The sequence below is a fragment of the Hordeum vulgare genome, chromosome 5H, assembly GCF_904849725.1.
Source record: "Hordeum vulgare subsp. vulgare chromosome 5H, MorexV3_pseudomolecules_assembly, whole genome shotgun sequence".
Taxonomy (NCBI): domain Eukaryota; kingdom Viridiplantae; phylum Streptophyta; class Magnoliopsida; order Poales; family Poaceae; genus Hordeum; species Hordeum vulgare.
In genome coordinates, this window is record NC_058522.1 from 171,955,870 (window position 1) to 172,027,958 (window position 72,089).

The window sequence follows — 72,089 nt, forward strand, 5'->3', positions numbered from 1 at the left end:
CTCGACAGTAATTTGTTCACCCACCGTAATATTTTGTCGGGACCCTGATCCTAAGCCACAGGAATCCAGCGTGTAGCACATCACATCTCTTTGCAGTCTCACGCACGGTTATCTCCACGGCTGCAGCCTTACCTTAGTCGGGACCGTTTGCGTCTTTTGACTCGCATATGCAATTTTGTCGCTAGCATTCCGATGTCAAAGAACCCGGGTCAACATGTCTAGTCATAAATTTAATTGATAGTTCCATACAAGGACAGGTATACATGACCCAACAAAGCAGGTGTCGATCATCAGCGAGTGTACACGAGTCGTAGCAAGCTACAAGGACTCCATTACACGACGTGACATTTCGCCAAAGGGACAGACACACCAGCTAAGAAGGACACATGCCAGTCAAGCAATGTGTCCGGAGCAGTAGCGAACCACCATCGCTCGGCGGAAGCACAAAGGGGCATTTCCCCGTAAGGAGTGCTAATAAGGCACATGACTAGGTCTTCGAACCCCATACATATAAAGTACAACACACGTACGCTTGGCATACCAATACGCATAGATACATCGATGGCATCACAACATAACCATAGACATACAAACTTTATTTAGAAGGCTGGGAAGAGGCTCACACATAATATTACAAAGATAGGGGTCTCACGACCCATCATCACAAGTTATTCAAACAAGTCTTACAAGCCAGCGGAAGGTTAAAACTGTCTGAGCACAGACAGATGGAAAGGTAAAAGGCACATGGCCTGACTATCTACGGACCCAACCTAGGGCCAGATCGTAGCTGGGACACCAGCTACTCGTCGTCGTCAACGTCTAGATAGAAACCACCATTAGGGTCATTAACAAACTCTGCAACAAATTATTAAGCAAACGTGACTACAAGAGTACTCAGCAAGACTTTAGAACAATCTATCTATTCGTGCAAATGTATCAACAAGGGGTTGTGGGGTTTCAAGGAGAAAGCCAGCTTTGACTCTTGGCTAGAGAAACTACATGTTCAAATAGTTTTGACAACTTTGTTTTCTCGCACACGAGTCCACTAACTCCACAACAATACACCATCATGGAATCATTTCGTCACCCTATGGAAATGCCATCCACGACACTCACATTTATCTTGACATTTTTATGAGTAGCCATTATAGTTGTCTATGAACAACATATGTTTCCAAGTAGTCCATGTCCACGGACGCGGCTATTCGAATAGATCATGACCCTGCAGGGGAGTACTTCTTCACACACGCTCTCGCCACTTATCGCTATGTGCATGTCATGCACCTCGTCAACCTTCAAGAGGAAGCCCAACGAGGGAGTCGGCCATGACCATTAAGCACGCTCATACCTAGTCCAGGTTTATTGCCTATCTGAGTATAACCCGCACAGAAGTTTCCGCCACGGCCCCAAACGATGTGCGCAGGGTTCCCAAGCCCACCATTCGCGTGCCACTTGGTACACCGTGCCACTGCCTACCGCATCATAGCCCACCTCTAAGGTCAGCACTATGCACGGCCTCCAGCATGACTATAAACACCAGAAACTACTTGCAACTCCTGGACCGAGTACTAAGCGATTAAGAAGTCGAGCGTGGTCATATTTCAGGGCCCAACATGTGGTAGTATCTTGTCTTGGATTACATACACGGAACTCAGTTCCCAAGGACGGTTCCAATGAAACAACCCACTATGTACTCCTACATAGCCTTTCACCGGCGCCTTTACCAAATCAGGTTCAACACACAACCTTTATTAACAGAACATATTCTCACAATCCTGTTCAACGCCCAGATGACAGAACATACACAACTCTAAGCATAGCATGCATAGCAGGATAAGACACATCATGGCTCAAGCATTTACCAGGTATGCTAGGTTGCGAGGTTTAGCTAATTAGTGTGACAAAGACAGGTCATGCAAAGGAATGGGTTCAACTAACGTGGTAAAAGCATTGAAAGCATTTTGACCTAATGCAAGAAGTAAGAGCAGGAGCGAGAACATGGGATTTATCAGGATGATCAAAATGGTTGCTTGCCTTGTTTCTCAGCAGAGGGGTGATATCCGTCAGTCGGATAATCAGTCGTATCCGAAGGGGCGGGGCCTACCGAATAACAACATACAAATATTAACAATGATATGCAACAATCATGGTGCATGAACATGACATGAAATGAAGGGTGAAAAGATTCAATGTGGTTGGTGAAACCTTAGTTTGCATCTGGTTTGAACTCCAAAATCAAATATTATTTGAAATGGCATATTCATCTTAATTATTTAATTGATATGACCTGATGCTGTTTCATAACTTTGTTTTTCATGCTTGAAAGTAGCACCATTGTGTTCCTTGAATTTTTCTGATCAATTTGCATATATTATTTGTCTGATTTGGAGTTATATTCAAATTTCTACAAATTTCCAAAGTTTTGCAAATATTCTGGAATTATATTAATACCAGAATTAGATTTATTGCATCAGCATGACATTAGCAGGTGAGTTGGCCGTTGAAAGTCAAACCTGACTAGTGGGACACACTGGTCAGTGACTCTAACCAGTTTTAGATTAAGTTTAAACCTAAATAGCTAATTAACAGAGCTGGACCCACATGTCAGTGACTATTTTTCATTTAATATAATTATTATTTTTATTTTGACAAAACTTAATTAGTCTAGGGGCTGGCCCCACTTGCCAGAGACTCAGGGAAGTCAACCCCACCGGCGATGGGGTCAAGCCCACCGGCGGCGAGGCTCCGGCGACCACCAGAACGACGGAGGGCCTCAGCTTTGCTATTCCGGTGACCAAACGCACGGCGGAGGGCACCAGATGATCGGCCACTCGATCGCAGCTCCATTTTTGCAAAGCGCAGGGGCTGAAACCACCGGAGATGATGCCGGCGACGAGCTCAGCGGCTACCGGAGTTCGGGCACCATCGGGATCACAGCTACGGGGCCTATCACGCATGGGGGTGGGCTCGTACAGCACCTACACGATGCACTGAAGCTAACGGTGGCCTCAGAATGACCAGCCGATCACCTGCGGGCTACCGGCGGCGAGGTCCCGCGGCGGATCTCGTCGGGATCCGGTGGAATCGGGGCCTAGAGCTCGGGATCGAAGGGGAAAATGAGGGGGAAAGCACCCTGAGCTCACAGGTCGTGCAGAGGCGATGAGAGCAGGCTCGGGGATGGTCTGAGGAGGGAGAACGACGGCGGCGAGCTCCGGGCATCCGAGGTTGAAGACGATGGCGTCACGACATCTCAGGGGTTCTCGGCGTCGAGCGACTGGTTGGAGAGCTTCAGGGGACCAAGGCGAAGCTAATGCGCAACTCAGGTGAGAGGGAGAGGGGCTGGAGCGACGGCGAGCTCGAGCTCAGCTCGGGCTCTAATGGTGGCCGAGAGAGGAGAGAGCTGCGGGAGGAATGAGGCGAGGAGGAGCTCGGGGACGGCTGCGGGAGGCTTATCCCCTTCTTGCCAGCGCAGGCAGGCATGCAGGTGCGTGGCCGCGCCGGAGGGAGCAGCGGCCACCTCTTGCGGCTCGCTAGCTTGAGGATGACGAGAGGGCTAGCTGGGCTGGGCCAGGGTGAGCGACAGGTAAGGTTTCTTTCTATTTTTTTCATTTCTGTTTCTGTTAATTACTTAACTTTGTTTTGTTTTATTTTTGGCTCCAAACTATTCCTAAAATAGTTTGAAACATGCTGAAATGTTATTTGGAATATTTCAATAGATATATTAAAGTTTCTGCATTTTTGAAAACTTTGAAATATTTGAAATCAATTATATAGTTGATTTCAGTAGCTTTTAACTTTAAAATAAAATGCCGAAAGCACTTTGAAAATATATTTAACCTCTGATATTTTGTTTTCAACATTTATGAGAAACGATGAACTTTTCTATTGGCCATTTTGGAATTTTTAATTTGCCACCAAAATTGAAAAGCTTTTGAATATAGAGTTGCTAGGGTTTGCTTTGGTTTTATTTACTTTGCTTTTGATTTCATTTCATTTTCTTGGATGCAATGAAGAAGACATGAGCACAAACTTGCTATACTTTATTAGGAATCAGGGATGTGACAACTCACCCCCACTCAAAAGAACCTCGTCCCGAGATTTCGAAGTCGTCGGGAATAGCGCAGGATACTCAAGTTGAAGACTATCCTCTCTTTCCCATGTTGCCTCTTTTTCAGAATGATTCGGCCATTGAACTTTAAGAAAGTTGAGGTTTCGATGTCGAGTGGTACGCTCAGCTTGATCAAGAATACGAACAGGGCATTCTTGGTATGAAAGGTTATCTTGGAGATCAAGCGTTTCGTGGTCCACTTCACGGATAGGATCCGAAAAGCAATGCCTGAGTTGCGAGACATGGAATACATCATGAACCTTGGAAAGATGTAGAGGAAGTGCCAATTGGTAAGCAACTTCTCCTCGTTTGGCAAGAATGCGAAAAGGACCGATATAACGAAGAGCCAACTTGCCCTTGATACCGAAACGATGGGTACCCTTCAGAGGTGTAACCCGAAGGTAAGCCTTCTCGTCAATTTCAAAGGTCATAGCCTTATGATGACGATCATATTGGCTCTTTTGACGAGACTGGGTTGTTTTCAACTTTTCACGAATAATGCGAACTTGCTCTTTTGCATCGTTGATCATATCCGGACAAAAGAGTTGCCTCTCTCCGGTTTCTGACCAATTAAGAGGTGTTCGACATCTTCGTCCATAGAGAACTTAAAAAGGGGCTTTGCCCAAGCTTGATTGATAACTATTGTTATAAGGAAATTCGGCGAATGGAAGTCACTTCTCCCAATTCATACCGAATGATATAACACAAGCTCGGAGCATATCTTCTAGGATTTGATTCACTCTTTCTACTTGACCACTTGATTGAGGATGGAAAGCAGTGCTAAAAGATAAGTGAGAGCCCATGGCATTCTGAAAACTCTCCCAGAAGCGAGAAGTAAAAATACTTCCATGGTCTGAGTTAATCTCCAGAGGAACACCATGAAGAGACACTATTCGAGAGTTATATAACTCTGCTAGCTGGCCAGCTGTTATACTCTCACGAACTGGAAGAAAATGAGCTACTTTGGAAAGACCGTCAATGACCACAAGGATATCATTATTTCCTTTCTTGGTCTTGGGAAATCCAGTGATGAAATCCATACTGACTTTATCCCATTTCCATTCAGGAATAGCTAAAGGTTGCAGGGTATGAGCAGGCCTTTGATGTTCTGCCTTAACTCGACGACAAATGTCGCAGTTAGCAACGAACTCAGCAATTTCTCTCTTCATCCTAGTCCACAAAAACCTCTAGCGTAGGTCCTGATACATCTTAGTACTACCAGGATGAATGGTGAGAGGAGAATCATGAGCCTCCTTAAGGATCAACTGCCTTAGATGTGGATTCTTAGGAACAACTAGACGATTCTGGAAGAACACAACATCTTGATCATTCATGGAGAATTCCTTAGCGTTTCCACTAATGATATTCTCCTTGATCCGTGATATACCCTTATCACGCTTCTGGCCAGCTATGATTTGATCCTTAAGAGTAGGCTTCGACACCAGGTTAGAAAGGAATCCTTGAGGAACAATGTGAAGATTTAACTTCCGAAATTCCTCATAGAGATGTGGCTGACCTCGTTGTAGCATCAGGTTGTTACAATAAAACTTATGACTTAGTGCATCAGCCATAACATAGGCATTCCCCGGGGTGTTAGTTATCCCTAAGTCGTAATCTATGATCAACTCAACCGACCGTCTTTGCCTGAGATTCAAATCCGGCTGGGTGAAGATATATTTCAGACTTTGGTGATCAGTGAATATTTTGCAACGATTACGAAGAAGGTATTGTCGCCAGGTTTTAAGTGCATGGACTACAGCTGCAAGCTCAAGATCATGTGTGGGATAGTTATCCTCATGTGGACGCAACTGTCGAGATGCGTATGCAATCACATGATGATACTGCATGAGAATGCAACCTAATCCTTGTCGCGAGGCATCGCAATAGATAACAAAGTCCTTCGAAAAATCTGGTGGTAGCAACACAGGTGCGGAAGTCAGGCGTATTTTCAGTTCCTGAAAACTATGCTCACACTGTGGTGTCCACTCGAACTTTTTATCTTTCTTGAGGAGTTTAGTTAGAGGCTTTGCAACCTTGGAGAAATTCTCGACAAAGCGGCGACAATAGGTCGCTAGACCAAGAAAACTCCTAACTTGCTTAACCGATTCAGGTTGGGTCCAATCAAGGACGGCTTGAACTCTCTCGGGATAGACAGCAATACCCTTACCAGAGATTACGTGGCCTAGATAGGTCACTTCTGGTAACCAAAATTCACATTTTGAAAACTTGGCATAAAGGCAATGCTCTCGAAGTTTCATTAACACCAGCCTTAGATGCTCGGCATGTTCTTGTTCGTTCTTCGAGTAGATGAGAATATCGTCGAGGTATACCACGACGAATTTATCCAAATACTCCATGAAGATTGAATTCATCAAGCGAGAGAAGGTGGCTCGGGAATTGGTTAAACCGAAGGACATGACGGTGTAATCGTATTGGCCATATCGAGTGACAAACGCCGTTTTTGGAATGTCCCCGTTCTTGATCTTGATTTGATGGTAACCCAACCTCAAATCCATTTTGGAGAAGACTGAGGATCCAGCGAGCTGATCATACAGGTCGTTGATTCTGGGTCGCGGATACTTGTTCTTTATGGTGACCTGGTTAACTGGTCGATAATCTACAACCATCCGATCCGTTCCGTCTTTCTTCTTGACGAAGAGGACGAGGCAAGCCCAATGAGAAGAGCTAGGACAAATGAAACCTTTATTCAAGGCCTCATCTAGTTACTTCTTAAGTTCGGCTAGCTCAAGGGGTGCCGTATTATAAGGTCTTCTGGCTATTGGAACAGTTCCCGGAACAAGGTCTATCACAAAGTCTACATCCCTATCAGGTGGAATTCTTGGCAGTTCTTCTGGAAAAACATCTGGAAAGTCACGGACTACCGGAATGTCTTCAAGTTCTGGAAGAGGGTTGGCATTGAGGGAATAGAGTTGGCATTTGGCAACTCGAGTAGAGACATTGACTATCTCACCCGAGGGATGGGTAAGCTGAACATTTCTGGAGTGAGTATCAATCTTGGCATAATGAGATGACATCCCGTATATACCCAAGACGATATTGATATCTGAAGATTTCAGGGCTATCAAAGATGCTAGAAAACTAGCCTGTCTACTAGAATTTCATTGTCATAGGTTATCTTGGAGGTTTGGCACTTACTACAAGGGGTTTGGACAATTAATGGGATTGGCATATCACAGAAAGACATGTTATGCAACTGTGCATAACTTTCTAAAATGAAGGAATGAGATGACCCAGTGTCAAAAAGAACAGACGCTGGGTGATGATTGACAAGGAGCGTACCCAATATGACGTCGGGATCCTCTGCAGCTTCTTCTGCTGAAACATAGTTCACACGACCACGTGCAGGAGTAGGCTTCACATAGTAAGATTTGCCCGACTTGCCTTGCCCAACGGACTTTCCAGGTTGCTTGGCACCCATATTCTGAGGACACTCTCATGGTAGTGCCCTGGTTCTCCACACTTGTAACATATCACCTGATTAGCACGTGGTGCAGCATTGCTAGCTGGACCACCATAGGTTTTTCCTGGAGGGTTGGTCTGATTCGCCTGAGGCGCCACACAGGATGTCCTCGGGGTGTATCTTGGCCGTAGAAAACTATTTGGAACCCATAGCCTGCGTTTTGGGAACGCGGAGCCCGATGATGAGCCAGAGTCACGGGAGTGCTTCTTTGTGGCTTCATTGTCGGTATGACCAGTCTCGGCACTGATCACCTTGTTGACAAGAGCTTGAAAGCTTGTACACTCGTGGAGGCACAGGTCACGACGAAGTTCAGGGCTCAGACCCTTGCAGAATCTTGCTTGCTTCTTGGCATCAGTTCACACCTCTTCAGTTGCATAGCGGGCGAGGTTACCGAACTCGCGGCTATAAGAATCCACGGTCAATTTTCCCTGGGTGAAGGCACATAATTCCTCTCTCTTACGGTCAATCAGACCCTCTGGAATATGGTGCAGACGAAAGGCTGCACTAAAGTGTGGCCATGTGGGTGCTGGTCCAGTAGGACGCTTGGCTTCAAAGTTCTCCCACCACAAATTGGCGGGTCCTTCCAGAAAGTAGGCTGCAAAGGTCACCTTCTCGGCCTCAGAAACATTTGCAGAGCGAATCTTGCGCGATATACTACACAACCAGTCATCAACGTCGAGGGGATCGACGGAGTGATGGAACTTCGGAGGATTTAGCTTCACGAAGTCATTGAGGGACACTGCATCATTCCTCGGCTCACGAGCCGTATTTTTCTCAATACGCTCTAGCAAACGGTTGGTCTCCCTTTTATTTCTTTCTGCCTCAAGCATAACTTCCGCCAGAGAAGGCACGTGAGGAAGTTCCTGCTGCGGTGCTTGACTACCCTCTCCGTGGTCATGGGCAGGGGCACTGTTCAACCTGGTGAACATCATCGTGACAAACAAACTCACAGCTTAGACCAATATCAACATCAATACCAACTATGGATTAAGAATGCACTGAACACATGGAATGCGGAAATGAACATCCGAACAACATGGTAACAAGCAACTTCTATATATACACCATGGTTCATACACACCATTACATAGTTCAGTACAACCTTAAACGAAGAGCAAACTCATGAAAAGGTGATACTACTCATCAGAGGCTTTCCAAGCTTCCTATACATAATTTATCTATGCCTCCGGAATTCATCTCACGACATAAGCATAGTCCACAAGACACATAGGACTGTGGAAGTACAACTACTACCATACTACTCTTCCACTCACGGGTTCAGGCATCCACATAGAACATCTCATAAAGGTTTCCTCCATGGCCTGGGACCTCAACCTGCGGATCAGGAAATACTCGAGCCTGAGACCCCTAGGAACCGTAAGGACACGGGTGTGGCCTTGGTCCCGTGACTGGTGGTAGTAGAGCTCCCCGAAGAGGGGTGACTCCTCCTATGGCAGGCCAGTCAACATGAGCCAGAAGATGGGTCCTAACAGGGTTCAGCATCTCCATGTCTCCATACCCTGTCTGTACTACAGGTGCCAGCTGTGTAAAAGCCATCCACAGACGGGCACGTGTAACATAGAGCTCCATACGAAGGGCACAAGCATTCCTGTCTCTATTCTCTAGCATCTCAACGGTGGACTGCAGGAGTGGATCCTCCATAGAGGAATGAAAGTAGACCCCATTGAGGTATCCTTCTTCTCCTGGCTGAGAGGCAGGAACATAGCAGAACTCTGAATTCTGCAACAGTGCATGTCTGGCCCTCATAATGGTTAACATTGAATAGGCAACATCTTGTACTGCCATGTCAATAGTAACCCCCAATTCATAATACCAATGGATCAGCTCCTCGGCTCCAGGGTAATCTGGGAATACCCTAACAGTGCATAGATACCGACTCTGATTAAAAACCCGGTACCGCTCCTCCACTGTATACTCTGGGTACCATCGGTAACCGGCTACTAACATCATCCTGACCAACATGTCCGTGTGACCGGCACATCAATGCACCTAGTCAGACGAACCACCTGATGAGAAGGACGGCCAGGCATCTGAAATAGAGAGTAATGCAAAGGCATTGGAGCTCTGAAGACAAAACTGGGCAGCATAACGGCTGTAAATTCTCAAAACAATTTTAAGACTACCCACAAAAGATAGGATAGAATAAGCACTCAACTATCAAGTTCAATTCCATGGTCATCAAAACTTACTTTCGTTCCCTTGGACTAAAAGGAACCCGAAGTAACTCTCGACTCGTTGTCCTATAATCTGCTGAACAGTAATACACGATCCTGAGAGAAAGATAGACAACATAGTTCTTAATCCCCGTAGAAAAGACGAGGATGACTAGAATAGAATGACTTGAGAAGAGAAGCAAGAATCTTACGTTCCCTTCCACAAACAATTCCCTTGTATATAACTAGAGCAATTCTAGACTCAAGTTCGACCAGTTTGGCTTAGTAATCCTACAGTCAGTCAGGCTCTGATACCAACGCTGTCGGGACTCCGATCCTAAGCCATAGGAATCTAGCCTGTAACACATCACATCTCTTTGCGGTCTCACGCACGGTTATCTCCACGGCGGCAGCCTTACCTTAGCCGGGACCGTTTGCGCCTTTTGACTCGCGTATGCAATTGTGTCGCTAGCATTCCGATGTCAAAGAACCCAGGTCGACATGTCTAGTCATGAACTCAAGTGGAAGTTCCATACAGGGACAGACATACATGACCCAACAAAGCAGGTGTCGGTCATCAACGAGTGTAGATGAGTCGTAGGAAGCTACAAGGACTCCATTCCACCACATGACATTTCCCCAAAGGGACAGACACATCACCTAAGAAGGACACATGTCGGTCAACCAATGTGTCCAGAGTAGTAGCGAACTACCATGGCTCGGTGGAAGCACAAAGGGGCATTTCCCCGTAAGGAGTGCTACTAAGGAACATGACTAGGTGTTCGAACCCCATACATATCAAGTACAACACACGTACGCATGGCATACCGATATGGATAGATACATCGATGGCATCACAACATAACAATAGACATACAAACTTTATTTAGAAGCCTCGGAAGAGCATCACACATAATATTACACAGATAGGGGTCTCACGACCCATCATCACAAGTTATTCAAACAAGTCTTACAATCTAGCGGAAGGTTAAACTGTCCGAGCATAGACAGATGGAAAGGTAAAAGGCACATGGCCTGACTATCTACGGACCCAACCTAGGGTCAGATCGTAGCTGGGACACCAGCTACTCATCGTCGTCAACGTCTAGATGGAAACTACCATTAGGGTCATTAACAACCTCTGCAACAAATTATTAAGCAAATGTGAGTACAAGAGTACTCAGCAAGACTTTAGAACAATCTATCTATTCATGCAAATGTATCAACAAGGGGTTGTGGGGTTTCAAGCAGAAAGCCAGCTTTGACTCTTGGCTAGACAAACTACATGTTCAAATAGTTTTGACAACTTTGTTTTCGTGCACAGGAGTCCACTAACTCCACAACAATACACCATCATGGAATCATTCTGTCACCCTACGGAAATGCCATCCACCATACTCATAGTTATCTTCACATTTTTATGAGTAGCCATTATAGTTGTCTATGAACAACATATGTTTCGAAGTAGTCCATATCCGCGGACGCGGCTATTCGAATAGATCAAAACCCTGCAGGGGAGTACTTCTTCACACACGCTCTCGCCACTTATCGCTATGTGCACGTCATGCACCTTGGCAACCTTCAAGCGGAAGTCCAGCGAGGGAGTCCTCCACGACCGTTAACCACGCTAATACCTTGTCCAAGTTTATCGCCTATCTAAGGGTAACCCGCACGGATGTCCGGCCGAGGTTTCTGCCACGGCCCCAAAAGATGTGTGCAGGGTTCCCAAGCCCACCATCCGGGTGCCACTTGGTACACCGTGCCACTTCCTACCGCATCATAGCCCACCTTTAAGGTCAGCACTATGCACGACCTCCAGCATGACTATAAACACTAGAAACTACTTGCAACTCCTGGACCGAGTACTAAGCGATTAATAAGTCGAGCAGGGTCATATTTGAGGGCCCAGGATGTGGTAGTATCTTGTCTTGGATTAAATACATGGAACTCGGTTCCTAAGGACGGTTCCAATGAAACAACCCACCATGTACTCCTACATAGCCTTTCATTGGTGCCTTTACCAAATCAGGTTCAACACACAACCTTTACTAACAGAACACATTCTCACAATCATGTTCATCACCCAGATGGCAGACCATACACAACTCTAAGCATAGCATGCATAGCAGGATAAGACACATCATGGCTGAAGCATCTACCAGGTATGCTAGGTTGCAAGGTTTATCTAATTACTGGGAGAAAGATTGGTCATGCAAAGGAATGGGTTCAACTAACGTGGTAAATGCATTGAAATCATTTTGACCTAATGCAAGAAGTAAGAGCAGGAGCGAGAACATGAGATTTATCGGGATGATCAAAATGATTGCTTGCCTTGTTGCTCAGCAGAGGGGTGATATTCGTTAGTCGGATAATCAGTCGTATCCAAAGGGGCGGGGCCTACGAATAATAACATACAAATATTAACAATAATATGCAACAATCATGTGCATGAACATGACATGAAATGAAGGGTGAAAAGATTCAATGTGGTTGGTGAAACCTTAGTTTGCATCTGGTTTGAAATCCAAAATCAAATATTATTTGAAATAGCATATTCATCTTCATTATTTAATTGATTTGACCTGATGTTGTTTCATAACTTTTTTTCTCATGCTTGAAAGTAGCACCATTGTGTTCCTTGAATTTTTCTGATCAATTTGCATATATTATTTGTCTGATTTGGAGTTATATTCAAATTTCTATGAATTTCCAAAGATTTGCAAATATTCAGGAATTATATTAAAACCATAATTAGATTTATTGCATCAGCATGACATCAGCAGGTCACCTAGCCACTGAAAGTCAAACCTGACCAGTGGGACCCACTGGTTAGTCCCACTGATCAGTGACTCTGGCCAGTTTTAGATTAAGTTTAAACTTAAATTGCTAATTAACAGAGTTGGACCCACATGTCATTGACTATTTAACTTTTAATATAATTATTATTTTTATTTTCACAAAACTTAATTAGTCTGGGGGCTGGCACCACTTGCCAGAGACTCAAGGAAGTCAACCCCACTGGCGATGGGGTCAAACCCAGTGGCGGCGAGGCTCCGGCGACCACCAGAACGGCGGAGGGCCTCGGGTTTGCTATTCTGGTGACCAAATGCACGACAGAGGGCACCAGACGATCGACCACTCGATCGCAGCTCTATTTTTGCAAAGAGCAGGGTCTGTAACCACCGGAGATGACGTCAGCGACGAGCTCAGCGGCTGCCGGAGTTCGGGCACCATCGGGATCACAACTACGGGTCCTATCACGCACGGGGGTGGGCTCATACAGCACCTAAACGATGCACTGAAGCTAACGGTGGCCTCGGAATGACCAGCCGATCACCGGAGGCTACCGGCAATGAGGTCCCGTGGCGGATCTCGTCGGGCTCCGGTGGAATCGGGGTCTAGAGCTCGGGATCGTAGGGAAAAATGAGGGGGAAAGCACCCTGAGCTCACACGGAGTGCAGAGGCGACGAGAGCAGGCTCGGGGATGGTCTGAGGAGGGAGAACGACGGCGGTGAGCTCCGAGGATCCGAGGTTGAAGACGATGCCGTCATGGTGTCTCAGGGGTTCTCGACGTCGAGCGACTGGATGGAGAGCTTCAGGGGACCAAGGCGAAGCTAATGCGCAACTCAGGTGAGAGGGAGAGGGGCTGGAGCGATGGCGAGCTCGAGCTCAGCTCAGGCTCTGATGGCGGCCGAGAGAGGAGAGATCTGGGGGGAGGAATGAGGCGAGGAGGAGCTCGAGGACGGCTGCGGGAGGCTTATCCCCTTCTTGCGAGCGCAGGCAGGCACGCAGGTGCGTGGCCGCACCGGAGGGAGCAGCGGCCACCTCTTGCTGCTCGCTGGCACGAGGATGACGACAGGGCTAGCTGGGCTGGGCCAGGGGTGAGCCACAGGTAAGTATTCTTTCTATTTTTTCATTTCTGTTTCTGTTAATTACTTCCAAACTTTGTTTTGTTTTATTTTTAGCTCCAAACTATTCCTAAAATAGTTTGAAACATGCTGAAATGTTATTTGGAATATTTCCAAACATATATAGAAGTTTCAGCATTTTTTAAAACTTTGAAATATTTGAAATCAATTATATAGTTGATTTCAGTAGCTTTTAACTGTAAAATAAAATGCCAAAATCACTTTGAAAATATATTTAACCTCTGATATTTTTTTTCAACATTTATGAGAAATGATGAACTTTTCTATTGGCCATTTTGGAATTTTTAATTTGCCACCAAAATTGAAAAGCTTTTGAATATAGAGTTGCTAGGGTTTGCTTTGGTTTTCTTTGGTTTTCTTTTGATTTCATTTCATTTTCTTGGATGCAATGAAGAAGACATGAGCACAAACTTGCTATACTCTATTAGGGATAAGGGATGTGACATATTTGCTATTTAGAGGGAAGCCTCTAGTGAACCCTATGGCCCCGGGTCTACTTCACACCATATTTTCATCCTTACTCTTTTACTTCGTTGCACTTTCCGCCTTCATATCTCACTTTGCAATCAATCTTGAAGGGATTGACAACCCCTTTATAGGGTTGGGTGCAAGCTCGTTTGTGTTTGCGCAGGTACTCTGGACTTGACGATATTCTCCTACTGGATTGATACCTTGGTTTTCAAACTAAGGGAAATACTTACTGCTCCTGTACTGCATCACCCTTTCCTCTTCAAGGGGAAAACCAACGCAAGCTCAGTCTCCATCAACGTGTCAATCTCTGGCGCTGTTGTCTGTTGTCATAGCAGAAGAATTTCTGGCGCCGTTGCCGGGGAGGATCAAGTCAAGAACTCATCCAAGTAAGTGTCGCAAACTGATCTCTTGCATTTACTTTTTTCCTCTCATTTTCCTCTCCCCCACTTCTGAAAAAAACAAAAAAATTACAAAAAAATATTTGTCTTTTTCGTTTGCCTTTTTCGTTCGCCCTTTTCTCTCGCTTGCTCTTTGTTTGCTTGTGTGCTTGCTTGCTTGCTGAAGTCACCATGACTGAAAACACCAAACTTTGTGACTTCTCCAATACTAATATTAATGATTTTATTAGTACTCTGATTGCTCCCGCCACTAGTGCGGAGTCATACGAAATCAATGCCGCTTTGTTGAATCTTGTTATGAACGAGCAATTTTCCGGCCTTCCTAGTGAAGATGCCGCATCCCATCTTAATACCTTCATAGAGCTTTGCGATATGCCAAAGAAGAAACATTTGGATAATGATGTGATTAAATTGAAGCTTTTTCCTTTCTCGTTGCGAGATCGAGGAAAGACTTGGTTTTCGTCTTTGCCCAAAAATAGTATTGATTCTTGGGATAAGTGCAAAGTTGCTTATATATCCAAGTATTTTCCGCCGGCTAAGATTATCTTTCTCCGTAATGATATCATGAATTTTAAGCAACTTGATCATGAACATGTTGCACAATCTTGGTAGAGAATGAAATTGATGATTAGAAATTGTCCCGCTCATGGCTTGAGTCTTTGGAGGATTATACAAATCTTCTACATTGGCTTGAATTTCACTTCTAGAAATATCTTGGACTCCGCCTCACGTGGAACGTTCATGGAAATCACGTGAGGAGAAGCCACAAAACTCCTAGACAATATCATGACAAACTACTCTCAGTGGCACACTGAAAGGACACCTACTAGTAAGAAGGTACACGCTATAGAAGAAATTAACTCGTGAAGTGCTAAGATGGATGAGTTAATGAATTTGGTTGCTAGTAGAAGTGCTCCTTTAGATCCTAAAGATATGCCCTTGTCTTCCTTGATTGAGAGTAGCAACGCTAGCTTGGACGTTAATTTTGTTGGTAGGAATAATTTTGGCAACAACATTGCTTTTAGAGGAAACTATGTTCCTAGGCCTTTTCCTAGTAACCCCTCTAATAACTTTGGCAAATCCTACAACAATACTCATGGAAATTACAATAGATTACCCTCTGATCTAGAGACTAATATCAAAGAGTTTATCAATTTGCAAAAGATTTTCAATGCGTCCATAGAGGAAAAACTACTCAAAATTGACGATTTGGCTAAGAGCGTTGATAGAATGTCTAGTCATATTGATGCTTTGGAAGTTAGATGTGCTCCTCCCAAGATCAATATGGATGAAACTTTGAAAGCGATGCGTGTTTCCATGAGTGAGAACAAAGAAAGAACCGCCCAATTTCGTGCTAGACATGAATGGCTTAAAAAGGCGTGTTCTCGTGATAAGAATCACGAAGATCTTAAAGTGCTTGGTGAAACTCCCATTGAATCTTTGTTTTCTTGTGTCAAACCTAATGATGATGGGGATGGATATGCATCCACCTTGGTTGAAAAACGCCCCAATGATTCGGAGTCCATCTATCTTGATGCTAAAAGCATTGAAAGAGGAGTAGAAGATATTAAAACTTTGAGTAGTAATGAAATTACTACTTTGGATTTCAAGGAATTCAATTATGATAGTTTCTTCTTGATTGAATGCATTTCCTTGATGCAATCCATGCTAAACTCTCCACACGCTTATAGCCAAAAGAAGGCCTTTACCGATCATATCTTCGAAGCTATGATAAAATCTCTTGAAGAGAAACTTGAATTGGAAGTCTTTATCCCTAGAAAGCTTCATGATGAGTCGGAACCTACTATAAAAATCAAAATCAAAAACTATAAATGCAATGCTTTGTGTGATTTGGGTGCTAGTGTTTCCGCGATTCCAAATTCTTTCTGTGATGTTCTGGGTTTTAATGAGATTGAAGAGTGTTCTCTTAATTCGCATCTTGCTGATCCTACTGTCAAGAAACACATGGGAATTATCAATGATTTTCTTATTATTGCAAATAGGAACGATGTACCCGTGGGTTTCTTTGTGCTTGACATTGATTGCAATCCTACATGCCCTATTATTCTTGGTAGACCTTTCCTAAGGACTATCGGTGCTACCATCGATATGAAGGAAGGGAATATTAGATTTCAATTTCCTTCAAATAAGGGAATGGAGCAGTTTCCTAGAAAGAAAATAAGATTGCCTTATGAATACACGATGAGGGCTACTTATGGTTTGAGCAGCAAAGACGACGATACGTGGTTCTATCGCCTTATGCCTCGCTAAGGGCGTTAAACAATAGCGCATGTTGGGAGCCAACCCAATGAATTTATTTCTTTTTCTTTCTGTTGTGTTGCGTCCACACCATCATAATTTTGTTATGATTGTGTTTTTTGTGTTTCTTTTGGTGTTTGAGCCAAGCAAAACCTTTATGACTAGTCTTGGTGATGGTTGTTTGATCCTGCTGGAAAAAGACAGAAACTTTTCGCTGGCGAGATTATTTTTACTTTTTATTAATAAAGAGCTTTTGAGTTGATTATTTTTTCTACTGGTTGATATGCCTTTTTCTCAGGCAGTCCTAATTTCTCAGAATTGTTGAGGTACCAGAAGTATACGAAGTATACAGATTGCTACAGACTAGTCTGATTTTGACAGATTCTGTTTTTTTGAGTTGGTTGCTTGTTTTGATGAAACAATGGATAGTATCGGGGGTTACTAGCCATGGAAAAGTGAGAATACAGTAATCTAACACCAATATAGATAGGAATCAAGATTTCTACATTACCTAAAGAGGTGGTAGTTTGTTTTCTTGTGCTAATGATATCACGAGTTTCTATTTAAGTTTTGTGTTCTGAAGTTTTCAAGTTTTGGGTGATGTTCTCATGGACAAAGGGATAAAAAGTGGAAAGAGCTCAAGCTTGGGTATGCCAAGTCACCCCAAGCCAAATTCAAGGAAACCAAAAAGCCTAAACTTGGGGATGCCCCGGGAAGGCATCCCCTCTTTCATCTTCAATCCATCGGTAACATTACTTGGAGCTATATTTTTATTCACCACATGATATGTGTTTTGCTTGGAGCGTCTTGTATCATAGGAGTCTTTGATTTTTGTTGTGTCACAATCATCCTTGCTGCACACCTTTTTGAGAGAGAGACATGCACTCATCGTGATTTTGCTAGAATGCTCATCGTGCTTCACTTATATCTTTTGAGCTAGATAATTTTGCTCTATGTGCTTCACTAAGATCTTTTAGAGCACGGCGGTGCGTGACTTGGTAGTAGCTTATGCTATGAAAGTAGTCCCAAAGATGATAGGTACCCAAAGAGGATACAAAAACCTCCATCTTCATGTGCGTTGAGTAGAAAGAGAAGTCTTGATTCCTCTCAATTAGTTTTGAGACATGGATTTGGTAATATTAAGAGTTATGTTAGTAGGGTGTTGTGAATCTAGAAATACTTGTGTTGAAGTCAGTGATTCCCGTAGCATGCACGTATGGTGAACCGCTATGTTAGGAAGTCGGAGCATAATTAATCTATTGATTGTCATCCTTTGTGTTGAGGTCGGGATCGCCCTTTCCTCTTCAAGGGAAAAACCAACGCAACCCAGTCTCCGTCAACGTGTCAATCTCTGGCGCTGTTGTCTATTGTCGTAGCAGTGCACTGAGTTAGTAGGTTAGTCCAAATATGTGTAAAATGATATAAAAGTGTAGCAAAACATATAAAAATGTCACCCAAAAGATCATGGAACAAGCTGAAATTATAGATACGTTTGGGATGTAGCAGTGGCCATTCTGTTGGAGGCGGGGATGAGTCTACGGATAGAAAGGGCGACGTGGTGGATGGGTTCACCGTGTAAAAGTGTGGTAGTACACGTCTCCCGGTCGTACCGGCGACCTGCGAGCAGATGTCGGTGATTATGCCGACGTCAACACAAAGGATGACAATCAATAGATCAATTATGCTCCGACTTCCTTACATAGAAATTCACCATACGTGCATGCTACGGGAATCACTAACTTCAACACAATTATTTCTAGATTCACAACACCCTACTAACATAGCTCGTAATATTACCAAATCCATGTCTCAAAACTAATTGAGAGGAATCAAGACTTCTCTTTCTACTCAATGCACATGAAGATGGAGGTTTTTGCATCCTCTCTGGGTACCTATCACATTTGGGACTACTTTCATAGCATAAGCCAACTACCAAGTCACGCACCGCCGTGCTCTAAAAGATATAAGTGAAGCACATAGAGCAAAAGTATCTAGCTCAAAAGATATAAGTGAAGCACTATGAGCATTCTAGCAAAAATCACGATGATTGCATGTCTCTCTCTCTCTCAAAAAGGTGTGCAGCAAGGATGATTGTGACATAACAAAAAGAAAAGACTCCTACGATACAAGACGCTCCAAGCAAAACACATATCATGTGGTGAATAAAAATATAGCTCCAAGTAATGTTACCGATGGATTGAAGACGAAAGAGGGGATGCCTTCCCGGGGCATCCCCAAGCTTTGGCTTTTTGGTGTCCTTGAATTTGGCATGGCATGACTTGGGCATCCCCAAGCTTGAGCTCTTTCCACTCCTTATCTCTTTGTCCATGAGAACGTCACCCAAAACTTGAAAACTTCACAACACAAAACTTAAACAGAAACTCCTGATAACATTAGCACAAGAAAACAAACTACCACTTCTTTTGGTACGGTAGCAAATATGAATTCTAGCTATATTGGTGTTGGGCTACTGTATTCTAACTTTTCCATGGCTAGTACCCCCCGATACTAACCATAGTTTCATCAAAACAAGCAACCAACTCAAGAAAAACAGAATCTGTCAAAAACAGACCAGTCTGTAGCAATATGTATACTTCGTATACTTCTGCTACCTCAAAAAATCTGAAAAATTACGACGGCCTGGGAAAAAGGCATATAAACCAGAAGAAAAAAGAATCTACTCAAAATCTCTTTCTGAATAAAAATTAAAAATCATCTCGTGAGCCAAACGTTTCTGTCTTTTTCCAGCAGGATCAAACAACCATTACCAAGACTAGTCATAAAGGTTTTGCTTGGCTCAAACACAAAAAGAAACACAAAAAACACAATCACAACAGAATTATGATGGTGTGGACGCAACAAAACAGAAAGAAAAGTATAAATTCCTTGGGTTGCCTCCCAACAAGCGCTATTGTTTAACGCCCTTAGCTAGCCATAAAAGCGATAGAATAACGTATCGTCGTCTTTGGTGCTCAAACCATAAGTGGCCCTCATCATGGATTCATAAGGCAATCTTATTTTCTTTCTAGGAAAGTGTTCCATGCCCTTCCTTAAAGAAAATTGAAATCTAATATTCCCTTCATTCATATCAATGATAGCACCGATAGTTCTAAGGAAAGGTCTACCAAGAATAATAGGGCATGTAGGATTGCAATCAATGTCAAGCACAATGAAATCCACGGGTACATAGTTCCTATTTGCCATAATAAGAACATCATTGATCCTTCCCATGGTTTTCCTGATAGTACAATCAGCAAGATGCAAATTAAGAGAACACTCTTCAATCTCATTAAAACCCAGAACATCACATAAAGACTTTGGAATTGCAGAAACACTAGCACCCAAATCACACAAAGCATTGCATTCATCGTTTTTGATTTTGATTTTGATGGTAGGTTCCCACTCATCATGAAGCTTTCTAGGGATAGAGACTTCCAATTCAAGTTTCTCTTCAGGAGATTTTATCATAGCTTCGACGATATGATCGGTAAAGGCCTTGTTTTGGCTATAAGCGTGTGGAGAGTTTAACATGGGTTGCATCAAGGAAATGCATTCAATCAAGGAGCAACTATCAGAATTGAATTCCTTCAAATCCATAGTAGTAATTTCATTACTACTCAAAGTTTTAATATCTTCTACTCCACTTTCAATGCTTTTAGCATCAATATAGATGGACTCCGAATCATTGGGGCACTTTTCAACCAAAGTGGATTCATATCCAGCCCCATAATCATTAGGTTTGACACAAGAAAACAAAGATTCAATGGGAGTCACACCAAGCACTTTAAGATCTTCGTGATTCTCATCACGAGAACACGCCTTTTTAAGAGATTCATGTCTACCACGAATTTGGCTGGTTCTTTCTTTGCTCTCAATCATGGAAACACACATAGCTTCCAAAGTTTCATCCATGTTGATTTTGAGAGGAGCACATCTAACTTTCAAAGCATCAACATCACTAGACATTCTATCAACGCTCTTAGAAAAATCGTCAATTTTGAGTAGCTTTTCCTCTATGGATGCATTGAAAATCTTTTGAGAGTTGATGAACTCTTTGATATTACTCTCTAGATCAGAGGGCAATCTATTGTAATTTCCATGAGTATTGTTGTAGGAGTTGCCAAAGTTATTAGAGGAGTTACTAGGAAAAGGCCTAGGAACATCGTTTCCTCTAAAAGCATTATTGTTGCCAAAGTTATTCCTACCAACAAATTTAACATCCAAGCTAGCGGCTACTCTCAATCAAAGAAGACAATGGCATATCATTACACTACAGGAATCAGGCATTTTGCCGTCACAACTCTACAGACGGCAAAGAGGTTATTACAGACGGGAAATATTTTGCCGTCTGCCCATGACGGAAAAAAAGTTGGCGTCCCCCGTGCCCGCAAAGGGTATCTTTGCCGTCAACGCCCAGCAAAGCAGACGGCAAAATGATTGCCGTCAGTGAAATTATTTTGCCATCAACTTGTCTGGTAGACGGCAAAAAAATTAGCAGAAGACGAAACGGCCTAACTAATGGTCGACGTTAGCCCATTTTCCGTCTTCCTCACTCGTACATGACAGCAAAATATGGCATATTTGTTTGTCGTCTGTCTAACCTATATAGGACAGCAAAATATGACACTTTTTTGCCATCTGCGGAACCTGTACATGACAGCAAAATATGCCATACTTTTGCCGTCTTCTGAAGTTACACAAGATGGCAAACCACATGTTGAGGGCGCCACATTTATTTGCCGTCATGAACATGATAGCAAAGAGCATAAATATACAATGCATATATATATAACATAATCCATACAACCTATATGTATATAACATAATCCATACAACATATATATATATAACATAATCCATACAACATATATATATATATAACATAATCCATAGAGTATATATATACATATATAACATAATCGATAGAGCATATAACACATCCATAATACATACAAAATATATATAAATATATAACATAATCCATACAGCATATATATAAATATAACATAATCCATAGAGCATATATATAACATTCATAATCCATACATATAACACATCCATAATCCATACATCATATATATAACATCCTTAATCCATACATCATATATATAACATCCTTAATCCATACAACATATAACTCATCCATAATCCATACAGCATATAGCACATCCATGTATATATAGCAGAATCCAAAGCACATCCATGTGTATATAGCATAATCCATAGCACATCCATATATATATATATAGCGTAATCCATAGCACATCCATGTCATAATATTTGGCATTACTACATAAAATTTGGCATTACGATAAATGTCTTCATGTCAATGTCGTAATCCAAAGAACATCCGTAGGACAACCTACAAAATGAAGTCATGCACATATGTCAGATTTTGGCACACCATAAAGCACAGTAACATGGCGCCAAGCTATACACACCGTGTCCGAGGTTAAGCCTGATCATAATCTCTACAACCAAAAGCAGACCAGAGCAAGCATCCAAACACGGCGCCAAGGTTCAGTTTATCATAATATAGTTCAGATTATGGTTCAGTTTATCATAATATAGTTCAGATTACGGTTCAGTTTATCATAATATAGTTCATATTACGGTTCAACTAGTGCAAACGTGAGCTTAAATGTGAATCAAAAATCAGTGGTACATCTGCCCTAAACTCTCATTTAAAAATATGCAAGATGAATGCTAATAGGAACAGAGATGATAAGCAGCCTACTTTACAAGCTACCCGAAATGAAGGGGATGGTACTGCTTAGAGGTTTGATCTTGAAATGCTTAGGAAGGCTTTTGCTGAAATGATTATTAGAGATGAGCTCCCTTTTGCATTTTCTGAGAAAGAGGGGCTTACAAAGTTTATGTCCAAGGCATGCCCACGTTTTAATGTGCCATCTAGGAGAACAACTACTAGAGAAGTTGTTAGCATGTTCAATGTGCAGAAACAGAAGCTGATTTTTTTGAAGGAAACATGTGAGAGAGTATGCCTCACCACTGACACATGGACTTCTGCCCAGAAACATAACTATATGTGTGTTACAGCACATTTCATTGATGGTGACTGTAAGCTACACAAGAAGATCATTGGGTTTTTCTTAGTAAAGGGCCATAGGGGGGAAGACATTGGGAAGGACTTGGAGAGATGCTTGGTAGATTGGGGGCTTGGTAAAGTTTTCAAAATAACTGTTGACAATGCTTCTGCTAATGATCGTGCTATAAATTATATGAGGAGGATTACGAATATTGCCAAAACTAGTATTGCTGAAGGGAAGTATCTTCACATGAGGGGTGCTGCACATATTATAAACTTGGTGGTTACTGATGGACTAAAGGAAATCGACTTTTTAGTGGCACGTGTGCGAGCCGCTGTAAAGTTTGTGAAGAATCCCCTGCTAGAATTACAAGGTTTAAGAAACGTGTGGAACTAGAGAAGGTTAAAAGTAAAGCTTTCCTATCATTGGATGTACCTAATAGATGGAACTCAACATACCTTATGTTGAGAGCTGCAACAACGTTTGAGCAGGTTTTTTATAGGTATGTTGATGATGACCCATACTATGCATTTGATTTAAATGGTGAGAAAGGTCCTGGAGTTCCAGAAGCCGCAGATTGGGATAATGCAAGAAAGATGACAGAATTTTTGGAGCACTTCTACAAGCTTACTGTTCGTGTTTCCGCATCACGACATTGTACAACTCACATATTTTTTCATGAGATAGCTCATGTTATCATCTTGCTGCGGCAATGGTGTGAAAGCTAAGATTCTTTGCATAGGGACATGGCTAAAAGGATGATAGCTAAGTACAATAAATATTGGGGGGATCATAAAAGCGTCAGCATCCTTATTTTTATTGGGGAGAAAAACAATGACATGATCTTAACAATTAGAGCATATTAACAATTCTGCTATGTCATTCTATGGGTTTTTTTGAATTGCTACTGTAGGGAAAACCCCCCACAGCCTTTTTTTCTTTTATTATCATATATAAGAGTAGTATGTGCAAGAAGAAGTTAGAATGTACAAGGGGGATGGGAAGCTATGGTACAAACCTCAAGGTGGCAAAAACGAAATCCATTTAAGGAGATCATCCCTGAAACTAGCCTTAATCCTATGAGCTAACAGGGAAATGTCATGGATGAAACCAGATCTCCATTTTCTCAACCTTGGCTGCTCCTGGTTAAACACCTTGGCATTTCTGATAGTCCAGATGTTCCAACATGCAGTGAAGACTACCTCCGCAAAAAATGGGTTATGAAAGTCTCTCTTAGCAGCTACAACAGCGCTCCACATGGATGGACCCTGCCATGTGATCTGCAGGTAGGTCCAGACCCTGGTGCTGAAAAGACAGTTGAAAAATAAGTGATCTCTGTCTTCTTTAACGCTGGCATGGCATAGAACACAGAGATTAGAGTCTGAAACATTCAAGTGATGCCGTTCAAGCATGTCTTGGGTGTTAAGCCTATCCATGATGAACATCCAGGCAAACATCTTAATCTTTATTGTACAACACCTTCTCTAGATCCAGTTTAGCAGGGGGTTTGGTATAATAGTGCTGTGAATATGAATATAGTATCTCTTGGCTGTGTAGGCCTTAGCATCCTTTCCCCATACCCATCTGTCAGGGGCCTGGGGATCAATATTCAGGGCTTGAAGCAGGGATTTGACTGAAATTAGCTCCTGGTAAGCTTGATCAGAGAGGGGCAAGTGAAACATAGAGAGCATACTTTCATTATAAAAAGCTTTAGAAACTTCCTCAGCTGTGTAGAAAGGATCAGCAACAAAGGAGAATAGCCTTTGAAATCTAGCAGCCAGAGGCCTAGTAGAGTTGCCAATCAACCAGGAGTCAGACCAAAATAGGAAGGTGTCACCCTTGTTAGGCTGAACATTTGTAACTGATCTGAACTTGTCAAGCCTTTTGCAGATATACTTCCACCAAAAAGAACCACAAAGAGCAGTTCCCTGAGGTACTGTGTTGTGATAGTAAGTGTTCCAGATTAAGTGAACCCATGGGATATCAGCATGATTCAGAAATTTATCAACATTCTTGAGCAGTAGTGCTTCATTCTGGATTGCCAGATTCATAATTTCTAATCCCCCTTTATTCTTGGGTCTGCACACCAGTTTCCAGGCAGCAAGAGAGGGTGCATGATCTTGCCCAATCTTCCTCCAGAGACATTGCCTCTGAATCCTTTCAAGCTGCTTTAGTATGCCTGGTGGGATATCCAGACTGCAAAGGAAAAAAATAGGAACAAATGACAGTGTTGAGTTTAAATATTGTAACCTTCCCCCCTAGGCCAGGAAAGAAGAACTAGCACCGAGTCTTCTTTCCATGTTGTCAACCAGTGGCATGAGGTCAATGATTCTTGGTTTAGTTGTCCCAACTGGAAGGCCAAGGTAAGTGAAGGGCAAAGATCCCACTTTGCAGCCAATGGAGTCTGCCAGGTCTTGGAGTTGCTGTGGAGAAGTGTTGACAGGCAGAAAGGCAGATTTGTGATAGTTCACTTGTTGTCCAGTGGATTGGGAGAAAAGCAAGAGCATTTTCTTCAACTATAACAGCTGAGAGGCATCAGCAGGGAGGATGATCAGGGTATCATAAGCATATTGGACTATAAGGAAATTCTTATCATGACAAGGGATGGGCAGCTGAATTAGTCCCTCCATCAACAGTTGGTTAAACAAGGTCTGTAAAAAATCAGCAGCAATAGCAAAGAGTAGTGGGGACCCCTTTCTTGCACATAAATTTCTTTCCAGGCACCCCATTGACCAGGACAGAAGAGGAGCCAGAAGTAAGAAGCTGTCGTACCCAGAGTATCCATTTATCATTGAATCCTTTGTGTTTGAGGATCCGAAAGATGAACTCATGCTCCGCAGAATCAAATGCCTTTTCAAAATCTATCTTAAGAATAACTATTGGTTTCTTGGATTGATGGCATTGGTGCAGGTACTCTTGAGTCCACCCAACACAATCTTGAATGGTTCTAAACTTGATAAAGCCATACTGATTCTTGTGAATACACTTCATGATCTGCAACTGCAACCTGTTGGCTATCATTTTGGACAGAAACTTCAGGCCCATCCTATCGGGACCCCGATCCTAAGCCATAGGAATCCAGCCTGTAACACATCGCATCCCTTTGTGGTCTCACGCACGGTTAACTCCACGTCTGCAGCCTTACCTTAGCCGGGACCGTTTGCGTCTTTTGACTCACGTATGCGATAGTGTCGCTAGCAATCCAATGTCAAAGAACCCGGATCGACATGTCTAGTCATAAACCAAAGTGGCAGTACCGCACAAGGACAGGCATACATGACCCAACAAAGCAGGTGTCGGTCATCAGCGAATGTAGACGAGTCGTAGCAAGCTAGAAGGACTCCATTACATTGCGTGACATTTCCCCAAAGGGGACAGACATAGCAGCTAAGAAGGACACATGCCGGTCAACCAATGTGTCCGGAGCAGTAGCGAACTACCAAGGCTCGTTGGATCACAAAGGGGCATTTCCTTGTAAGGAATGCTACTAAAGCTCACGACTAGGTAATCGAACCCCATACATATCAAGTACGACACACGTACGCATGGCATACCGATATGTATAGATACATCGATGGCATCACAACATAACCATAAACATACAAGCTTTATTTAAGAGGCTCGGAAGAGACACACACATAATATTACACATTAAGGGTCTCACGACCCATAATAGCAGTCATTCAGTTACAAGCCAGCGGAAGAGTTATAAACTTTCTGAGTACAGACAGGACAACTAGAAGGCACATGGCCTGACTATACTACAGATCCAACGTAGGGCCAGATCGTAGCTGGGACACCAGCTACTCGTCGTCGTCGATGTCTACGAAGAACCCTCCATCAGGGTCATTAGCAACCTCTGCAACATTTATTAAGCAAACATGAGTACGAAAGTACTCAGCAAGACTTTAGGACAACTCACTACTCATGCAAGGTATCAAAAGGGGTATTGTGGGGTTTCATGCGGAAAGCCAGCATTTGACTCGTGGCAAGACAACTTGTATTTTTAAATAATTTTGACAACTTGATTTCTCGCACGCGAATCCACTAATACCACAACAATACACTTTCGTGGAATCATTCCGTCTCCGTACGGAAATGCCGTCCACGACACTCACGCTTATCTTGGCGATTTTATGAGTAGCCATTCAAGTTATCTATGAACAACATATGTCTCCAAGTAGTCCATATCCGGGGACGCGGCTATTCGAATAGATCATAACCCTGCAGGGGTGTACTTCGTCACACACGCTCTCGCCACTTATCGCCATGTGCACGTCATGCACCTCGGCAACCTTCAAGCGGAAGCCCAACGAGGGAGTCGGCCACGACCGTTAACCACACTAGTACCTAGTCCAGGTTTATCGCCTATCTGAGAGTAACCCGTACGGATGTCCGGTCGAGGTTTCCGCCACGGCCTCAAACGATGTGCGCAGGGTTCCCAAGCCCACCATCCGGGTGCCACTTGGTACACTGTGCCACTGCCTACCGCATCACGGCCCACCTCTCAGGTCAGCACCATGCACGGCCTCCATCATTACTATAAACACTAGAAACTACTTGCAACTCCTGGACCGAGTACTAAGCGATTAATAGGCCGAGCGGGGTCATATTTCAGGGCCCAGCATGTGGTAGTATCTAGTCTTGGATTACATACACGGAACTCAGTTCCTAAGGACGGTTCCAATGAAACAACCCGCCATGTACTCCTACACAGCCTTTCACCGGTACCTTTACCAAATCAGGTTCAACACACAACCTTTACTTACCGAACACATTCTCACAATTATGTTCATCTCCCTGATGACAGACCATACACAACTCTAAGCATAGCATGCATAGCAGGATAAGGCACATCACAGCTCAAGCAACTACCAGGTATGCAAGTTTGCAAGGTTCGGCTATTTACTGTGACAAGGTTAGGTCATGCAAAGGAAGTGGGTTCAACTAACGTGGCAAAAGCAGTTGAAGCATTTGATCCTAATGCAATAAATAAGTGCAGGAGCAAGAACATGGAATTATCGGGATGATCAAAAGGGTTGCTTGCCTTGTTGCTCAGAGGAGGGACGATATTTGTCAGACGGATATTCGGTGGAATCCGAGGGTGCGGAGCCTACCGAAATGAATGGCAACATTCAATAACAGTCACATGCAAACAAGATGATGCATGAGCATGGCATGAGAATGCAAAGTGATAGGTTATTACTATCAACATGTATTAGGTTTAGAGTTGATTTGAATCACATTCGAATATCAATTCAAATGGGGTATTCTCGAATACCGATCTAATTGATTCGACCTCATGCTCAGATCAACTTGATGTTAACATGCATGAGATGTCATGTTAGGGTACTGATTTGTAATTAGGACAGTGTGTGATCATGGCATTCATAATGAAATATGTATATTTTCCAAATTCCATTTAAAAAGTAATTATAAGAATTGAATTATTCCTTATTCCACATTTTAGGGTTCTGTAACTTTTTCAAACATGATTTAAAATAGCATATTCAGATTCCTTGAATTTTTCTGATACTTTCTCACATATAAATTATTTTCATTGGAGTTACAGATTAATTTCTATGATTTTTACAAGTTTTAGCAATTTCCTGGATTTATTTCTAAACTAGAAATTCTCTTTGTTGCATCAGACTGACGTCAGCAGGTCAGCCGACCTTTTCAGGTCAAACCTGACAGGGGCCCCACTGGTCAGCCTCTCTGGGACTAATCCCGCGCTGACCAGCCCCTAAACTGAGTTGACTTAGCCTTGGGCCCACTGTCAGCGAGAGATTAACCTACTAATCTACTGAATTAGCTTTGCCACGTCGGCCTCCACCGGAGGGTGGTCGCCGGCGACCAAGCCCGCGGCGGAGGGCTCGCCGGAGGCGACCTAAACGGCGCTGCACAGCACCAATTCGAACGCGGTTTGCAGCTACAGAACGCTGGCGAAGTAGCCGATCTGGCAGGGGCATCAGGGGAGGCTAGGGTCGCCGGGGGAGGCGCCGGCGACGAGCCGAAGTGGCGGCCGAAGCTCGGCCTCCCGCAGTTGATGGCTCTAGGGCACGGGGAGGACAACTGAGGGGCTCATCACACTCCTGGAGGCTCCAGGAGCTCGAACCCTAGCTCGAGCGCGTGGATCAGACACCACAGCGACGGCGACGACATGACCGGTGGCGAGGAGCTCTCGGCCTTGGTGGGGAACGGGGCTACGATGCACGGAAGAGCGTGGGACGAGAGGGGAAACGATGACAAGCTCACGGCGGTTCCGATGGTGTTGCTGAGGGGCTCGGGGGTGCGCCGGAGGGAGCGAATCGACGGGAGAGGTCCGGCGGCCGGAGGTGGAAGACGATGGCGTTGGGGGCGATGCAGAGCTCGGGGAAGCTTCGGCTTCTGCAGAGAAGACCGGCCGGACGCGGAGGAGCTAACGGCGTGCTCAGCAAGGGGAGGCTAAGGCTAGGGGCACGGGCAGCTCGAGCTTTGCTCGGCTCCAATGGCGGCAGGAGGGGAAGGAGAGATCCGAGAGGAAGGGAAGGAACCGACGCTGGGAATGGATAGCGGTGGCCTCGGGGAGCTTATCCCCGGCCTTTCCAGTGTGATGCGGCGACCAGGAAGGCGCACAGGTGCATGGCCGCGCCGGAGAAGGCGGCGGTCACCTCCTTCTCCTACTGGCGCGAGGGAGGGGACGACTCGGGGAGATGGGCCGGGCTAGGCTAGGCGACAGGTAAACCTTTTTCCATTTCCTTTTGTTTTAATTTCTGACGTTGATTTCCTATTTATTTCTGCTCCAAAAAGGTTGTAAAAACTAATTTAAACACACCTGAATATTTGTTATAATATTCTCAACCATTTCCAAAGTTTTCAACATTTTTGAAAATTTATAGTTTCTGATTTCAAATTTAAAGTTTGAAACCAGTGGCTTTTGCTTTAATTTAAAATGCTTAAGGTGTCAAGAAAATAGTTTTCTCCAATGCTCATTTACTTTCATGATTTATCAGAAAGTTTGAACATTTCTTCAGGCCATTTTGGGTTCATTGATTTCAGCTAGTTTGAGATTTTCTTTATTTAAAGTAGTGGCTAGGGTTTTTGAGTTTTTCCTTTGCCACTTTCTTGTTCTTGTTGAAAATTCTTAGATGCAAATGCAAAGAAGACATGAGCACAAGGCTAACTTGCTTAAGGGTTAGGGATGTGACACATCCCAGTGGGGGATATTGGTCTGTAGTCACCCACTTGCTCAAGTGCTCTCTTCTTGGGAATCAAAGTAATATAAGATGAGTTCATGTTCTCAAGTTGAGCAGTACCAGCATGAAAGGCAGCAGCAAGTTGACAAAACTCAGGAGAAATAATGGACCAACATTTCTTAAAGAAAAGGACATTGAAATCATCAGGTCGAGGGGCTTTGTCAATGGGCATTTCCCGAACAGTCTTGTCCATTTCAGACTTAGAAAAAGGTTGTGTGAGAACATCAAGACCCTCCACCTTCTGAAGCAGAGATTGTAAATCAAAGGCCATGTTAATTCCAAGGGAAGTTCCCATTCTATCCTTAAAAGATGCCCAAAAGCATGGAGCAATTTGATCATGGTCAGATATGATGGATCCATCATTTAGCTTGAGAGAGGCAATGGAGTTCCTCCTATATCTCTCAGTTGCCATAGCATGAAAGAATTTGGTGTTTTCCTCACCAACTTTAACAAATCTGATAGTGGCTCTCTTTTTCTAGTATAAGCATTTGAGATGCAATAGGTTCTCCAAGTGCAACTTAATAATACTCCTGAAGTTAGCTTCAGGTCTGAAAAGGGGCCTTAATTCCTCAAGCTCATCCAAACATAACACAGCTTGATTGCATCTGGAGATGAAAATTTTCAGCTGGGATAAGTTTGTCTGCCATCTTTTCAGAGCCTGCCTGAGATGTTTCATCTTATCCATAATGACAACAATAATGTGGGCTTTCTTCGATGGAATGACCCAGGACTGTTTAACACACTCCATGAAGCCCTCCATTTCAACCCAGTAGTTTTCAAAACGGAAGAGATTACACTTAGGGATGGAGGTGTTAACAGTGACCACACATGGAACATGATCAGAAGCTGTCTTTGCAAGGGGGAGCACTTGTGTAAGAGGATATGAAGAGATCCAGCTGTCTAATGTGAAGAACCAATCAAGTTGCTCAAGAAGAGGGGAATCTTTCATATTGGACCAAGTGAAATATCTTCCCTTAATAGGTATTTATGGTAAGCCCAGATGACCAATAATTTCATTGAAGATGAACATATCATTTACATCTGCCCCAGGGAGGTTTCTGTTGTCAGGTGATCTAATGAAATTAATGTCTCCAAGAAGCAACCAATTAGCCTCAGTAGGTATATGAAGATTATATAGCAAGCTAACAAAGAGATCTCTAGCTTCACCCTCACAACGACCATAGGCATTCACCAAAGTCCAGGATTCACCAGTATGATTTGAAGTGAAAGAGATGATTAATCCATAAGGTGTGCATTCCACGAACAGGCCAGTAAGAATGGATGAGTTCCAGAGTGTGATAAGCCCCCCCCCCCCCCCCCCCCCGATGCTCCCCTGGAGGGAGAGTAGGCAAACTGGTCAAAACGTTTAGGACATAAACACTTGACTATACGAAAATCAATAGACTGCATTTTCGTTTCTTGCAAGCACACCACAGCATCTAGGCTCTCATCAATCTTGTTACGAACCGCACGTTGTCTATGGTCCGAATTTAGGCCACGCACATTCCAACACAGCACATGCCAACTTCTCGTAGAACGACTATCCATTGGACAATATATATAGAGCAAACACAGGGATATGTAATAGCCCTTGCAACCGAGATTCAGTTAACCAAAAGACAGAGCAAACAGTATTCTGACAGTACATGGAGCCAGTACAACAACAAATTAACAAAAGACGACTAAACATCTGCAGATGATGGCGCGGGATCAGTTGGATCTTCCATAAGACGATCCACAGTCAGCTTCTCAGGGGCGATGCGAAGCGTCTGCCCGACCGCCTGAATCACCGGAATAGGAGTGGCTGGAGGAACTTGCACATCGGCAGACTCCTGTGCTGGAGGAGGCATTGGCTTGGCCTTGGGCTTCCTCTTCGTGGGGACATGCACCGGTAGCTCTTGCAAAACCGGTCTGAAGCCAGCCCGCTTGATGGAGCCGCGGGTACATAGACGAACAGAGGAGTCGACGACAGGAAGGGCCTTCTTGCAGGTCCCTTTCTTCGAAGGAGCCGAAGATTGAAAGGAGAAAGAGTCTTCACCAGACGAAGAGGGGCTGACTGGGATTACTTCCTCCAAAGAGAGTGTGTTGCTTGCTGGCTCTAGTGGTGGCAGCTCTGGGGTAGCAGTATCAAAAGCCACCGCCCAGGATCGCTTGGGGATCACAATGGGCGTCCCCATTGGCAGCTGCAGCTGGCGAGGGACATGCATGGAGGTGGAAGCTCCCATGAAAGCATCAAAAGTTCGGGACCAGGATAGTACCGGCGGCAGAGGAGGCCCATAAAAAACCCTGGCAGCCCCAACAAACAGAGTGTCAGACTAACCTGCGGGGTTTGTACAGGACGATCACCAGAGGATTGTCGTCCTGTGCCTCATCTTCCCCTTGCACTTCTTCCTCCGGCTAAGTAGCAGGGGCCTGGACAACCGTTCGATATCAGCGTCAGGGGCGGCTGGGTCAGTAGCCTTTATCACGTCCAGGTTGGGAGCAGGGGGAGCAAGATCAGCAGCTTCGGCCTCAATGTCGTCCTGCGGCTGAGGGTATAAGTCGACAAGCTCATGAACTGAGTCGGAAGAAGTAGGACTCGGTTGATCAATCACCATGGATTCCTGGTCTTCAACATGATCAGCAGGTGGTGCTTCTGGGGCCGCCTCAGGCTCCCATCCTCCTACATTAGCAGTTGCCGGCGGCTGTCCCCAATCACCGTCATCAGCAGCAACAGGCACCACGGGTTCTTCAGGTGGTGGTGGCACTGCATTCCAGCCCAAAGTAGGGTACGGAGGCAAAGCAAACAACTGGTTGTCATTGACCAGTTGGCCAAGAAGCGGATGAGGGTTTCCATTGAGGGGCATGGGATCCTCGTCGTTGGGCAGCAGTTCAGCAGGTGCCGCCCCAAAGATGTAGACAGGTGTAGACCAGGACACCTTCGCCCCCCCCCAAGCAGCATATTCAGAGAAGCTGATGCTGCAAGGGAGTAGTCGGTCATCTGGGAAAGAAGCAAACACAATGGAGCGAACCAAGTAAGGATCATCGCTGACCCAGCAATGGAACTCCCCGAAGGTGTTGACAGCAGCCCGCAAGTCTTTTGTATTGCAGAAATCTAGAGGGACCCCCGGGAGCATCACACACCCCTGCCGAAAACCCTCTTGTTCTCGGGAGCCTACGCCTTGATCATGCCGCAAGAAGCGAACCACCGAGTTGTGGGCCACTTCCTGGGGAACCATCTGAACCGCAGCGAAGCTCTCCGCCTCATCCCGAAGTTCGAACAGGCCCACGCCCTCGATCGATGGTTGGGCTGATCGAACATGAAGTCCTCTGTAAAGAAGAAGAGCGGCCACTTCTTGCCGTACCAGGAGCAAGTTGTCTGCCAGGGGTGCAGGGTGGACATCAGCAATGACGAAGCGTTCATGACGCCTGGTGATGGGGACAGCAGGTGTGGTGTACGTCCGAGGCAGCCGGTCAGGACCTCCGTCGATGATGTTGTGGCCCGGCGGGAGGAGGAACTCCGGGTCTAGCTCAAAGTGCCCATTGCGGGAGGTGGCGGCCGCGTGGTAGGCGGTGTCTCGGAGGGAGTTCGAGGATGCAACGACGATGAGACAGGGAGCAACTGTGCTGCAGGCATTGCGGTTTCGCCAAGAGTATCGGCAGTTCCCGAGATATCAGCGATAGGGGAGGTGGTGGGTCTCTTACAGTTCCAAGTAAGACAATTATTACGCATAAAAGAGGATCCTCTAGATCGTGCGTGACCCACAGTTCTTTCAACGTATCCAGGCAAAGCCGTGCAGTTGGCACCTGAGCATCGAGGCGAATGGGGAGGGATCGTACCCTGAACTCAACAGAACTGGACTGAATAGAAGGGGAATTGGGAGGATCGACCTGCAACGTGAGAATGGGGAGACCGCAGCCCCGGCTTGGATCCTTGGGCGGCACGGCGACCGGTGACCGGCGGTGGGGCGACTGGCAGGAAGGCCCGACCGACGGTGGGGCAACTAGCAGGGAGGCCCGACCGGCGACTGACGGTGGAGCGGCCAGATGGCCTACCCTCCCGCCATATTGCACACACCAACGACGATGTCGACCGGTGAGGGTAGAGGCCGCAGCCGGGGAGGTCAGCGACGGCGGCTAGGAGGCTCGCGGCGATTGGCAGTACTGGTGGGGAACACTAGCTGGGGATTTTTTCCTCGCGAGAGGAGAGGGCCGGGCTGCGGCCGGTGGGGTGGCACGAACTGGCCGGTCTCCTCACTCACGGCGGGGTGGGAAACGAGCGGAGAATGACGGCGGCGGACATTACGGAGGTCGGCGGTGGCGACCGGGGAGTCCGGTGGCGGCGACAAGGGAGGCCGGCGGTGGTGGGAACCTAGCCAGCTCTGTGCGTGAGAGGATTACGTCACGAGAGGTGAGGTGCGGGGAGCAGTTTTCGATCTGGGCCAGGGTGGATGGTTTTTTATTTTTTTCACTCGTTGCCGTCTTCGGAGTAGAGCAGGAGACGGGAAAGATTTATTTGTTGCCGTCAGCTGTTCCAAATAAAATATAGCAAATCGTGTGTCCGTTTTGGCCCGTTAAACGCAGACGTGCACAGACTTTTGCCGTCAGCCCGCGCGTAAGAAGACGACAAAAATGCTACCTTTGCCGTCATCTGGCTAAATAGTTGACGGCAAAACATTATTTTGCCATGTGTATTTTTTTGCCGTCTACTTTTTTTTATTTTTGACGATAGTATTTTTTTGCCGTCTACCCATGACGGCAAAGTAATCGTTTGCCGTCAACCTAGACGATTTGCTGACGACAAAGATTATACCTGTATGCAAAATAGCTGATTCCTGTAGTGTTAGGATCCAATGGAGCACCTCTACTAGCAAACAAATTCATTAACTCATCCATCTTAGCACTCAACGAGTTAATTTCTTCTATAGCGTGTACCTTCTTACTAGTAGGTGACCTTTCAGTGTGCCATTGAGAGTTGTTCGTCATGATGGTGTCTAGGAGCTTTGTGGCTTCCCCTAACGTGATTTTCATGAACGTTCGACCTAAGGCGGAGTCCAAGATATTTCTAGAAGCGAAATTCAAGCGAGCGTAAAAGATTTGAATAATCATCCAAAGACTCAAGCCATGAGCGGGACAATTTCTAATCATTAATTTCATTCTCTCCCAAGATTGTGCAACATGTTCATGATCAAGTTGCTTGAAATTCATGATATCATTATGGAGAGAGATGATCTTAGCCGATGGAAAATACTTGGATATATAAGCATCTTTGCACTTATCCCAAGTATCGATACTATTTTCGGGCAAAGAAGAAAACCAAGTTTTTGCGCTATCTTGCAACGAGAAAGCAAAAAGCTTCAATTTAATCACTTCATTATTCACAAATTTCTTATTTTGCATATCGCAAAGCTCAGTGAAGGTATTGAGATGGGATGCGGCATCTTCACTAGGAAGGCCGGAGAATTTCTCTTTCATAACAAGATTCAACAAAGCGGCATTGATTTCGTTTGACTCCGCACTAGTGGCGGGAGCAACCGGAGTACTAATAAAATCATTATTACTAGTATTCAAGAAGTCACAAAGTTTGGTGTTTTCATTCATGGTGACTTCGGCAAGCAAGTACGCACACGAGCGAACAAATATCAAGCAAGGAGAAGGCGCACGAAAAGGCAAACGAAAAAGGAAAACGAAAAAGGCAAATTGTGATGTGGGGGAGAGGAAAACGAGAGGCAACAGGCAAACAAAATAAATGCAAGATATGAGTTTGCGACACTTACTTGGATGATTTCTTGACTTCATCCTCCCTCGCAACGGCGCCAGAAATCCTTCTGCTATGTAAACAAAAGTAGTTCCCCCACAGTGGTGCCAGAGATCATTCTGTCGTATCTTGAGCTTGCGTTGGTTTTTCCCTTGAAGAGGAAAGGGTGATGCAGCACAGGAGCAGTAAGTATTTCCCTCAGTTTGAGAACCAAGGTATCAATCCAGTAGGAGAATGTCGTCAAGTCCATAGTACCTGCGCAAAACACAAAAGAGCTTGCACCCAACGTTATAAAGGGGTTGTCAATCCCTTCAAGATTGTTTGCAAAGTGAGATCCGAAGGTGGAAAGTGCAACGAAGTAAAAAGTGTAAGGCTGAAAATATGGTGTGGACTAGAACCTGGGGGCCATAGTGTTCCCTAGAGGCTTCTCTCAAAATAGCAAGTATTACAGTGGATGAACAAATTACTGTCGAGGAATTGATAGAACCGCGCAAAGTCATGACGATATCTAAGGCAATGATCATACATATAGGCATCACATCCGAGACAATTAGACCGATACTTTCTACATCTACTACTATTACTTCACACATCGACCGCTATCCAGCATGCATCTAGTGTATTGAGTTCATGACGAACAGAGCAACGCCTTAAGCAAGATGACATGATGTAGAGGGATAATCTCAAACCAATGATGAAAAGCCCATCTTTTTACCCTTGATGGAAACAACACGATGCGTGCCTCGCTACCCCTTCTGTCACTGGGTGAGGTCACCGCACGGTATGAACCCAAAACCAAGCACTTCTCCCATTGCAAGAATCATTGATCTAGTTGGCCAAACAAAACCCACATCTCGAAGAGAATTACAAGGATATGAAATCATGCATAAGAGAGATCAGAAGAAACTCAAATAAGATTCATAGATAATCTGATCATAAATCCACAATTCATCGGATCTCGACAAAAACATCGCAAATGAAGATTACATTGGATAGATCTCCATGAAGATCATGGAGAACTTTGTATTGAAGATCCAAGAGAGAGAAGAAGCCATCTAGTTACTAGCTATGGACCCGTAGGTCTATGGTGAACTACTCACGCATCATGGGAGAGGTCATGGTGTTGATGAAGAAGCCCTCCGTATTCGAATCCCCCCTTCGCAGGGCACCAGAACATGCCCCAGACGGGATCTTGCGGAGACAGAAGCTTGCGGCGGCGGAAGTGTACTTTTGATGATCTCCTGATTTTTTGTAGAATTTTTGGTGATATATAGGTGCAAAACCTAGGGTAAAGGAGGTCCAGGGGACCCACAAGCCTGATGGCCACGACCTCCCCCCTGGCCGCGGGGTGGGGGCTTGTGGGGCCCCTGGGGACCCCTGCCTAGGCTCTCAAGTCTCCTGATCTTCTTCCGTTACGAAAAAAATCTTTTCGGGGATTTTATTCTGTTTGGACTCCATTTCAAAATATCCTCTGAAAGGGGTCAAAAACATGAAAAAATACTGGAACTGGCACTTGGCATTGAGTTAATAAGTTAGTCCCAATATATATATATATATAAGGCATACAGAACATCCAAAGTTTGACAAGATAATAGCATGAAACCATCAAAAATTATAGATACGTTGGAGACGTATCAGTGAAGTGGCCATGTACGAGTTTTTTGTGGTATGTTTCTTTTTCATAGTATTCAAATCATGTGTGTAGTGTATGTTTCATTACTAAATAATACGATCAAATCTTCAAAACCAAATGTGCAATCTATGTGCGGGAAGACCGGCCATCCCCCTCCGCCTATGTCGGTCTTTTCTGCGATTGGCATGGTGAGTTTCATTTCAATGGTCATTATAAACTAGTAATAACATTTGAGTCTCATCATGCTAACGAGACATTGCAAAATATCTTTTCTGCAGAATAACTCCCGAGCAACATCGCACGACCCTTCTGCACGGCAACCGTCTCCAAACGCACCCACCACGAGCAACCCTGGTGATTCTCCTCCTTGATGACCATGACGGTAAGTTTTCTCTAGTTTATTTATGACATAATTAGCTTATTTAGTTCATTTATGACATAATTAGCTAATTTAGTTCATTTATGACATAATTAGCTTAGTTAGGTAAAAAACATCACAAGAACCTTGGTTAAGTCATTACTTGGCGTATCTTCCTCCTAAATGAGATAATAAGCTCAAAATAAGAAAAGTATTGTAATCATCCTCTTCCTATTCTTCTCCTTCTTCTTCTTCTTCTTCTTCTCCTCCTCCTCCTCCTTCTCCTTCTTATTCTTCGCCTCCTCCTCCTCCTCCTTCTTCTTTTTCTTCTTCGCCTTCTTCTCCTCCTTCTTCTTCTCCTCTTTCTTCTTCTCCTTAGCTTCTTTTCCCCAAGAAAGGCATACTTAGCTAATTATCCTCCAAACTGACATAATTAGCTAATTTTGTTCATTTATGAAATATTTAGCTTAGTTAGGTAAAAAAAATATCACAAGAACCATGGTTAGCTCATAAATTAGCGTAACTTCGTCCTAATTGACATAATAAGCTCAAAATAAGTAAAGTATTGTAATCGTCATCTTTGTCTTCTTCTCCTTCATCTTCTTCTTCTCCTCCTCCTCCTTCTTCTTCTTCTCCTCCTCCTTCATCTTCTTATTCTTCTTCTTATTGTTCTTCTCCTCCTCCTCTTTCTTCTCCTCTTTCTTCTGCTCCTTAGCTTATTTTCCACAAAAAAGACATACTTAGCTAATTATCCTCCAAAATGACATAATTAGCTAATTTAGTTTATTTATGACATACTTAGCTTAGTCAGGTAAAATAGATCACAAGAACCTTGTTTAGCTCATAACTTATCATATCTTCCTCCTAAATGAGACAATAAGCTCAAAATAAGAAAAATATTGTAATCATCCTCTTCCTCTTCCTCTCCTTCTTCTTCTACTACTTCCTCCCCTCCTTCTTCTCCTTCTTCTCCTTCTTCTTCTTATTCTCGTTCTTCTTCTTCTTCTCCTCCTCCTTGTTCTTCTTCTTCTTCGTCGTCTTCTCCATATCCTCCTTCTAATCCTCTTTCTTCTCCTCTTGCTTCTTCTCCTTAGCTTATTTTCTGCAAGAAAGACATACTTAGCTAACTATCCTCCAAAATGATATAATTAGCTAATTTAGTTCATTTATGACATAATTATCTTAGTTAGGTAAAAACATCCCAATAACCTTGGTTAGCTCATAACTTAGTGTATCTTCCTTTTAAATGACATAATAAGCTCAAAATAAGAAAAGTATTGCAATCATCCTCTTCCTCTTCCTCTCCTTCTTCTTGTTCTTGTTCTTGTTCTTCTCCTCCTCCTTATTCTCCATCTTCTCCTTCTTCTACTTCTTGTCCTCCTCCTCCTATTGCTCCTCCTCCTTCTTCTTCTTCTTCTTCTTCTTCTTCTTGTTCTTGTTCTTCTTCTCCTTCTCCCCCTCCTCCCCCTCCACCTTCTTCTTCTTACTCTTCTTCTTCTTCTTCTCCTTCTTCTTCTTATTCTCCTCCTTCTTCTTCTTCTCCTCTTTTTTCTCCTTCTTCTAGTCTTCTTCCTCTTGTTCTTCTTAGCTAATTATCCTCCAAAATGACCCATGTTTCTTATATAGTTCCTTTATGACATAATTTGCTTAGTTAGGTCCAGAATGGCATAAGAACCTTGGTTAGCTCATAAATGTTATATACTTAGCTTGTTTTCCTCTAACATAATACAATTAGCTTAGTTAGGTCAAAAATGGCATAATAACCTTAGTTACCTCATAATGTCACATACTTAGCTTATTATTATCAAAAATGACATAATTAGCTTAGTTAGGTCAAAAATGGCATAATAACCTTGGTTCGCTCAAAAGGGTCATATACATAGCTTATTTTCCTCCAAAATGACATAATAAGCTCAAAAATGACATATATTGTTCTTCTCCTCCTAACTACCTTATTCCCATTTTGCAGATTCGATTTACTACATGGAAGGTGACATTGATGGAGTGCTTTAGTTTTTGTTTTGATTTGTGTTGATGAAGAATGTCGAACTATATGTATGTATATATGGATGAATAGTGTAAAACTTTGTATGCTTGTTCTTTTGATCTATGTGCTATGATTGACGAACAACTGGTGTTGATGAACTTCAGATGTATATCATACATGTGCTGTGTACTATATATATGTGTTGTGAACTACATATATGTGTTGTGAACTATATATCATATATGTGTCAAAATTTTGAGGGAAATAACATAAAATAAACAAAACGGTGACAATATCGGCACTTTGCCGTCTGCCAGCTAATAGCAAAGGCCTTTGCCGTATGCCAACTGACAACAAAGGTGCCACATGATTGCCAGCTGTGCTACCTGGGGCAACCGGCGGCTTTCCCATGTGTCACTTTGCCATCTGATGCCCCTCCCAGCAGACGACAAAGACCTTCACCAGGCAGACGACAAAGAGATGCCACCTGGCGGCAGCAGGTGGCTACCCATGTTGACGGCAGCAGACAACAAAGTGACACCAAAAGCACACGGCCCAAGGAGCATCAGAGAAGGTAGACCGCGAATACTCCATTAGCCACCTAACAAAGTAGTTGCTTGTCATCTAAAGGGCTTTGCCATCTGCTTGCCATGGTAGGCTGACGGCAGAGCCCTTTGTCGTCCGCTTTCTACATGCACATGGCAAGGAAGGGCCTTACCGACGAAAGTAATCATAGAAGTTTTTCCAACAGGAGGCTAACGGCAAATGCCTTTGCCGTCCGTGAACTGTCTCTTTGCCATCCGCTATGGGAGACGAGAAAGAAGCTGATTCCTATAGTGGCCACTGCCATCAAAGGAGGAAGAATGGCCAATAGATTAGACCACTCAAGCAGCTTAACATGGCCTAGTGAGCGCCGGAACAGGATGTCCCATTGCCCATCATGGACTGCTTCTAAAACCCGGAGCGATGGGTCCACACAGATAACAAATAACTGAGGGAACCCCATGCATAGTGAGGTTCCATCAACCCGTTGGTCCAACCCAATGCGAACGCCATCCCCAAATATATCTCGTGCTTAATCTGTTGGATGGGCGGTCAAAACTAGGACCCCTCCATGTTTTCGCATGGTAACAAAGTCAAGCCTCAAAGGTACTTGGCTTGAATAATCTTAAACTAAGGACCCCCTTCATTACATATGAGCCACCACACCCACCTAAGCACTAGGGAGACGTTCATCCGCCAGGAGGACCAGATACCTAGCCCGCCACACTCCTTGGGGAGGTTGATGTCGACTCACTTCACCATGTGGTATTTTTGGCGGTTGCTCATTGCTTGTGAGAAGAAGTGAGATAGTACATCATCACACACTCCGTGCATGCCCTCAGGTAGGAGGTACATCCCTATCATATACATGGCTAGACTCAAGAGGTTGCAATCTATCAGGACATTCTTAATCTCCTTGGAAGTAAATAGTCCACACAAAGGTCCATCCCGAGCGCCAACCTTCCCTACTAGGGGGTCAAACACACCCATGAGGACCTTAGAGTTGGAAAGCGGCATTCCCAATTACTCCATGGAAAATACGGACAACATGCACCTAAAGTTATCTGTAATATGTTGTTTCTCGACCTCACAGTATTCCATGATAATTAGCTCGCTTTTATCAAAGTTAGTCTTAAGGCCTCACATCCCTTCGAGGCAAAGAAGAAGAAAATTGAGTTCATAATATCTAAATCTGAGCCCTCAACCATGATCATGGTATCATCGTCATATTATAGGTGGGTGAGCCCACCTCCCATGATGAGGTGGGACATCACCCCATGTATATGGCTAGTAGACATTGCCTTGTCAAGAATGGAGGCAAGGCTGTCAACCGCCAGGTTGAAGAGGAGCGGGAAGATTAGGTCCCCTTGTCTAACCACACTAGAGGAATGGAAGAATGGTCCTACCTCCCCATTGGTATTGATCGTCGTGCTCCTGGTCCGCACTAATTGAATGATCCAGGAGCACCACCGATCATCAAATCAATGCCCCTCAAGCACCAAGCACCGGAACAACCAATCAAGGTGATCATATCCCTTCTGGAAATCCAGCTTTAAGAAGACACCCTTTCTCTTCCGCTTGTGGACCTCATGGACAATCTAGTGCAGAGGTAGGATCCGACCATGGATGCGATGACCCTTTATAAAGGATGATTGGAAGGGTTGGGCGATACTTTCCGAAGTAGGCGCAAGATGTACCACACACACCTTCGCAAAGATCCTCTCTAGGACATAAATAACCATGATGGGCTTAAATTGGCATATATCCGTCGCTCCAACTACTTGGGGGATCAAGGTGATGACCCCTTACATAATCTGGGCTGGGTCTAGAGTTCCAGCGTAGATGTTGCTTTCATCACAAATATTGCCCCGTAGACCTCCTTAGGATAGAATGAAAGAGTCAAGCCCCCATTCTCGTCACCCATAACTCTCTCCTCGGCCGGCAAGAAGCTAGTGCAAAGAGACATTCCACCTCGAGAAGTCATTGTGAAGAGCTCCTAATAGAATGAGTAAATATGACACTTGATATCATCCAGGTGATCGAGGAGCGCATCCCGATTCCACAGGCACGAGAGAGACCATTTACACCGACGGTCGTTCACAATGGCTTGGAAGTAAGAAGTATTGTCGTCCCTCTCGAGTAGTGATACGTCTCCAACGTATCTATAATATTTGACTGTTCCACGCTGATATATTATCATTCTATTGTGCTTTTGGAGTATTTACTAACCATTTTATATTATTTTTTAGCACTAACCTATTGACCCGGTGCCCAATGTCAATTGATGTTTTCTATGTGTTTGTCAAGGGGTGCATTAATGGGAATTGATTGCATGGTTTTATCTACAGAAAACCATTTTGCGCATTTCTTGGGTTTTTCAAGTCTACATTGTAAAGTTTCTCCAACAAATCCCAAATTTGGCATGCTCTCTCATTTTCACCTATCATGTGATCATGTTAAGTTTCATAGAAATTGGAATCCATTTGTTAGCCCTAACACCCATCAAACACCTTCTTCTCACTTACCAAACTTGCTTCTTTGGTCGCTTCTACTATTCTCCTTGAACTCAAATTATTAACACAGCATCTACTATCCATCTATCACCTCCAGTAACCTTGCCATGGCCCCTGGCCAATTATTGGAGGGTGACTCGATCTCTCTACCTCTCCTTTTTACCATGATAACACCTCTTTTACCCCTCTTCCAATATTTCTATTTAATACAATGCCCCCACAACTTTCCAAAACACATCTAGTATGCTAATGCACTATTTCAAGCAAAAATATGGCATGTTCATGTGGAAAATATGAGCAGCCCTTCTAAAACTTGTTTTTTTGGCAGAAACGTGGCCTTGAACTACAAGTTCTAGCTACACTCCTCTCCCTCAACTAAAACTTGGCAGTCTTGTAGTCCCTCCATGCCTATGACTACAAGACAAGGTTTTATTTAAAAAACCTCCAGTAAGTACACCTTTTGCAAGCCCCAAGTTTGCTGCTACAAATTGAATCAGAGGTGAAACCAAGCCTAACCTACTCCATTCGGGTCCAAATTGCACCAGTGCTCTCTAGTGTGCATGTCTTGCATTCTAGAAACCTTGGCCTAGCCAAAGGGTGGTCCTGGACATGCTGTAGCGTGGTGACCAGGCCGGGTGCATGCAGTAATGGCACTATGTGCCTTGTCCTCATCCTGCAGCCCATGTCTGGCAGCGACAAGACGTCCCAGCGTGCCATAATATTCCCCTTGACCGCCCAGGCGCCTCCACGATGCCAGTAAGACTCCAAGGTGGCTCCGATGGGTGTGATGGACGCGCCAGAGCGCACCCGGGGCGGACCCGAGCTCCCCTCCGTCGCTTCCCCTCCATTTGGCCTTCCTCGAGCCCCCTCTCGACCACCTGACTTCCTCTTGATCCCCATCAATCCTTCGGGGCCGAGTAATTTCACTCCGGGGCTTTCCACCCTCAGAATGATCAGAACCTCCCCCGTCGGTTCCCCATCAAATGTGGCCACTTCGGCCCTCCTCTCCTATATGAGCCTCAATGGAGTGTCCCTGCCACCCCTCGGTCCTCTCCGACTTCTCCTCCCCTTATCCCCATGTTGTTGGAAATATGCCCTAGAGGCAATAATAAAATGGTTATTGTCATATTTCCATGTTCATGATAATCGTCTATTGTTCATGCTATAATTGTATTAACAGGAAACAGTAATACATGTGTGAATAAATAGATCACAATGTGTCCCTAGAAAGGCTCTAGTTGGCTAGCTCGTTAGTCAATAGATGATCATGGTTTCCTGATCATGGGCATTAGATGTCATTGATAACGGGATCACATCATTGGGAGAATGATGTGATGGACAAGACCCAATCCTAAGCATAGCACTAGATCGTATTGTTCGTATGCTAAAGATTTTCTAATATCAAGTATCTTTTCCATCGACTGTGAGATTGTGAAACTCCCAGATACCGTAGCAGTGCTTTGGGTGTATCAAACGTCACAATGTAACTGGGTGACTATAAAGGTGCACTACGGGTACCTCCGAAAGTGTCTGTTGGGTTGGTACGAATCGAGATCGGGATTTGTGACTCCGTGTGACAAAGAGATATCTCTGGGCCCACTCGGTAGAACATCATCATGAGCTCAATGTGACTAAGGAGTTAATCACATGATGACGTGCTACGGAACGAGTAAAGAGACTTACCGGTAACGAGATTGAACAAGGTATAGGTATACCGACGATCGAATCTCGGGCAAGTTCTATACCGACAGACAAAGGGAATCGTATACGGGATTGATTGAATCCTTGACATCGTGGTTCATCCGATGAGATCATCGTGGAGCAAGTGGGAGCCACCATGGGTATCCAGACCCCGCTGATGGTTATTGGCCAGAGAGGTGTCTCGGTCATGTCTACCTGTCTCCCGAACCCGTAGGGTCTACACACTTAAGGTTCGATGACGCTAGGGTTATAGGGAATTGTTATACGAGGTTACCGAAAGTTGTTCGGAGTCCCGGATGAGATCTCGGACATCACGAGGAGCTCCAGAATGGTCCGGAGGTAAAGATTGATATATAGGACGGATGGTTTCGGAGAACGGAAGTGTTTCGGGCGTCACCGGTAACATACCTGGACCATCGGGACCACCGGAGGTGGCCCCCGGGGTCCACCGAAGGGGGGCAATGACCCCGATAGGGTAGATGGGCTAAGTGCGGGAGGGAACCAGCCCCTAGGTGGGCTGGTGCGCCTCCCACACCCAGCCCAATGCGCAAGTGGTGGGGAGAGGGGGCAACCCTAGGCGTAGGTGGGCCTTAGGCCCACCAGGTGGTGCGCCACACCCATTCCCACCGTAGCCGCCGCCCCCCTCTCCCATCTGGTGGCCACCGGCCCCTAGGGAGGGAACCCTAGGGGTGGCGTGGCCCTGCCCCCTCCTCCTATAAATAGAGAGGGGTTTTGGCCACTGAGGGACACGGTTTTCCCTCTCTCCCGACGCAGCCGTGCCCTTCTTCCTCCTCCTGTCTGCTGGTGCTTGGCGAAGCCCTGCCGGGAGACCTCGTCTCTCCATCGACACCACGCCGCCGTGCTGCTGGATTTATTCCCCAACCTCTCCCTCCTCCTTGCTGGATCAAGGTGCGGGAGACGTCACCGGGCTGCACGTGTGTTGAACGCGGAGGTGCCGTAGTTCGGCACTAGATCGGAATCGCTGCGAGTACGACTCCATCAACCGCGTTCTAGCAACGCTTCCGCTTAGCGATCTTCAAAGGTATGAAGATGCTCTTACCCCTCTCTCGTTGCTGGTCTCTCCATAGGAAGATCTGAATATGCGTAGGAAAAATTTGAATTTATGCTACGTTCCCCAACAGTGGCATCCGAGCCAGGTTCTCTATGCGCAGATTCTATGCAGGAGTAGAACACAAAAGTTGTGGGCGATGACTTGTAAATTTGCTTGCCGCTACTAGTCTTATTCTTTTCCGGCGGTATTGTGGGATGAAGCGGCCCGGACCGACTTTACACGTACGCTTACGTGACACTGGTTCCACCGACAGACATGCACACCGTGCATAAAGGTGGCTAGCGGATGTCTGTCTCTCCTACTCTAGTCGGATTGGATTTGATGAAAAGGGTCCTTATGAAGGGTAAATAGCTTTGGCATATCATTATTGTGGCTGTCACGTAGGTAAGAAGGTGTTCTTGCTAGAAACCCAAATCAGCCACGTAAAACTTGCAACAACAATTAGAGGACGTCTAACTTGTTTTTGCAGGGTTTGACATGTGATGTGATATGGCCAAAGTTGTGATGTTGCATGTATGATGTATGAGATGATCATGTTGTTGTAATAGGTTTCACGACTTGCATGTCGATGAGTATGACAACCGGAAAGAGCCATAGGAGTTGTCTTAATTTATTGTATGAGATGCAACGCCATGTGCTTACTACTTTTACTTCATTGCTAACGGTTAGCTATAGTAGTAGTGATAGTAGTAGTTGGCGTGACGACTTCACGGAGACACGATGATGGAGATCATGATGATGGAGATCATGGTGTCACGCCGGTGACGATGATGATCATGCGATGCCTGAAGATGGAGATCGAAAGAGCAAAGATGATAATGGCCATATCATGTCACTATATGATTGCATTATGATGTTTATCATGTTTTACATCTTATTGCTTAGAACGACGGTAGCATAATAAGATGATCCCTCTCAAATTTTCGAGAACCTATTCCCCTAAGTGTGCACCGTTGCAAAGGTTCGTTGTCTCGAAGCAACACATGATGATCGGGTGTGATAGATTCTAACGTTCGCATACGACGGGTGTAAGCCAGATTTACACACGCGAAACACCTAGGTTGACTCGACGAGCTTAGCATGTACAGACATGACCTTGAATACAAGAGACCGAAAGGTCGAACATGAGTCGTATGGTTGAATACGATCAGCATGAAGTTGCTCACCATGGTGACTAGTCCGTCTCACGTGATGATCGGACACGGGTTAGTCAACATGGATCATGTATCACTTAGATGACTAGAGGGATGTCGATTTAAGTGGGAGTTCATACTTAATTTGATTAAATGAACTTAATTGTCATGAACTTAGTCTAAAAGTTGTCTTTATAAATATTGTAGATGGCCAACGTCAACCTCAATTTCAACGCATTCCTAGAGAAAACCAAGCTGAAAGATGATTGTAGCAACTATGCGGACTGGGTTCGCAACTTGAAGCTCATCCTTGAAGCAGCTAAAAAGGCTTATGTCCTCGATGCGCCGCTAGGTGACCCTCCCGCTCCCGCAGCAGCCCAGGACATTCTGAACGTCTGGCAAACGCGGAGTGATGACTAGTCTCTGGTTAGGTGTGGCATGTTATACAGTTTAGAAACGGGGCTCCAAAGGTGTTTTGAGCAACACGGGGCATATGAGATGTTCCAGGAGCTGAAGCTAGTTTTTCAACATCATGCCCGTGTCGAGAGATATAAAGTCTCCGACATGTTCTTTAGCTGTAAGATGGAGGAGAACAGTTCTGTCAGTGAGCACATACTCAAAATGTCTGGGTTACACGGTCGTCTGACTTCACTTGGAGTCGAATTTCCGGATGATGCTATAATTGAAAGAATCCTCCAGTCTCTCCCACCAAGCTATAAAGGCTTTGTGCTTAACTACAACATGCAAGGGATGGAGAAGACCATTCCTGAGTTGTACTCGATGCTCAAGTCTGCAGAAGTAGAAATCAAGAAAGAGCATCAAGTGTTGATGGTCAACAAGACCACTAGTTTCAAGAAAGGCAAGGGTAAAAAGAACTTCAAGAAAGACGGCAAAGATGTTGCTGCGCCTGGTAAGCCAGATGCTGGGAAGAAGAAAAAGAATGGACCCAAGCCTGAGACTGAGTGCTTCTATTGCAAGGGAAAAGGTCACTCGAAGCGGAACTTCCCCCAATACTTAGCGGACAAGAAGGCTGGGAACGTTAAAGGTATATGTGATATACATGTTATTGATGTGTACCTTACCAGCGCTCGTAGTAGCTCCTGGGTATTTGATACCGGTGCTGTTGCTCACATTTGCAACTCAAAGCAGGAACTGCGGAATAAGCAGAGACTGGCCAAGGACGAGGTGACGATGCGCATCGGGAATGGTTCAAAGGTCGATGTGATCGCCGTCGTCATGCTACCTCTACATCTACCATCGGGATTAGTTTTAAACCTTAATAATTGTTATTTAGTACCAGCTTTAAGCATGAACATTGTATCAGGGTCTTGCTTAATGCGAGACGGCTACTCATTTAAGTCAGAGAATAATGGTTGTTCTATTTATATCAGTGATATGTTTTATGTTCATGCCCCGCTGGTGAATGGTTTATTCTTGATGAATCTCGATCGTGATGTTACACATATTCATAGTGTGAGTACCAAAAGATGTAAAGTTGATAATGATAGTCCCACATACTTGTGGCACTTCTGCCTTGGTCATATCGGCGTTAAGCGCATGAAGAAGCTCCATACTGATGGACTATTAGAGTCTCTTTACTTTGAATCATTTGACACATGCGAACCGTGCCTCATGGGCAAGATGACTAAAACTCCATTCTCAGGAATAATGGAGAGAGCAACCGACTTATTGGAAATAATACATACTGATGTGTGTGGTCCAATGAACGTTGAAGCTCGCGGTGGTTATCGTTATGTTCTCACTCTCACCGATGATTTGAGTAGGTATGGGTATATCTACTTGATGAAGCACTAGTCTGAGACGTTTGAAAAGTTCAAGGAATTTCTGAGTGAGGTTGAGAATCAACGTGACAAAAAAATTAAATGTCTACGATCTGATCGTGGAGGAGAATATTTGAATCACGAGTTTGGCACGCACCTAAGGAAGTCTAGAATCGTTTCACAACTGACGCCGCCTGGCACACCGCAACGCAATAGAGTGTCTGAATGTCGTAATCGAACTTTATTAGATATGGTACGATCTATGATGTCTCTTACCGACTTACCGCTGTCATTTTGGGGATACGCATTAGAAACTGCAGCATTCACTTTAAATTGGGCACCGTCTAAATCCGTGGAGATGACACCATATGAACTATGGTTTGGCAAGAAACCTAAGTTGTCGTTTCTTAAAGTTTGGGGCTGCGATGCTTATGTGAAGAAACTTCAACCAGAAAAGCTCGAACCCAAAGCAGAGAAATGCGTATTCATAGGATACCTTAAGGAAACTATTGGGTATACCTTCTATCTTAGATCCGAAGGTAAAACCATTGTTGCCAAGAATGGATCCTTTCTAGAGAAGGAGTTTCTCTCGAAAGAAGTAAGTGGGAGGAATGTAGAACTTGATGAGGTAATTACACACCCTCTAGAACAGGATAGTAGCACAGCGTGGGAAGTTGTTCCTGTGGTGCCTACACCGACTAAAGAGAAAGTTAATGATGATGATCATGAAGCTTCGGATCAAGTTACTACTGAACCACAAAGGTCCACAAGGGCACGCTCCGCACGAGAGTGGTACGGCAACCCTGTGATGGAAATCATGTTGTTAGACAACGGTGAACCTTCGAACTATGAAGAAGCGATGGCGGGCCCGGATTCCAACAAATGGCTTGAGGCTATGAAATCCGAGATAGGATCCATGTATGAGAACAAAGTATGGACTTTGGTGGACTTGCTCGATGATCGGCGAGCCATAGAAAATAAATGGATCTTCAAGAAGAAGACTGATGCAAACGGTAATGTAACCGTTTACAAAGCTCAATTGTCGCAAAGGGTTTTCGACAAATTCAAGGAGTTGACTACGAAGAGACTTTCTCTCCCGCAGCGAAGCTGAAATCAGTCCGAATCATGTTAGCAATTGCTTCCTTTTATGATTATGAAATTTGGCAAATGAATGTCAAAACAGCGTTCCTTAACGGAAACCTTAAGGAAGAGTTGTATATGATGCAGCCAGAAGGTTTTGTCGACCCTAAGGGTGCTAACAAAGTGTGCAAGCTCCAGCGCTCCAACTATGGGCTGGTGCAAGCATCTCGGAGTTGGAACATTCGCTTTAATGAGGTGATTAAAGCGTTTGGGTTCATACAGGTTCACGGAGAAGCCTGTCTGTACAAGAAAGTGAGTGGGAGCTCTGTAGCTTTCCTCATACTGTATGTGGATGACATAATATTGATGGGGAATAATATAGAGATGTTGGAGAGCATAAAGGCCTATTTGAACAAGAGTTTTTCAATGAAGGACCTTGGAGAAGTTGCATACATATTAAGCATCAAGATCTATAGAGATAGATCAAGACGCCTCATAGGTCTTTCGCAAAGTACATACCTTGACAAGATATTGAAGAAGTTCAACATGGAAAACTCAAGGAAAGGGTTCTTGCCAGTTTTGCAAGGTATGAGATTGAGTAAGACTCAGTCACCGACCACGGCAGCAGATAGAGAGAAGTTGAGTTCTGTCCCCTACGCTTCAACCGTGGGCTCTCTAATGTATGCCATGCTGTGTACCAGACCTGATATAAACCTTGCCATAAGTTTGGTAGGGAGGTACCAAAGTGATCCAGGTATGGAACACTGGACAGCGGTCAAGAATATCCTTAAGAAAAGGAAATATTTCTCGTTTATGGAGGTGACGAAGAGCTCGTCGTAAAGGGTTACGTCGACGCTAGCTTCGACATAGATCTGGATGAATCTAAGTCACAAACCGGATACGTATATGTGTTGAATGGGTGGGGCACTGAGCTGGTGCAGCAGCAAGCAAGAAGTCGTGGCAGCATCTACATGTGAAGCGGAGTACATAGCTGCTTCAGAAGCAACTCATGAAGGAATTTGGATGAAGGAGCTCATCACCGACCTTGGAGTGGTTCCAAGCGCGTCGGGTCCAATGACACTCTTCTGTGATAACACTGGGGCCATTGCCATAGCCAAGGAGCCCAGGTTTCATCGGAAGACGAAGCACATCAAACGCCGCTACAACTCCATCCAGGACCATGTCCAGAGTGGAGTGATAGATATTTGTAAAGTACACACGGATCTGAATATTGCAGACCCGTTGACTAAACCTCTTCCACGAGCAAAACATGATCAACACCATAATGCTATTTGTGTTCGATACATCACAATGTAACTAGATTATTGACTCTAGTGCAAGTGGGAGACTGTTGGAAATATGCACTAGAGGCAATAATAAAATGGTTATTATCATATTTCCTTGTTCATGATAATCGTCTATTGTTCATGCTATAATTGTATTAACAGGAAACAGTAATACATGTGTGAATAAATAGATCACAATGTGTCCCTGGCAAGCCTCTAGTTGGCTAGCTCGTTAGTCAATAGATGATCATGGTTTCCTGATCATGGGCATTAGATGTCATTGATAACGGGATCACATCATTGGGAGAATGATGTGATGGACAAGACCCAATCCTAAGCATAGCACTAGATCGTATTGTTCGTATGCTAAAGCTTTTCGAATGTCAAGTATCTTTTCCTTCGACCGTGAGATTGTGCAACTCTCGGATACTGTAGGAGTGCTTTCGGTGTATCAAACGTCACAACGTAACTGGGTGACTATAAAGGTGCACTACGGGTACCTCCGAAAGTGTTTGTTGGGTTGGTACGAATCGAGATCGGGATTTGTCACTCCGTGTGACGGAGAGGTATCTCTGGGCCCACTAGGTAGAACATCATCATGAGCTCAATGTGACTAAGGAGTTAATCACACGATGCCGTGCTACGGAACGAGTAAAGAGACTTACCTGTAACGAGATTGAACAAGGTATAGGTATACCGACGATCGAATCTCGGGCAAGTTCTATACCGACTGACAAAGGGAATCGTATACGGGATTGATTGAATCCTTGACATCGTTGTTCATCCGGTGAGATCATCGTCGAGCAAGTGGGAGCCACCATGGGTATCCAGACCCCGCTGATGGTTATTGGCCAGAGAGGTGTCTCGGTCATGTCTGCCTGTCTCCCGAACCCGTAGGGTCTACACACTTAAGGTTCGATGACGCTAGGGTTATAGGGAATTGTTATACGAGGTTACCAAAAGTTGTTCGGAGTCCCGGATGAGATCACGGACATCACAGGAGCTCCGGAATGGTCTGGAGGTAAAGATTGATATATAGGACGGATGGTTTCGGACACCGGAAGTGTTTCGGGCGTCACCGGTAACGTACCAGGACTACCGGGACCACCGGAGGTGGCCCCGGCGGTCCACCGAAGGGGGGCAACGACCTCGAGAGGCTAGATGGGCTAAGTGCGGGAGGAAACCAGCCCCTAGGTGGGCTGGTGTGCCTCCGACACCCAGCCCAATGCGCAAGTGGTGGGGAGAGGGCGCAACCCTAGGTGGAGGTGGGCCTTAGGCGCACCAGGTGGTGCGCCACACCCCTTCCCACCCTAGCCGCCGCCCCCCTCTCCCATCTGGTGGCTGCCGGCCCCTAGGGAGGGAACCCTAGGGGTGGCGCAGCCCTCCCCCTCCTCCTATAAATAGAGAGGGGTTTTGGCCATTGAGGGACACGATTTTCCCTCTCTCTCGGCGCAGCCCTGCCCTTCTTCCTCCTCCTCTCTGCTAGTGCTTGGCCAAGCCCTGCCGGGAGACCTCGTCTCTCCATCGACACCACGCCGTCGTGTTGCTGGAGTTCTTTCCCAACCTCTCCCTCCTTCTTGCTGGATCAAGGTGTAGGATACGTCACCGGGCTGCACGTGTGTTGAACGCGGAGGTGCAGTAGTTCGGCACTAGATCGGAATCGCTGCGAGTACGACTCCATCAACCGCGTTCTAGCAACGCTTCTGCTTAGCGATCTTCAAAGGTATGAAGATGCTCTTACCCCTCTCTCGTTGCTGGTCTCTCCATAGGAAGATCTGAATATGCGTAGGAAAATTTTGAATTTATGCTACGTTCCACAACACATGTATGGGGCGCCGTGCCCACCGTCACTGGCGGTTGCGTCCGCCGTGACCGAGAAGCCACTTGACCTCGCAGCCCTAGTGAGGAAAGAGACCCCACGGCGGTGCAGCTCTCTTCCCCGAGCATGTCGGTGCCCGTGGCGCCGCCAGCAATTAGCGAAGCCACCAGGACGAGCCCCGGCGACTGTCAACCCTTCCTCCTGTGTCTTTCCATGATTGGGCGGGAGGTGGAAGAAAAGCCTAATAAGTGGGCCTTGCACGTCAGCGACCGGCTGGCCGGGCGCTCTAGTTCAAGTGGAGACGGGTTCCCCACCTGTAGCATCTTCGGGCAAGGGAGGCATATTCGGCAAAGGCACCTTCAGTGTCACCGCCCCTCCCACAAGCAGCCGTGCAGCTGGGCTGGCCTAGTGCTTCGCAACACTATGCTGCGCTCACCGCGAGGCTGAGGCCTGTTTGGGTATTCCTATTTTTTCTTATTTTATTTATGCTAGTAAACTAGAATATCCATAATAAATTCATATGACCTCCAAATTTAGTGATTCAAATTCCTAAAGGCTTCAAAAGCTTGCCCTGTCCAATACTATATCCTACATATTCTTCATGCTAATTTTTCTGTATAGTTCTAAATTAAATTTGAGTTTGAACTATGTAATGCACCACTTGTAAAATTCCTAGAGAGCTCAAATCAACTCCAAATGGAGTGATTCCAATTTCTAGAGACTTATCGAATCATGCTCTAACTTTCTGGCATTAGTCAACATTTTTGTCATGCACTGGTTTGCTAGGACGAATAAATGACCTCCTTTTTCACTACTTCCATATTTGAAAAATCATAGGGAAATCATACCAACTCCAAATCTACTGAAGCCACTTCCTAAAAATTTCTAAAATCATGCCCTACTAAATGAGTTCCTCCATTCATTTTTAGAAGAATATTTTCCGTAGACTTCCTATGGGGCCAGTCATGCCTCCTTTTCAACCATTCAAAAATCTGTGGTGAACCAAAGCCCTTAGAATAACTTTAGGAATTTTTCTTATGACTAGCAATAAAACTCCTATTTATAGAGCACTTTGTGTTTCTTCGTGTTGTGTGGCTTATGATTGTTGTTTCCGATGATAGTTGACTAAACAAATGGAGTACTGAGAGATATACGAGAAGCATGAGAAGACCTCAAAGACTTTGCTGAACCAGGCAAGCAGCCGTTTGACCATGCCTAAGAAACTTTCATTTACTTGTCATATAGCACCTTAATTATGCATATATTCATGTTGGATCGGGGACCCCTTGTTGGTTTGTCCCCGAGGAACACCTAGTTGAGACCTGCACTTGGGTATGATCCTACCACCTATGAGGGTTGTGCACGTGGGATGTAGTTAGTTACTAGTAGTGGCTACGCAAGAAGGGATGGGAATATGCATGGTGACGATGAAGGGAATGTTTACAATGGAAAACCCTGTCGGGTGCCACTAATGCCCGAGGGTGATGGTGTTGAGATGGATGACTACTTGAGAAATAAGTGGTGTACCAAGAAAGGTTTTGTGCGAGTGGTTTCAAAAACGGGATTAGATTTAAGATTTGTCGACCGTCCCAACCTTACATGTGCGACTACAATACCCCTTATGGGACGGGGCTTTGTCGATTATTTAGGTTGATGCTAGCAGAGAGCCCGCATTACTAGTGAAGGGAGTGACATGGTCACTCTGGAGACAGGGTCGTGCCAGGTAGGACGACTAGGCTGTTTTTACACGTTTTGGGCACACCGTTGGTCCCGACATGGATGATACAATCTAGAGCAAGGCTCGTATGACGTACATCATGTGGGCCGTGTACCAAATGAGTGGACTCTTTGTTTAGTGTCGCCAGGGGAAAGGCATTGTTCGGCTGCTTACCTCGGGTATGTTTTATACCATGAGTCGTGGATGACACAGAAGTTCCCCGAGTCTTCTGGGTACAGTACGCAACCTCTAGAGAGTGTAAAACTATTCAAATAGTCGTGTCCACAGTAAAGGACAGTTGGGTAGTGCTTCTTAAACTACGTCTAGTCATTTTCACATAAATGAAGTGTGTGTGTGTGTGTTTGAGAGATAGTACGTGGGGAAGATGATGCTCGAGCTAAGTGAGGTCACTTGGCATGCTGGGTGGACATGGGTTGTTCGACCCTCAGTTGATATTGATATATGTAACTTGTTCATTGGGTTACCACTATGCCTTGTGATGCATGTCACCCAAGCATTTGGTCATGTTGTTGTACTAGAGAAAACATGCTTTCCACAAAAATAGCATACTAATGTTATATCATTATTGCCTTGTTCCACAACATGTATTGCTTCCGAGTACTTTCAAAGTACTCATTGGCTTGCCACTGGTTATTTCATTGACCAGGTAAGTGAGAACAGGAGATGGTGAAGAGTACCTTGGTGACGTTCCTTTGAGCTAGGATGCTTCCCAGTCAGAATGCCTCTAGGTTAAGGCTGATGGCATAGGTTCACGCTTTCAACCAAGATATCCGCTATTAATTTAGTGTGGTGTGTCAGCCTTCGAGGCCCTACCTATGTTAGACTTGACCTCAATGGTCCTTATTTGTATCAGGGAGTATGTACGGATGTAAGATTCTTGTTATTCAGTTTATTTGTGTTCGGTGAGCATTGATCTCTGGGATCAATGAGCACGTACATTCGGAGATCTTGACTTACAAGTCGGGGTCCCCACAGATGCCCAGATTGTAGAAGCGTTTAGGTTGCAGAAGTCGACTGGTGGACGTGGTAGTATAGGTAGGATGGCCGATTGTACGAGTTGAGAGGTGGTAGACCGGTACTCGACCGTTTGTAATGGTGATACCGGGAAAAGTTTCCAGATCGCGATTTGGGGCGGACAAACACGAATTCCAACTCAAAATATGAAGGGGAGAAGAATTTTTTTGGTGTGGGATGCAGAATTTTGTGGTTGGGAAGGTGGGGAGGTCTATATTTACTTGTCAAACAAGAAGTTCATGGATCAAATTCAACAAAATCTCACAAGAATAAACAATTGCAGAAAAAATGTAATGCCTATTTTTGGTGGGGATTTTCAAAATTGCGTGAAAAGAAACAAAAATAGGCTAGAATACCGGGAGGGGGGAGTGGAGTCTCCCCAAGGTGTGAATCAACCTATGCTACGATCCATCATGATATAGGCTGGAACCCTAGTGTTGATCTTCTTCACACTTTGAGGCGGGGACGAGGGAAATCAACATGAACACAAAGAGAAACTCTCACGAGAAGTTCCAATCACACGTCCAGTAATCCCATAAACACACAAGAGGATACAAGATTCGAATCCAACAAGAGGAAATACTAAAAAAGATAGTTCTTCCCACAAAAGATGAGGACATCAATACCATTGTTACACCTACAACCCCTACTTCTATACGTACTGGACCAATTACTAGAGCTCGCACATGCTAATTGTATTATTAGGTACATTCCTTTCAGGGAAATCCTTCTAATGTTCATGAACATATGATGCTGCATAAATTAGATAATTTTTTACTTATGAATGAAGGGCATACCATGGACAAGAAGGGTGGCCATTGGAGTGGCATCAAGCATGGAGAAGAAGGTGCGCACGCTAGAAAGAACAAAATAGTTTCCGGTGGTGATTTTCGCACGTTGAAGCCACCATAAGAACATGAAGGTTTGGACGAAATATAAAGGATCCACTTCACAAATTTCATCCCTAGGTTGTTACAGGTGCTGCGTCACCTTATTTTTGAGCCAAGCCCATGTAATTTCAAAATACCACATTATAGGCTGTTTTAGAGTCACTCTGTGTGGGGAAATTGAATCAGGGTTGGTTTTGTACCCCTCCTCCAAAGAGTCACAAAATTTGCCTCTGTTTTGTCATATAGACAGCCCTTACGGTGCCGTTTAGGTTACAAGTTCGTCATACGTGCAAGTTCGCGTCCTTCATTTTTGTTCTACGACCACACCAAGACGCCACAGAACCCCACTTTCATCAATAAATCTTTCCTCTTATATTTACAATATCCAGATTGCAATTTCAATTTATTGCATTTTCATCATTTGCGTGGAGGAAATAGACCTTTGTGGTCAGGTTGCTCGTGCTCCGGTGTGGTCAATAACCTCTCGGAGTTTGTTTAGCAATTGCTAACGTGCGACGTCCTTGCATGTTCGTAGTCACATCGTCAAAGTCTACTCCACCAAAAATGATAGCCACCATCTTATCGAAAGACGGGATACCTTTGCCTCTATCAAATGGTATCAGATTTCTAATTTGCTCGGTGAGATTTTACCAATTTTTGTAGTTTAGATCGCATTTGTTCTTCATACCTATAGTCCACGAAAAAGCCAAAACAAATTTAGGGTTAGTTCATCCTATCCGAGCCAATCTAAGGCCTTTGCAATTTTCTGTTTTTTGTTTTGATTTCTCTAATTTGTGGTTGCATCATCTTGTTGAGTTACTGGTCTTAGCGTCTAGTCTTTTGGAGTTTCGAATTCCGCACAGGTTGTCACGCCGCTGGTGGACCATCTTTATTGCTACCATATACCACCACCACACCACATACATCACTGCTGCCATATACCAGCACCACACCGATACATCACCTCTACTATATACAACCAACGCATATCTGCCATCGATCCGAGTCATATATACCACCACATATCCATCATCACACCAATCCAAGTCCACGTCCATAACAAAGTCGCCACCAGTCTGTGTTCCATGTTCGCTGCATACATCTACAACTAGTCTGAATTCCACCAGCTTCATATCCACCACCGATCCGAGTCTTAGTCCAATATTTACTACTTTATGTTGACTTTGAAATCACTCCATACTACGTGTTTTGATCAACTTGCACTCCATAACTTTCGTGTTGCCCGCAGTAGAGAAATCGGTACAATTTCGGAAAAAAGGGAAAAATTTCTCACTAGGAAGTTTTTAGACCATTCTAAGACTTTTTCGGAAAAAAATGTTGTTGGGCAAAAAAAATGGATTTTGTTAGTGTTCTGGGCTATTGTCTCTAGCATGGTCTAGCCTAGGACGAGCACAGTACCGTCATTCAGCATCTTTTCAACTTTGCATCTGTGAACTCATTATTACTGACCCTTTTTGCTACCATATTGGAATCCTTCCTAGCTCCACATGCATCTACGTCATGTGTTTGACACCACCTGGAAATCGCTCTATCCAAGCTTTGAGAGTCTTGACTATAATGGTTGCCAATTACTAATTGCTTCTGGGTAAGAAATGGTAAGAATTTGAGGTTTGCTTGACGGATTTGTGACACATCCTCACCACCACCACCGCCACCACCAGTTCCTGGTAGTTCGGAGGTTCACATTCTTGTGGCCATTATTGCTGCTAACCATGCCATGATCACGAGGTGACAAGAATGACTTCAACAAATGATGCGTGACCAGGTACAAGACTTCGTGACCAGCCTTGGAGAGGCCTTAGAGAAGCTACATGGTTTGGATAAGATGATTGACACCAACTTGATACTAAATTCAATGAGGTGGTTGCACGTCTACCACCACCAACTTCAGCTAACGTCCCTCTCCAACAACAACAACAACAACATCAACCATGCCCAAATTTCGTGGGACGAGCACAACGTGTGCCTCTAGACCATGTCCGAAATTCTGGTACCATTGCTACTACTGTGGCTTCTGTGGCTACTGCTGCCAGTGTTGTTGAGCAGAATGCAGATTATGATGGTGATTATGATGATGAGGGAGAGGTTGCTCCAAATCAGCACCAGGTACAAGAACCACCACAAGCACCGGGTGGTCCACATGGAGACAATCGCAATGGTAGCGTTGCACCACCCCCTCACGTACGGGATCATGGCCATCTCCCGAAACATAAATTGAATATTCCTATATTTAATGGTAGATATGTTCCTAATATATATCTTACTTGTGATTATACACAGAACAAAGTTTTACATGCTTACAATTTCTTGAGGTTAGATGTGTTGCTGCTGCTATTTGTTCATTCACTAGTTTTGCTTGTGTTTGGTGGTCCGAACATTGTAGAATACGTCATGCTAATAATACAGCTAATTGGGCTGCTTTGGAAACTGCTATGCATACTCGTTGGGTTCCACCATATTATCAACATGAATTACTGCAAAAATTGCAGCTTCTAAGACAAGGGAATTTTTCTTGTAGAAGAATATTATCAAGAATTATAAACTTGCATGACTAGATGTGGTATGGTTGAGGACAATGAAGCTATGCTTGCACGTTTTATGGGTGGATTAGATAGAGATATTGAGACTATTTTAGAGTATAAGGACTATAACACTATCATTGTTTGCAAAGGTGAACGTGAAGTGCAGGATCGAAAAGCATTGGCCAGAACTATTTTTTATGAATGTCGCACTTCATCATGGACGCCACGTACCTCATCTATGTCCACATGTCCTGCTGTAGCACCGCCTATTTCATCCACCAATTCCAACCGAGATAACAGGAAATTGGCCCCTCCGAACCCTTTGGCAAGAGAACACCTTCCAGGCCTGCACAGCACTCTTCTTCATCCACAGCATCCACACGGCAAGCACATTAGGTTGTATGTCGTCGTTTGTAGGGTGGAGGTCACTATGCAAGAGACTACCCATCCATGCGTGTGATGATTGTTAGTAAGGATGGTGGATATGACTCCGTTAGTGATTACGATGAGGACAATCTGGCTCTTATTGCAAGTGAAGAAGATGGTGTAGATGATACTAAATAAGAGACACAATACATGGTTGCTGACTATGCCAATAGGTATGAAACTTTAGTTGCTCAACGTGTTTTGAGTGTGGAGGTAACTCAAAGTGAGCAAAATAAAAGGCACAATTTGTTCCATACAAAGGGAGTTGTGATAGAACGTTTAGCTCGCGTCATTATCGACGGAGGGAGTTGCAACAACTTGCCAAGCATGGAGATGGTGGAGAAGCTATCTCTCGCCACCAAACCACATCCTCATCCTCATTACATCCAATGTTCCAACTATAGTGGCTAGTTTAAGGTAACACATATTATTTGTGTTCATTTTAGCATTGCTACATTTTCTGATTATGTTGATTGTGATGTGGTACCAATGCAAGCATGCTCTGTTTTAGTTGATAGACCAAGGAAACTTGATAAACATTCTCTACATCATGGTAGGATAAATCAATATACTCTTGTTCATAAGGATCAAAATATAACCATGATCCCTATATCTCGTGAACATGTTATGAAAGATGACATTGCTAGAGCTACTGAAGCAAAACAGAAGCTAAATAAGAGAGAAAATCAGATTGTGGCAAAAGAATTTGAGCAACACAATACGCCTACTGAACCATCATCAAGTGTTGCATCTGAAATAAAATTGAAGAGAGGATGTTTACTTGCTACTAAATCTTATATTAATGATCTTGATTTTACTACATCTGTTTGCTATTCAAAGAGGTATTATTTTGATTTGAGTACATTGTCAGTGTCAAAACCGGTGGATCTTGGGCAGGGGGTCCCAAGATGTGGACCTTGGATAGATAGGTTACAGGGGACAAATGAGATAGTGTTTACCCAGGTTCGAGCGCTCTGAGGAGGTATAACCCTACGTCCTGGTTGATTATATTTATGTGGATGAGAATTACAAAGTTGATCTACATTGAGATTGTATGAGCTAAAATCCTAGATGAGTCAACTTCGCCACACGGATGAAATGGTTTATATAGACACTAGGGGGTCCTAGTGTTGACCTACGTGTTTGTCACTTTGTAGGTTTTCCATACCAAACGATGTCCAATTCCCTTAAACTTTTTGATGATTTTTCTAGATCGAAAGAAAAGCAACAAGCATCGGAAGAAAGTTGGAGGCCTCACGAGGGTCCCACAAGCTCTCAGGGTGAGGCGTCGGTGGGGGCTAATAGATTGTGCCCCCTCGTGGCCCTCCCAACTCTATTCTTCAGATCATAAATTGTCATCTACGCTAAAAACATGAGAGGGGGTCCCAAAACACTTTTTATGCTGCCGCAAGTCTGTGTTCAGACGAGAGGCCATCTGGAGCCCCATTCTGACACCTTGTCGGAGGGGGATCGATCACGGAGGTCCTCTTCATCAAACTTGGTACCGTCACAATGATGTGTGAGTAGTTCACCATAGACCTACGGGTCCATAATCAGTACCTAGATGTCAATCTCTCTCCTTGATCTTCAATACGATGATCATCGTATCTTCGCTTTGATCCATATGATGTAATTCCGTTTGTGCGGTGCGTTTGTTGGGCTCCGATGGATTGTGGGTATATGTTCAGATTATTCATGATAAATATTTGAGTCACCTCTGAATAACTATGTGATTATTGTCTGCATGATTATGATATATTTGTAATTCCCTTCAATCTATTGAAATTGTTTGGCCAACTAGATCGGTATTTCTTCGATGAGAGAGGTGCATTGTGGTAGGTTCGACCTGGCGAGTTTCGATATCCTGGTGAAAAAAGGGGACAAATTCTGTCTTTGTGTTGCTGCTACAAAGGATAAAATGATGGGGTTTATTCATATTGCTTGAGTTAACTTTGTCTATATCTTGTCATCTTACGCCATGCATTACTTTGTTCATCATGAACTTAATACGTAGAGAGGAAACCATAGAAGCGCTCTTAAAGTGAAGTAATAGTAATAGGTGCAGGCAGGAGTCCTACCGCTTCTTCATGGTATGATGCCTATAAACAAATGATCATTGTCGTGAATATCACATAAGAATCCGCTTTTCTGTCAATTGCCCAACAGTAATTTGTTTACCCACTGTATGCTATTTTTCGATGAGAGATGCCATTAGGGAAAGCTATGGCCCCAGTGTCTATTCATAACATATTAATAAAACCTTCATTACCTTGCTATTATTTACTTGTTTTTATCTTAACATACTATCTACAATTATCTACACACCTCACTTGCTTGCAAATAACAAGATAAGAGGATTGACAACCCTCTTGCCCGCGTTGGCCGCAAGGTTGTTTGTTCTTTGAGAGAATTCCTTATTTAACACTGTGCTTAAATTTTATGCCCTATTTAACATCGAAAAATGGTTTGTTCCCTATTTAACAATGAGTCTAGATTTTATGCCTTCTATAGCATTTTTGTCCATTTTAAGCCTAAGTGACACCTGAAAAGACCATTATACCCCTCATGTGGTATTCTTGTGCACATGTTGTTGCGTGTGTGTGTGCTGCTAGTGGTGTGTGTGGGTGCTGCTTCATGTGTGTTGTTGCATGTTTGTGTGCACATGTGTGTGTGCTGCTTCATGTGCTGCTGCGTGTGTACGTCTATGCTGCTTGTGTGTTCGTGTGTTGTTGTTGTTGTGTGTGCCATTACATGTGTGTCGGCTGCGTGTGTGTGTGCGTGCGCCCCACGTATGTGTTGTGTGTGTGTGCGCGCGTGTGTGTGTTGTTGCGTGTGCGCGCGTGTGTGCGCATGTGTGGTGGTGGTGTGTGTGTGTGTTGCGTGTGTGTCCGTGTGTTGTTGTTGTTGTGTGTGCTGTTACGTGTGTGCGCATGTGTGTTGTTGCATGTGTGTGCGTGTGTTGTTCCTGCTGTGTGTGCTACGTGTGTGTATGATGTGTGTGTGTGCACGTCATGTGTGTGTTGTGTATGTGTGTGTGTGCGTGCGCGCGTGTATTGGCTGTCATGTGTGTGTGTGCGTCTGTTGTGTGGGTGTGTGTTGATGTGCGGTTGCGTGTGTGCTATTATCGCCGTGTGAGTGTGCTACCATCCATCACTGATGTTAAGTGTTGCATGAGGCTTATAATGGACAAATATGTTATAAAGGGCATAAAATATAGACTCTTTGTTAAATAGGGAAGAATTTTTTTCCAGTGTTAAATAGGGAAACGAAATTTATGATAGTGTTAAATAAGGAATTCTTTCTTGTTCTTTTGTGTTCAGCTGCTAAAAACGGTTGTGGTTGATATTCGTATTGGTTCGATAAACCTTGGTTTCATAACTGAAGGAAATACTTACACACTTTGTCTTGCGATAACCCGTTCCTCTTCATGGAAAACCCAACGTAGGTCATGAGTATCAAGGAGCCATTTTCTGGCCTCCTTCATGCTACCAAAACCACTCCTTTGCTTATAGATTTCAAGCTGCGCCACCACCAAGGTATAATGTTGCCTCCACTAATCCGCCAAGAGCCCCACACTCTGTGCTAGGAGGTCCAGTGTGTTGACCGGTAAAGAAGCTCCCTTTCCGAGCTCTGAGCGAGGTCCCCAAGTTGGCCCCCACCCACGCATGAATTGTCTAGACACTTTGGCACACTGATGCAAAATGTCGACTGCACAGAACTACCTAGATGGTGCCGCCTCCACGACTTCCATGTAAGACGGATAGCCTCCGCAAACCTAGGTTTAAGTCGCCACGTGTGTTCAAAGTGGAACCACGTCGTCCGACGCAGATATACATCACGTGAGGAAAATAGTAAGGGAATGCTCGGAGCTTATGCGGGTGGGAACATGACCTACCATTGGGCGGAGACCAAAACTCAATATACCACACTTCGGATCGGGTCAATCTCTTTATTAGTCCACATGAATCTATCCCCTACGTATGATACCTCCTGTAGCGCCATCTCGACAATACAATCGTTAAACGACGACATGAGAGAAATATCTACGTTAGAAGAGCTCTTGTGTGCAAGCTAACGAATCAGGTTAAAGTCCCATCCTCCAACACCGGGGTGTGGCACCAGTCCACCTTAGCTAGTAATTCATCCAAGAATGCGGCCGACTTCCCATGATGATCCAGGCCATTTACAATTATCCCCTCCCAACTGAGGTTCAATCGTCAGTCGGTCAAGGACATGATGAGAAAGAACTCGGCTCTGTCCATGTCCTCAATGGTGAATGAGTCCTCATGGACCCCTAAGAGGATACCACCTGATAGAACATTCGCTGGTATCCATTGCCAAGCGAAGGGGTGACTTAGTTGAGCTTGACTGAACCCTAAAACAAAAACTAATATCTGCATTCTATTTGATCGCCCGTATGTGGCCCTCTTGCATTAAGGGAGCAATTTGGGAATAGCAATTGGTGTCCTGCATTGGCTCATCTCTTTCAACAACACAGTGTTTGTTTGTATAACTGGGATATGATTAAGAGTTAACACACATAACACAGAGAGTTGCACAATGGCATGAAGAATGTGATGGACGGTGATGACACCACCATCAACTAGTTCGCCATGTCGACATCGGAATTGGCGTCATGGCCACCGTCCACCGTGTCTGACGGCACGCGGCGAATGAGTTGATCCTACACCATGTGCTTGCAAATGTGTCCCTTGTCGAGGAGGTGAGCGAGGACGATGACAACAAGGATGGTGTGGACGGTATCGAGGAGATGGAGCGCCGCATGTGGCGCGATCGTGTGAGGCTTAAGAGCATCAATGAGTTGTAACAATGGTAAAGACCCAATGGTGGCATGGAGATGACAAGGAAGGGGCGGCTCAGGCGGCCACCATTGAAGTAGGACCAGCATGCATGTCACAAGAACGGAAAGCCGGTGGGCGTCTCCTTCGACAACCTCCGTGCTTAGTGGACGGAGCAGGTCTGCTGCAACCGGAACACCACTCTCCCTGAGACATCGCAATCGGGCCACACTCCGTGCACAATATACACAACAATGCACTAGGTTCCCTTCTCTCATCGCTCGTGCATCACTACCACCCTGCACAGCACAGGTATGTGCACGAAAAGGCCATTCCGTCATCGTGGTGGTTGCATGGGACATCTATGGTGTGGCGGCGAGAGGCTGGCATGCCCAACAACCTTTGTGAATATGTAACAAGCCACCATGGAGAAACCATGCCAGGACTTCCTCCTCTCATCCAAGATCTAGTGCATGTTCATGACTGCCGGCTTCGCTCGCTCTAGCAGCAGCAGCAAAACGAGCCCAAAGGTAAATACCCACCAAGTGTGTGTTCATGGAGGACTGCCTCCTGACGCCCGTGGTGCTCTTTGTCGGTGAGCCCGTGGAGGCCCCCTCTTTGACTCCTACGCTTACGCCGCACCGCTCGGACACGCCTTGGATCTCTCCATCGATGTCGTCATCAATCAATGCCCTATTAGAGGTCGAGGGTGAGCACAATCATAAGGGCAACATTAAGGATTTATTATGGACAAAACTATGAACCGATAGCCTAAATGGAACCATAACATCGATGTGCATCTTTTCTTTAGAGGTTATCTAAAATCGAAGCATCTTGCATAGATTGGAAGGTATTAGAGATGAGCTTAACAGAGACAGGAGAAGATAGCATGTACATGCTTGCATGCCTCCATCATCCTCTCGTGCAAGGGCCCCACCATGTTCCCTCAATGTGGCTCACCTAAGCCTGATTCCGTGAAAACTGTCAATTTGAGCATTCCCAACTGGCCTGTCCGAGAGCTTTTTTAAGTTTTGTATGATGCATGACCAATAGTGAATGCAAGAACCAAGCAATCCATTTTCAACCAGCATGATCGTGGTCGGCCTCTATGCGGTCTACCAAACACAACCATAATGAGGTGACGTTCTTTGCTAGTAGTTTATTGAGGCAATGTTCTCTTATAGGTCCAATTTCATGGGCGAATCGAAAAGTCATCACAAGTGGTAATCATGCTGGACGGATCATTCCTCTTATCTATCTTCGGGAGGGAATGACGCTTTGCTCCCATGCATCCTTCTCAGCAAACAACCACATGTGCAGGATGACATTTCCCCATGAAACTATGATGTAACATGGAGTTATAGAAAGAATGTACACAATTAATAAAACATTTTCTATGTTGTATTTATAGCATGGTAGTCCTTGGTGTTGGGTAAAGTTGCATGGGAAACAAAAAAATTCCTACGCACACGCAATACCTATCCATGGTGATTTATCATCTACGAGAGGGGAGAGTGAATCTGCATACCGTTGTGGATCACTAAGCGGAAGCGTATACAACACGGTTGATGTGGTGGAACATCTTCGCGGTCCAGGTCACGTGATCCCATCACGATCCATCCCGATCTAGTGCCGAACGGACGGCACCTCCGCGTTCAGCAAACGTACAAGTCGATGACGATCACCGCCATCTTCATCCAGCAAGAGGGGCGGAGATATATATGCGTTCTCTAGCACGGATGTGTGGTGGTGGTGGTGAACTAATCCAGCAGGGCTTCGCCTAAGCACCGCCGAACTAGACTAGAGGATAAACAGATCTAGAGAGAAGTAGAGGTAGCACATGGCAATTAGGGTTAGCCCTCACCTCTAAAACCTCTAGTATATATAGGAGGGAGAGTAGGGGAGACTGCCTTGGCCCCTCCTCCAAGGAGAGGTTCGGCCGAGCCAACAAGGGGGCAATCCACCTCCCACAAGGGAGGTGGAATCCTATTAGGACTCCTTCCTAATTTAGAAACCCTTTCCACCTTTTTTTTCTTTTTGCCTTATTCCTCCACTCCAGCCACATGAGCCCTTAGGGGAGGCTTTGGCCAGCCCACTCGGGGCTGGTGTACCTCCTCTCACAGCCCATGAAGCCTTTATGTCGTCACACCCCTCCCGGTTGTCCCCAGGTACCCTCCGGGCACTCCCGGTACACTAACGATGAGCCAGAAACTTTTTCGGTGCCAAAACAGGAGTTCCTATATATCAATCTCTTCCTTCGGACCATTTCGGAGCTCCTCCTAACGTCCAGGCTCTCATCTGGGACTCCTAATAACCTTCGCTGACCAACACCTATAATTGAACTATACCGAAACATCACCGAACCTTAAGTTGCAGACCCTGCGGGTTCGAGAACTATGCAGACATGACCTGATACACTCCCTGGTCAATAACCAAAAGCAGGACCTGGATTTCTATATTGGCTCGTCAAGGATTCAATTAATCATGTATGTTGTTCCCTTTGTCCTTCGGTATGTTACTTGCCTAGATTCGATCATCGGTATCTCTATACCTACTTGAATCTCATTACCGGCAAGTCTCTTTACTCGTTCTGTAATACAAGATCCCGTGACTAACTCCTTAGTTAGATTGCTTGCAAGGCTTGTTGTGATGTTGTATTACCGAGTGGGTCCCAAGATACCTCTCCCTCACACGGAGTGACAAATCCAATCCAACACACACCTTCGGAGATACTTGTAGAGCACCTTTATAGTCACCCAGTAACATTGCGACGTTTGATATACACAAGGTATTCCTTCGGTGTCCGGGTGTTGCATGATCTCATGGGCATAGGAACAGATACATTGACATGTGGAAAACAATAGCAATAAACTGACCCAATCATATGCTACGTTTATAGTTTGGGTCTTTTCCAAGTGACAACACTTGTCTATGGCCAGGAAACCTTGACCATCTTTTATCAACGAGCTAGTAACTAGAGCCCCACGAGCGAGAGTGTGTTGTCTATGTATCCACACATGCATTTGAGTTTACAATCAATACAATACTAGCATGGATAATAAACGATTATCATGAACAAGTAAATATAATAATAACCAATTTATTATTGCCTCTAGGGCATATTTCCAACAGTCACCCACTTGCACGAGAGTCAATAATCTATTTCACATCACTATGTGATTATAATGAATCTAATAGCCATACAGTTCTTGGGTTCGATCATGTCTTGCTTCTGTCAGAGGTTTTTAGTCAACGGGTGTGAACCTTTCAGATCCGCGTGTGCTTTACAAATCTCTATGTCATCCTATAGATGCTGCTACCACACGCCATTTGTAACTATTCCAAATGACTCCTCCACTATACGAATCCGGTTTACTATTCAGAGTTATCTGGATTAGTGTCAAAGCTTGCATCGACGTAACCCTTCACGACGAACTCTTTAATCATCTCCATAGTCAAGAAAAACTCCTTAGTCCACTAGTTACTAAGGATAACTTTGACCGTTGTTCAGTGATTCAATCCTTGATCACTCTTTGTACCCCTTGACATACTCATGCCAAGGCAAACATCAGGTGGGGTACACAGCATGGCATACTTTAGAGCCTACGGCTAAGGCATAGGGGACGACCTTCGTTCTTTCTCTTTATTCTTCCTTGGTCGGGCTTTTGAGTCTTACTCAAAATCACGTTTTACAAGACAACCAAGAACTCTTTCTTTGACTGATCTATTTTGAACTCCTTCAAAACCTTGTCACGGTATGCATTAATTTGAAAGTTCTCTTAAGCATTTTGATCTATCTCTTTAGATCCTGATGCTCAATGTTGAAGTAGCTCTATCTAGGTTTTCCTTTGAAGAACTCCTTTCAAACAATCCTTTATGCTTTCCAGAAATTCTACATTATTTCCGATCAGCAATATGTCAATCAGATATTCTAATCAGAAATTCTATAGTGCTCCCACTCACTTCTTTGGAATACAACTTTCTCACAAACCTTGTATAAAACCCAAAAACTTTGATCATCACATCAAAGCGTATATTCCAACTCTTGGATGCTTGCTCCAGTCCATAGAAGGATCGCTGGAGCTTGCATAATTGTTAGCATTCTTAGGATAGACAAAACCTGCTGGTTGTATCACATACAACCTTTCCTCAAGGAAAATGTCGAGTAAACAATGTTTTGACATCTTATCTACAAGATTTGGTACATAATGCAAAAACTCCTAACATAATTTCAACAGACTTTTAGCATCGCTATGAGTGAGAAAGTCTCATCGTAGTCAACTCTTTGAACTTGTTAGAAACATCTTTGTGACAAGTCGAGCTTTCTTAATGTTAACTTTTCACGATCATCGTCTATCTTCCTTTTAAAGATACATTTGTAGCTAACAGCCTTATGACCATCAAATAGTTCTTCAAAGTCCACACTTTGTTTTTATACATGGATCCTCTCCTGGATTTCATGGCCTCAAGAAATTTGTCGGAATCCCGGCCCACCATCGCTTCTCCATAGCTCGTAGTTTCATTCTTGTACAACAACATGATCTCCAAGACAGGGTTATCGTACTACTCTAGAGCAGTACATGACCTTGTCGACCTACGAGGTTTGTAGTAACTTGATCCCGAAGCTTCATGATCACTATCATTAGCTTCCACTTCAATTGGTGTAGGCACCACATGAACAACTTCCTCCGCCCTGCTACATATTGGTTGAAGTGACGGTTCAATAACCTCAACAAGTTCCACCATCCTCCCACTCAATTCTTTCGAGAGAAACTTTTTCTCGAGAAAGGATCCATTTCTAGAAACAAACACTTTGATTCCGGATCCGAGATAGGAGGTATACCCAACTATTTTGGGTGTCCTATGAAGATGGATTTACCCGGTTCGGGTTTGAGCTTATCAGGCTCAGACTTTTTCACATAAGCGTCGCAACCCCAAACTTTTAAGAAACGATGACTCCGTGACAGCAGACCTTCCCCTGCAACGGCACCAGAAGAATGCTGCTAGCACTCTCCGGCAATCAAAACTAGAAGAATGTTGTTGACGGCCCACCAACGCGTTGGATCGTAGCAGTTTTCGAGGGTAGAGTATTCGACCCAAATTTGTTGATCGCCAAACAGGAGGTCAGAGAATACTCTCGAGTATTAGCAGCTAAATGTGTCAGATTCAACCACACCTGAAATATTAGTATCTGCAAGCAAAGTAGTAACAGCAAAGTAACGAGTAATAAGAGTGGCAAGGAACAGCAGTAGTGACAGCAGTAGCATGTAGCAACAATAGAAAGCAGTAGTAGTAGCGCAAGACAAGTAACAACAGTAGAGCAAGACAAGTAACATCAGTAGAGCAAGACAAACTTGTAGGCAACGGGTCGCTGATTTGTTTGGTTGATATTCATCATGCAACAGCTATAACACGGAGAGATATGTGGCTAGCTCCCGTTCGTCAATGTGATGTAGGCATCCATTCCGTGTGTCGTCATACGTGCTTAGGGAAAAGAACTTGCATGACATCTATTGTCCATCCCTCCCGTGGCAGCAGGGTCCAAAAGGAAACTACGGGATATTAAGGTTCTCCTTTTAATAAAGAACCGGACCAACGCATTAGCACTTGGTGAACACATGAACACCTCAAACTATGGTCATCATCGGGAGTGGTTCCGGTTATGTCACTCCGGGGTTGCCGGATCATAACACATAGTAGGTAACTACAACTTGCAAGATCGGATCTAAAACACACATATATTGGTGACAACATAATAATTTCAGATCTGAAATCATGGCACTCGGGCCCTAGTGACAAGCATTAAGCATGGCAAAGTAGTAGCAACATCAATCTCAGAACATAGTGGATACTAGGGATCAATACCCGTCAAAAGTAACTCCATTACATGATAGATCTCATCCTATTCATCACCGCCCAGCGAGCCTACGAATAGATTACTCACGAACGATGAAGAGCTTCATAGAATTGCAGAGGGAAGAAGGTTGATGATGACGATGGCGACGATTTCCCCTCTCCGGAGCCCAAAACAGACTCCAGAGCTGTCCTCCAGATGAAGAACAGGTTGGGGCGGCGCCTCCGTATCGCAAACGCGACGAAATCTTCTCTCCTGATTTTTTTCTGGGATGAAAGTGAACTTATAGAGCTGAAATTGGGGGCGAGAGAGCCGTGTGGGCCCCACAAGCTTGCCCACCGCCACCAGGGGGGTGGCGGTGGCAGGGCTTGTGGCCCACTGGCGCACCTCCTCCGGTGGATCTTTGCGCAGGTATTTTTCATATTTTCCAAAAATGTTCCCCGTAAATTTTCAGGACGTTCTGAGAACTTTGATTTCTGCACAAGAATAACACCAAGGCAATTCTGCTGAAAACAGCGTTAGTCTAGGTTAGTTCCATTCAAATCATGCAAATTAGAGTCCAAAACAAGGGCAAAAGAGTTTGGAAAAGTAGATACGATGGAGACGTATGAACTGCCCCAAGCATAAAACCTTGCTTGTCCTCAAGCAACTCAGTTGACAAACTGAGAGAGAAAGAAAAACTTTGACAAACTCTGTTTGACCTCGTTGTTGCAACTATGTCTAACTCATATCCAGAATTTCAGCAAGATCACAAGTTAACCACATAAGCAAGTGACACAAAGGTTTCATGGTAAACTAATATCAATGGCATAATCAGCTAACGAGCAAATAATAATGAGTTTCAAATACCAACACTTCAATCAAAACAAGCATGAAGCAATATGAATAGGTGGTATCTCGCTAGCTCTTTCTGAGACCGCAAAACATAAATGCAGAGCACTTTCAAAGATCAAAGGCTCACTAAACATTGTAATTCATAGCAACGAAGATCCAGTCATAGTCATACTTAATATCAATCAAAAGAAAAGCATAAAAATGACAGAGGTTCTCTCTAATTGGTGCTTATATAAGAGGAGGATGACTCGACAGGAAAATAAATAGACAGGCCCTTCGCAGAGGGAAGCATTGATTTGTAGAGGTGCTAGAGCTCAAGCTTGGAAAATAGAGATAATAATTTTTGGTGGCATGCTTTCATTGTCAACGCAATGACCAAGAGTTCTCAATATCTTCCGTGCTACTCATGTTATAGGCGGTTCCCAAACAGAAAAGTAAAGTTTTATCTCCCCCTCCACCAATCAATCACACTCCACGGCTAGCCGAATCATCGGGTACCGTCCATACTAACATCAATCCGGGGGGGGTCTTGTTTTACAGTTATGATTTCGATTTAAGCGTGGAACTAGGCATTCCAATTACCGGCCCCTTTCTCCTGAATGACAGTGAATAAACACATGTCAAGGATAACACTCCTAGCATGGAAGATACCAATAGCCCCCTGTCACCACATGAGCAGTTCGGGCGTGCAAAACTAATTATTTATTGAAGGTTTAGAGAGTGGCACATGCAAATTTACTTGGAACAGCATGTAAATACCGCAAATAGGTAGGTATGGTGGACTCTCATGGAAAAAAATTGGGTTTATGGAAGTGGATGCACAAGCAGTATTCCGCTTAGTACAAGTGAAGGCTAGCAAAAGACTGGGAAGAGACCAACCAGAGAGCTACAACAATCATCAAGATGCAATGAGTTTGACTAACATTGAATGCAAGAATGAATAGGATATAAATCACCATGAACACGAACATCATAGAGGCTATGTTGATTTTGTTTCAACTACATGCATGAACATGCGCCAAGTCAAGCCACTTGAATCATTCAAAGGAGAATACCATCCTATCATACTACATCATAGTCATCTCAAAATCTATGTTGGCATTCAAGACAAACCATTATAAACTCTCAGCTAAATAAGCATGGCATCAGAAACTATGATCTCTAAGTTGTCCATGCAAAAATGGTTCTCTCACAACAAAGCTGAATCTGGGTCGACAAGCTAGTCATATTTACAAAAACAAAA